General features: G+C 36.6%; 3 protein-coding genes across 7 annotated transcripts; all 3 read right to left on the reverse strand.

Moving 5' to 3' along the window:
- Positions 1-15,493: 15,493 nt before the first annotated feature.
- got1l1 (glutamic-oxaloacetic transaminase 1 like 1) lies at positions 15,494-26,144 on the reverse strand. 2 transcript variants are annotated; one of them, XM_058785891.1, is made up of 8 exons: positions 26,010-26,144; positions 25,109-25,290; positions 22,958-23,081; positions 21,910-22,127; positions 18,436-18,586; positions 18,162-18,321; positions 16,049-16,191; positions 15,494-15,941 (listed from the first exon to the last, which is right to left on the reverse strand). In XM_058785891.1, the coding sequence occupies exons 1-8, from the start codon at positions 26,119-26,121 to the stop codon at positions 15,802-15,804; spliced, it is 1,230 nt and encodes a 409-aa protein (XP_058641874.1). In that variant the 5' UTR covers positions 26,122-26,144; the 3' UTR covers positions 15,494-15,801. The 2 variants fall into 2 exon arrangements, with proteins under 2 accessions (XP_058641874.1, XP_058641873.1); XM_058785890.1 differs by having other exon boundaries at positions 21,892-22,127.
- Positions 26,145-26,532: 388 nt separating this feature from the next.
- On the reverse strand, positions 26,533-29,070 carry npm2a (nucleophosmin/nucleoplasmin, 2a). 2 transcript variants are annotated; one of them, XM_058785896.1, is made up of 6 exons: positions 28,972-29,070; positions 28,621-28,856; positions 28,451-28,533; positions 27,382-27,492; positions 27,202-27,295; positions 26,533-26,674 (listed from the first exon to the last, which is right to left on the reverse strand). In XM_058785896.1, exons 2-6 carry the CDS (start codon positions 28,730-28,732, stop codon positions 26,622-26,624), a joined length of 453 nt encoding a protein of 150 aa, XP_058641879.1. In that variant the 5' UTR covers positions 28,733-28,856; positions 28,972-29,070; the 3' UTR covers positions 26,533-26,621. The 2 variants fall into 2 exon arrangements, with proteins under 2 accessions (XP_058641879.1, XP_058641880.1); XM_058785897.1 differs by lacking the exon at positions 26,533-26,674 and adding an exon at positions 26,861-27,156 and having other exon boundaries at positions 27,241-27,295; positions 28,621-29,062.
- Positions 29,071-34,885: 5,815 nt separating this feature from the next.
- adrb3a (adrenoceptor beta 3a) lies at positions 34,886-56,290 on the reverse strand. Of its 3 annotated transcripts, none has more exons than XR_009272663.1 (3): positions 54,382-56,290; positions 51,280-51,398; positions 34,891-35,024 (listed from the first exon to the last, which is right to left on the reverse strand). XR_009272663.1 is itself a non-coding variant. In XM_058785889.1 (2 exons), exons 1-2 carry the CDS (start codon positions 55,707-55,709, stop codon positions 34,997-34,999), a joined length of 1,356 nt encoding a protein of 451 aa, XP_058641872.1. In that variant the 5' UTR covers positions 55,710-56,290; the 3' UTR covers positions 34,886-34,996. The 3 variants fall into 3 exon arrangements, 1 of the variants encoding a protein (XP_058641872.1); XR_009272662.1 differs by having other exon boundaries at positions 51,280-54,086; XM_058785889.1 differs by lacking the exon at positions 51,280-51,398 and having other exon boundaries at positions 34,886-35,024.
- Positions 56,291-72,089: the final 15,799 nt, after the last annotated feature.

Raw genomic sequence — 72,089 nt, forward strand, 5'->3', positions numbered from 1 at the left:
GCGGTTTGCCTTCTGGACTGATGAGGCCAGAAACCTGCTTCAAGGAATTCTTCAGCCAGTGTACAGAGCACTTTCTCTGAGGAAATCCATATTCAGGCTGTCGATGACCGCACCACAGAGGAAAAGAGACTGGTGGACCTTCATTGTACTGGGATCAGAGGAGCATTTGGTGGTACTTTAACAATGTTCACATTTATTCACCATTACAGACTACTCATAGTAAAGGTTCACCAAGGGCCTTAATTAGGAATAACATTAACAGTATATTTGAACTATGCTGCAAATGATTGTATCTTTATCTTAAATCCATCAATTTCCTCAAAATAATTTTTGCACCATGGTTTGCACATAGAGTGTACTCCATGGGAAGCCCTCAAAGTTCCTCGACAGTGAGGAACAACATGACATCCTTTTTGTCAATCTGAGAGGAGCAATGCATAGGACACCAACACAACTGAGCTTCACAGATGGAGTGCAGTTCATCTATGGTCTTCTTTTTCCAGAGGTAAGATCCTCATCTACTTTGTACTTTGTACTTTGTGATCAACAAACAATCAAAAAGGGCTGCACGATAAATCGCATGTGATTGTCATGCGCATCTCGTCAGTAAAGCCGGTTTTGTGATAGAAAATCTCCATCACGTGCTTTCAGATGGAGCGGCATTTAATACACAGAGCTGTAGATCACTGACAAACTACGCAATATCGCGTTCATTATCGCAGATGAATCGCATTCGATTATGAACGCGATATTGCATAGCTTGTCAGTGTAAGTGTTTTATTAATGCCATTAATGTTTTTGTTAATACGGCTTATAGCACTAGTCAACTAAATAAATGGCAAAGATGAATGCACTTTTGGAAGTTGAATGTAAGGGAAATGTCATTTTGGAATTTCTGTGGTTTAATGTTATATTGTTGTTCATGTTCTTGTTCATGATGAAATTTTATTTTATTTTTGTAATCAATTTATAGAATTAACAAGATAACCCGCTGAATTCATTTTGGGAGCAATGACTGTTTGAATGTAAGCTATTTTTAGATTAGTATTAGATTAGCCTGTATAAGATTAGTATTGACCAAGTTCAGAGGCTGTCATATGTGGATCAACTTGCTTTGCTGTGCATTTTCAACAGTTTCAATATGAAAAATAACTTTTATATTGATTCAATGGATCGCATTTAAAAAAAAAAAAAAAAAAGTGTCATGGATTTATTGCATTTTGGGGAAAAAAAATAATCTATTTTTATAATAAATCTTTGAAAATCAAAATCTGGATTTGAATTTTTAATGTTATTATAACCTAAAGATGGTATGTGAAAGTTTGAAACAGAAAATAGTGGTTTTCATCTTGCCACTTTCTTGGTAAAGAAAACACATTTTTACTCAAATTAATCAAAATGGATTTATAACGTTTTGGAACCAAACTCTTCAAATGTTTAAACTGAGAAATTTTACAATTTTATGCACAAAATGAGCTCATTTCAAATTTGATGCCTGCTACAGGTCTCAAAATAGTTGGGACAGGGCATGTTTACCATGGTGTAGCATCTCCTCTTCTTTTCAAAACAGTTTGAAGACGTCTGGGCATTGAGGTTATGAGTTTTTGGAGTTTTGGTGTTGGAATTTGGTCCCATTGTTGCCTGATATAGGTTTCCAGCTGCTGAAGAGTTCGTGGTCATCTTTGACGTATTTTTCGTTTAATGATGCGCCAAATGTTCTCTATAGGTGAAAGATCTGGACTGCAGGCAGGCCAATTCAGCACCCGGACTCTTCTACTACAAAGCCATGCTGTTGTAATAGCTGCAGTATGTGGTTTTGCATTGTCCTGCAGGAATACACGTCATCTGGAGGGGAGCATATGTTGCTCTAAAACCTTTATATACCTTTCAGCATTCATAGTGCATTCATGCAAGCTGCTCATACCGTATGCATTTATGCACTCTCATACCATCAGAGATGCTGGCTTTTGAACTGAACGCTGATGACAAGCTGGAAGATCTCCCTCCTATTTAGCCCGGAGGACATGGTGTCCGTGATTTCCAACAAGAATGTCAAATTTGGACTCGTCTGACCATATAACACTTTTCCACTTTGAAACAGTCCATTTTAAATGAGCCTTGGCCCACAGGACATGACGGCGCTTCTGGACCATGTTCACATATGGCTTGCTTTTTGCATGATAGAACTTTAGTTGGCATCTGCAGATGGCATGGCGGATTGTGTTTACCGACAGTGGTTTCTGAAAGTATTCCTGGGTCCATTTAGTAATATCAGTGACAGAATCATGCCGATGAGTGATGCAGCGTCATCAGAGGGCCTGAAGACCACGGGCATCCAACAAAGTTCTTCGGCCTTGTCCCTTACGCACAGAGATTTCTCCAGTTTCTCTGAAACTTTTGATGGTGTTATGCACTGTAGATGATGAGATTTGCAAAGCCTTTGCAATTTGATTGTGATGAACGTTGTTTTTAAAGTATTCCACAATCTTTTTACACGCTCTTTCACAGATTGGAGAGACTCTGCCTCTAAGATATCCCTTTTATGTTACAGACCTGATGTAAATTAACTTAAATTTCTTGCTTTTTCAGCACTTTGTTGTCCCCGTGCCAACTTTTTTGAGACCTGTAGCAGGCATCAAATTTGAAATGAGCTCATTTAGTGGATAAAAGTGTAAAATGTATCAGTTTAAACATTTATGATGTTATGTCTGTGTTTTATTGTGAATAAAATATTGTCTCGTGATTTGAAAGTCTTTTAGTTTTCATTTTATTCAAATTTTAAAAAAACGTCCCAACATTTTCAGAATTCGGGTTGTACAAACACATGGGTGTATATATTTAAGAAAAATATGTTATGTTTATATATTAAATATAAATATATAAATGTATATACACGTAAATATTTTCCAAATATATACTGTATGTGTTTGTATTTATATATACATAATAAATATACACAGTACACATACATATATTATATAAACAAAAACTTTCATTTAGGATGTAATTAATTGCGATTAATCGTTTTACAGCACTAATTATGTGTCAATGGTGACCATTCAAAAATAGGGAAAAAAATGGGACATTTTCTCCGAAGTTTGCATGCCTGTAGCTCAAGAAGTATTAAATATATCTTAATGCCCTTTTAGATATTGGGTCTTAACAAACTTTCCTTTTGGCATCTTCATTTTTCAAGGTCCTATGTCGTTCAGTTGGCTCCAGGAGTAAATCATTAAATTGTACTAATTTGGGTCACTTTTCATAAATATGATAGAACTAGATCTGAAGAACAAATAGTGTTCCAACTAGAGATACATCTCATTTCCTTCTATCAAAATAACTGCATTAAACATAGCCTACCTGTCTAAGTGCCATTAATGTTCTTTTTTCAAAGTGCTGGCATCCGCTTCCACTCCTCTATAATGACATCACAGAGCTGTTGGATGTTAGACACATGGTGAATGCCACACATGTGCTCTATAGGGTTCAGGTCTGGAGACATACTTGGCCACTCCATCACCTTCAGCTTCATCAGCAAGGCAGTTGTCATCTTGACGGTGTGTTTGGGGTCGTTATCTTGTTGGAAAACTGCCATCAGGCCCAGTTTCTGAAGGGAGGGCATCATATTCTTCAGAATGTCGCAGTACATGCTGGAATCCATGTTTCCCTCAATGAACTGCAGCTCCTCAGTACCAGCAGCACTCATGCAGCCCCAGAACATGAAGCTACCACCACCATGCTTGACTAGGCAAGACACAATTTTCTTGGTACTCCTCACCAGGGCATCGCCACACATACTGGACACCATCTGAGCCTCATCAGATCAGCCTCATCTATCTTAGTCTCATCAGACCAGAGGACATGGTTCCAGTAATTAATGCTCTTGGACAGGTTGTCTTCAGCAAACTGTTTGCAGGCTTTTTGTAAGCCAGCTTCAGAAGAGGCTTCCATCTGGGATGACGGCCATGCAAACCGACTTGTTGCAGTGTGCGGCATATGGTCTGAGCACTGACAAGTTGACCTTCCGCTTCTGCAGCCTCTAAAGCAATGCTAGCAGCACTCATTCATCTGTTTTTCGAAGCCAGCTTCTACACCTGACGCACAGCGCAAGGATCTAACATCTTTGATTGACCCTTGCGAGGCCTGTTCCGAGTGGAACTAGTCTTGGCAAACTTCTGTATGACACTGGCCACTGTACTTTAACTCAGTTTTAGGTTGTTACTGATCTTCTTATAGCCTTAGCCATCTTTGTGGAGAGCAACAATTCTAATTCTCAAATCCTCAGAGAGTTCTTTGCCATGAGGTGCCATGTTGAACATCCAGTGGTCAGTATGAGAGAATTGTACTCAAATCACCAAATTTTAACTGCTGTAATATAAGACGCACAAATTTTTATAGTCCTGTCAAGCAGACAAAAACATGAACATGATGAATAGGACATGTGGCTTTGCATGGTTAAACGACGTAGGGTGTACTCACTTTGTTGCCAGCTTTTTTTGACAAAAATGGCTTTATGTTGAGTTATTTTCAGAGGACAGTAAATCTTTACTGCTATACAAGTTGAAAATTGACTACTCTAAAATATATCCAAGTTTCATTTCTATAGAATTGTCCCTTGAGAAGATATACTAAAATGGTTGCCGAAATATGAGGGGTGTACTCACTTTTGTGAGATACTGTATGGGGCTCCATTTCCAGATTGTTGAATATTATCCATTTTCAGTGGTCAAAAACCAAATGTTGGTCACTTTGTATTTATTATGTCTATGGGGGAAAGCTTATGAGCGTCCGATTTTCCTGCCGTAAAGTTTCTTAAAGCGGCAACTTTTGTATTGAATTTGTAATGAGCGTGTAAGTGCGGGTTTTGATGCTTACGGTCACTGCTCAGAATGGAGTTGAAGATCACATGAATAGTTTGGAATTGTTCCTCGCAGTGGTAGGGATTTTGAAGATTATGATTACAGCGCATAAATAATTTTGATTTTATTTGTAATGTTGCGTTTTTGGTGTATTTTATGGTTCTATTGTCAGTCACAGCATGTCTGAGGAAACACCTTTTGTGTCCTATGGTGTTGCGTGCATGGGGTAACTCCTGTTTATTCTGCTACTAAAGCCTGATTTGTTCACATTTTTGTAGCTGCACAAACCAATGGTGCTCTAGCCACCAGAAGGAGAGAAGCTGACTGCTATATAAGTCTGCACAGAGCGCCATTTCATCAGAATCTTTTGACTGAAGTGACAGTCATTGATTCGCACGCAGCCTTATAGCATGGCAACTTACGCAATGCTCGTTCCCTTATCTGAGGGAACCGAGGTTCCGCAAGTAACCCTATCGAATGGTCTCTACCATTTCATGTATGAGAAACGCATCCAATAGTGCCATCGAGCTAACAATGAGACCTGAACCATCTAGGCTGAGGATTACATAACATAACCCACTTCACTTACAAAAGGGGATTTTTGGTAACTTAAGCAGACAGGATTCAAGTCTGCAAGGCAGGGACATCCAAGTTATAGAATATGGCAAAGGTAAACGGTGATGACCAGCCGGTGGCTGTACAAATATCACCAATAGAAATACCACTGGACCACACCCAGGAGGAGGCCATTCCTCTGGTAGAGTGGGCCTATGAGACATAAGCCAAAGCTATAGCATCTACCATCCAGCTTCATGACCGGCAGCCCCTTGGAGCGCCTCCGAAGCATACATAGAGCCGCTCTGAATGCCTGACAAAGCCAGAGTGCTCAACATAGACTCTGAAGACCTGCTCTGGGCAGAGTTGATTGGGACACAGCTCACCATCTGCAACGGGGAGCACTAGAAGGGTAATAACCTGAGCTCTGAATGGAGTTAAGAGCACTTTCGGCATGTACCAAACTCAATGATGAGCCTAAACTCAAGACAAGAAGCAGTGACTGACAGCACCTGCAAGTCACCCACTCACATGACCGATACTAATGCCAAAAGGAGGGTGGTCTTAAGTAACATGGGCTGCAAATTGACTGAACCAAACATGAACGCTCCATAGCTCTGGCCTCAGGTGCCAAATCATGCCCTTCGCTTGTGAGAGGAGGTCCTTCCCCAGTGGTATTGGCCAAAGGGCTGTTGATGACAGATGAATCAACTTGCGGAACCATACTTGGTTCCTCCAGAGTGGGGCCACCAGAATTTAACTTCCCTGACTCGCCTGATGACCTGAGGAAGCAGGGCAATTGGGGGCAAGGTGTACAGGCGAGCGATGGGCCAGGGCATCTCTCTGTATGGGAAATAGATTGGGCAGTAAGAGTTGTCTTCTTAGAACAGAGACGTCCACCTCTGCCTTGCCTTGCCGAAGACCGACCAGATCGTTTGAACCATTTGGGGATATAGTTTGCATTCTCCTGGGGACACATTGTCCCTGGACAGCATATCTGCCCCTTGGTTCAGTCTGCCCGGCATATGAACCGCTCTTAGCGAGAGGAGATTGCCTTGTGCCCATAACAGGAGGTGACGAGCCAACCTGTGAAGGGAGCGTGACCTGAGACTGCCTTGGTGATTGATGTAGACTAACACCGTCATTTTGTCAGAACAGACCAGGATGTGGAACCCCCTTAAGGCTAGTAGGAAGGTTTGTAGGACAATCTGCCATCATTTCGAGGCAGTTGTGCAGCTACACAAACATGAACAAATCAGGCTTCAGTAACGGAGTAAACAGAAGTTACCCCATACACGCAATGGGAGAGACCGTTCGATAGGGAACGTCAGTACTGTATGTTTCAGTGTCTGTGCAAACCTAAGTAAATGCATGTCTTGTTGAACCACAATTTACATAAAATACATACAAATTCTCATGAGATCACATATCAGACTCGTTCTGGAAAAAGTGACATTCTCACAAGGGCTTTTCACACTGCGCTTAACCCCGGGTTATCGTCATTCTAAACAACACTTTTAACCCCGGGTAAAGACACGTTTCACACCTGCAATTTGAAAGCGGTGTTAGCACCGCATTTTACCCGGGGTTATGAAACCCTGCTCCGGAGCAGGGTTAGCGCCGCATTTGTGGTGTAAACCCCGCATCGCGGTGCTAAGTTTGTTCAGTGTGAAACGGAGCGGTATTTGCTTGTTGCTGCTGGACGCTTGGCAACAGACAGCCAATCAGAAATTGAGCAGCGAGGCTCATGTCACGTCAGTAACAGGAAACGCACGTTGTGTAAACTGCAGTCAGTGAGAAGATAATAATCACATACTTTGCTCCTTGTTTTCTTTCTTTTGTACTTTTGTCTTTGTTTTCTTGCCTTTGTGCGTCATGAGGCAGTTCACATGTCGCGCCTAAAACGCGTTTAAAACGCTAAGCACGCCACTTTCTCCTTCTTTCCAAAGCGCTGTAGCTCGCACTCCCATGCCGTCTGCCGTTGCTAAGCAACCATGACCTCTTCATGAAGATGCATAAGTTTCAGCAAAGGATAAATGGATTTGAAGCACTAAATCGCTTGCAGTAGCTCTGCTACTAAATTTATTTAAAAATGGCTATCCCTGCCTGTACAGCTGATCAGCTGTTCCTCAATCTTCGCTGATCTAAAGACATAAGCGACGACGTTTTTAATAACTGGCAAGACGCGGGAAAAGCCGTGTAAACAGGTTGCCTGCTGTTCGTCCAATCAGAGACAGTGACATTGCAAATAAGAACGTTAACCGGGGTTTAGGAATGTACCGTGTGAAACGTATGTTAATGAACACCCAGGGTTAACAGTTAACCCCAGGTATAGTATGAGCAGTGTGAAACGTGATTACAGATAACCCAGGATTCCGCTTATCCAGGATTTAGGATGACCCAGGGTTAACAATTTCAAGTGTGAAAAGCACTACACTGGATTTTGAATGCTAATCATTCAATGGTTAACCAGAAAAAAAAAAGATTAGTTTACACTTGTAAAGAGCTGTGAGTCATCATTCGAGGAAAGAAAAATGTATGTGGAGGAAATAGCTGTCAGAACTGCAGTGATTGTTGGGCTTCACCAGATGTATTTGGATTGTATTGAACTGTCACTGTGTGGGCGGCTTGCTGCTGCTGTGCTTGCTGTCACTTACAAAGAAAGCAGTAAAGTATCAGTGGAGAACAAACACACAAGACTATTAAAGGTAAAAGACTATTAGACCTGACTAATGGGTGTAAGAAGGCACAAAGGCATATCGATATTTTAAAAACATGTAGTTCAAATTGCTCAGGTGATGTCCTTTGATTAATGTTAAACATTTTGAAATCCATAAGGGGAAAGTGTAAGTGAAGCTGTGTTTGTCCCGGTTGGAATTGTTTTGGTCAATTCTGTCTTCAGGGCAGTTTTGTCTTAGAGCACAATAGATTGTCTGTCACTTTTAATGTGGAAGTCATCTTGTTCTGTCACGATTTGTCACCAAGATATAGCCTTTGAAACAGCTTTGCTGGGCTGTTGCCATGTTGTTTTCAGTTTTACAGAACAATAATAAGAAATAACATGGTAACAATTTGTACACTGGACACTAGACACTTTTCAAGGACATTGGATAATTTTATCTGCACCCTGGACATTTTTATTTTTTTAATTATATAAGAATAAAACAGACTATTTAATTGTATTATCCAGTGGTACTATAAAAGGGAAATTATCATGCTCATTTAACTAGAAGTGCAGGTTTGTTAACCCTTTACATTCCTACTGATAGGAGGAACCAAATATAATGCCTGCCATGATATCTTGCATCTGACTATCGGGTGTTAACATCAGAGCGGCATTATATATAATTGGCAAAAGGGATCGTTCTTAAATATGTAGTGGGTTTAGATCAGGACCAAGGATATTATAGTTTTGAATTTTTAAATTAGTTTTTATTTTAATATCGTTTTCAAATTTCCTATAATTTCAGTTTAGTTTTAGTTAGTTTCATTAATGGTTTTGTTAGTTTTAGTTTAGTTTTTATTTTGTGAACACATTTCTATTTAGTTTTTATATATTTTAGTTTCAGTTTTAGTTTTAGTAATTATAGTTTAACATAGTTAATGGAAAACTTCCAGTGTAGACCAAACCAAGACATTTCATTTTAGCAAAGTTGAATGTTTGCAGTTTACAGTTAACCCTTGTGCAAACCTCTTAATAATGAAAATAAAATAATTATTTTCAATTCAACAAAAACCAAAAATATGCAACTTATATGTATACAATTTATTAATTCATATTCATGTTCATATTAAAGATGTAATCTTGTTTAATATGCCAATAGTTCACAAACAACAAGCTAATCAAGGTTTTCAGAGTTACTAGACAGCATCAGGCAGTTGAGTTTTTATCAGGGTTGGAGCTAAATTCTGCAGGACAATGGCCCTCCAGTGCTGGATTTGAGAACATGCCCAGGCATGTGCTTTGCAATCGTCATTGAAACTCTGTAAACGTTATTTTTGTCCATCTGTGTTTTCAATGCATTAATTTGTTGGATTTTTTTGCACATACGAGCCACCGGTGCACACTACTGTATGTCCCGTCTCCCTTTATAAACGTACACAATAAGAAGAAACAATCTAAAATGCTCTGAAACCTCATACTACTCAAAAATAAATGCGATATGGTGATTTAAATGATGTTTGCACTTTACTTTGAGGAGCCGCTCCAGCGCGCACGCGCTTCAGATGAGCAACGCAATCAATCCCAGTTCTAAAGCCCCTTTTACACAACACGGCCAGCGGTGAAAACACAGCTTGCTTGCTCTCATTTTGGATGCGTTTTATACAGTTAAGGCGGTGCTCGTGTCATGGACTCGAGGCGGACGTTAATCGCAAAGCGTGACAAAATGACTATTCACTAAAGTCAGCTCATCTAAAACTTTTAATTATGTGTCTGTTAACTCACTCTCATGCTGTTCTCGCACGTCAAGCATGCTTTTAAACGTTCGTGCGCTGTAAGGTGTGCATTATTATTATTTATAGCTATTTATAACCTTGATCAGGACATTTCATTATTTAAATCCTTTCAGCTTTAAGCAACTGCTTTACCCATTTTGCTGTGTGATGGGGCATTTTCCTGCATGAAAATTGCTGGCTGATTGGCTGATGAACGCAGGGAAGAAACCGCATGTTGTTGAAGGAGTTTCTGATAAACATTCACTCTGCCATGTATCTGTATAAAGGCCCAATTTCTGCTGTAGAAAACATCCCCCAAACCATAACACTTCCTCTTCCACATGTCACTGACTTATTTACGCACTTTGGGTTCAGGCTTTTCTTCAGTTTGACGACGAACATAATGTTTCCCATCGGACCCAAATAAATTAAATTGCTTTCATCACTAAAGTGAACTTTGGACCAGTTCTCCTCTCTCCACGCAACATGCTCCTCAGCGAAGGTGAGCCTAGCCTTTTGATTCTTTCTGCTGATGCTGATGAGAGGCTTGGTCACTGCAGAGTGGGCTTTCAGTCCAAATTCTCTTAAACGTTGAGACACTGTATGCCGAGACAGATCCTTACCAGGTTCGTCACTCAATTGGCAATCAATTCCAGCTGCAGTGTTGAACCGATTGCCCAATTAGTTTCTTTGCATTATTCTGTCCTCTTGTGGTAAAGGGTCCTGTCCAAACTGTTGCTTTAAAATTAGAAGCACACAATTCCCTAGAATATCATTATGCTTAAACATTAAGATTTGTACTCATGGAAATTACTAAAGTAGTCAAACCTGTTCATTAGAAGGGGGTGACCCAATACTTTTGGCAATATAGTGTATATATATATATATATATATACAGTGAGGAAAATAAGTATTTGAACACCCTGCTATTTTGCAAGTTCTCCCACTTAGAAATCATGGAGGGGTCTGAAATTGTCATCGTAGGTGCATGTCCACTGTGAGAGACATAATCTAAAAAAAAAAGTCCAGAAATCACAATGTATGATTTTTTAACTATTTATTTGTATGATACAGCTGCAAATAAGTACTTGAACACCTGAGAAAATCAATGTTAATATTTGATACAGTAGCCTTTGTTTGCAATTACAGAGGTCAAACTTTTCCTGTAGTTTTTCACCAGGTTTGCACACACTGCAGGAGGGATTTTGGCCCACTCCTCCACACAGATCTTCTCTAGATCAGTCAGGTTTCTGACCTGTCGCTGAGAAACACGGAGTTTGAGCTCACTCCAAAGATTCTCTATTGGGTTTAGGTCTGGAGACTGGCTAGGCCACGCCAGAACCTTGATATGCTTCTTACAGAGCCACTCCTTGGTTATCCTGGCTGTGTGCTTGGTCATTGTCATGTTGGAAGACCCAGCCTCGACCCATCTTCAATGCTCTAACTGAGGGAAGGAGGTTGTTCCCCAAAATCTCGCAATACATGGCCCCGGTCATCCTCTCCTTAATACAGTGCAGTCGCCCTGTCCCATGTGCAGAAAAACACCCCAAAGCATGATGCTACCACCCCATGCTTCACAGTAGGGATGGTGTTCTTGGGATGGTACTCATCATTCTTCTTCCTCCAAACACGTTTAGTGGAATTATGACCAAAAAGTTCTATTTTGGTCTCATCTGACCACATGACTTTCTCCCATGACTCCTCTGGATCATCCAAATGGTCATTGGCAAACTTAAGTCGGACCTGGACATGTGCTGGTTTAAGCAGGGGAACCTTCCGTGCCATGCATGATTTCAAACCATGACGTCTTAGTGTATTACCAACAGTAACCTTGGAAACGGTGGTCCCAGCTCTTTTCAGGTCATTGACCAGCTCCTCCCGTGTAGTTCTGGGCTGATTTCTCACCTTTCTTAGGATCATTGAGACCCCACGAGGTGAGATCTTGCATGGAGCCCCAGTCTGAGGGAGATTGACAGTCATGTTCAGCTTCTTCCATTTTCTAATGATTGCTCCAACAGTGGACCTTTTTTCACCAAGCTGCTTGGCAATTTCCCCATAGCCCTTTCCAGCCTTGTGGAGGTGTACAATTTTGTCTCTAGTGTCTTTGGACAGCTCTTTGGTCTTGGCCATGTTAGTAGTTGGATTCTTACTGATTGTATGGGGTGGACAGGTGTCTTTATGCAGCTAACGACCTCAAACAGGTGCATCTAATTTAGGATAATAAATGGAGTGGAGGTGGACATTTTAAAGGCAGACTAACAGGTCTTTGAGGGTCAGAATTCTAGCTGATAGACAGGTGTTCAAATACTTATTTGCAGCTGTATCGTACAAATAAATAGTTAAAAAATCATAAATTGTGATTTCTGGATTTTTTTTTTTAGATTATGTCTCTCACAGTGGACATGCACTACGATGACAATTTCAGACCCCTCCATGATTTCTAAGTGGGAGAACTTGCAAAATAGCAGGGTGTTCAAATACTTATATTCCTCACTGTATATATATATATATATATATATATATATATATGAGAAGAGTTCATTTGCAAAAACAGATAACTCTTTTAAACAATTTTCAAAAATCATTTTTTTTTTTTTCATTGTGCATTCCAGTTAATCTCAATCAAACTGCAGTTGGGTTATTTTGATTAGGTAAAATATTACTTTAAAAAAAATACTGGCTAAATAACACAAAACACAATATAAACATAATAACAATAAAAAACATGATTTTTGAAAATTAAAAAAAAAAAAAGTTATCCGTTTTTGCGAATAAACTCTTCATATATATATATATATATATATATATATACACACACAGGTGCTGGTCATATAATTAGAATATCATCAAAAAGTTGATTTATTTCACTAATTCCATTCAGAAAGTGAAACTTGTATATTATATTCATTCATTACACACAGACTGATATATTTCAAATGTTTATTTCTTTTAATTTTGATGATTATAACTGACAACTAAGGAAAATCCCAAACTCAGTATCTCAGAAAATTAGAATATTACTTAAGACCAATACAAAGAAAGGATTTTTAGAAATCTTGGCCAACTGAAAAGTATGAACATGAAAAGTATGAGCATGTACAGCACTCAATACTTAGTTGGGGCTCCTGTTGCCTGAATTACTGCGGCGTGGCATGGAGTCGATCAGTCTGTGGCACTGCTCAGGTGTTATGAGAGCCCAGGTTGCTCTGATAGTGGCCTTCAGCTCTTCTGCATTGTTGGGTCTGGCATATTGCATCTTCCTCTTCACAATACCCCATAGATTTTCTATGGGGTTAAGGTCAGGCGAGTTTGCTGGCCAATAAAGAACAGGGATACCATGGTCCTTAAACCAGATAATGGTTGCTTTGGCACTGTGTGCAGGTGCCAAGTCCTGTTGGAAAATGAAATCTGCATCTCCATAAAGTTGGTCAGCAGCAGGAAGCATGAAGTGCTCTAAAACTTCCTGGTATACGGCTGCGTTGACCTTGGACCTCAGAAAATACAGTGAACCAACACCAGCAGATGACATGGCAGCCCAAATCATCACAGACTGTGGAAACTTCACACTGGACTTCAAGCAACATGGATTCTGTGCCTCTCTACTCTTCCTCCAGACTCTGGGACCTTGATTTCCAAATGAAATGCAAAATTTACTTTCATCTGAAAAGAGGACTTTGGACCACTGAGCAACAGTCCAGTTCTTTTTCTCCTCAGCCCAGGTAAGACGCTTCTGACGTTGTCTCTGGTTCAGAAGTGGCTTGGTAGCCCTTTTCCTGAAGACGTCTGAGCGTGGTGACTCTTGATGCACTGACTCCAGCTTCAATCCACTCCTTGTGAAGCTCTCACAAGTGTTTGAATCAGCTTTGCTCGACTGTATTCTCAAGCTTGCAGTCATCCCTGTTGCTTGTGCACCTTTTCCTACCCAAATTCTTCCTTCCAGTCAACTTTGCATTTAATATGCTTTGATACAGCACTCTGTAAACAGCCACACCTTTCAGTAATGACCCTCTGTGACTTACCCTCTTTGTGGAGGGCGTCAATGTTCGTCTTCTGGATCATTGCCAAGTCAGCAGTCTTCTCCATTAATGTGGTTTCAGAGAACAAGAGATACCCGGAATTTATACTGTAGGGATGGTCATTAATTGAAACTCAAATGTAAATATTCTAATTTTCTAAAATACTGAATTTGGGATTTTCCTTAGTTGTCAGTTATAATCATCAAAATTAAAAGAAATAAACATTTGAAATATATCAGTCTGTGTGTAATGAATGAATATAATATACAAGTTTCACTTTTTGAATGGAATTAGTGAAATAAATCAACTTTTTGATGATATTCTAATTATATGACCAGCACCTGTATATATATATATATATATATATATATATATATACACACACACACACACACTCACTCACTCACTCACTCATACACACAGTTGTGCTCATAAGATTACATACCCCTTGCAGAATATGCAAATAATTTTAAGTAAATAAGAGGAATCATGGAAATTGCATGTTATTTTTTAGTACTCTCCTGAATAAGCTATTTCACATAACAGATGTTTATAAATACTCCACAAAATAAAATAATGACTGCATTCATAAAAAAATGACCCCGTTCAAAAGTTTACATACCCTTGAATCTTAATAATCTGTGTTGTTTCCTGGTTGATCCACAACTGTTTTTGTGTGTTGTGATAGTTGTTCATGAGTCCCTTGTTGGTCCTAACTGCCTGCTGTCCTTCAGAAAAATCCTCCAGCTCCTGCACGTTCTTTGGTTTTCCAGCATCTTCTGCATATTCGAACCCTTTCCAACAGTGACAGTATGATTTTGAGATCCATCTTTTCACACTGAGGGCAATTTAGCGACTCATACACAGCTATTGCAAAAGGTGGAAACATTTACTGATGCTCAAGAAGGCAACACAATTATTTTGTTCAGAATATATTTAAGAATATATTTCGTTAAAATGATTAACATTTTGCATATTCTGCAAGGGGCATGTAAATTTATGAGCACAACTGTATATACAATATATAACTCAACTCAATCTTATAGCCATCTTCAAGAATCGGCTAAAAACACATATCTTCCATCTTTATTTGACCATCTAACTCTAGCACTTTCTATTCTAATTCTATTCTTAAAAAAAAAAAACTAACACTAGCTTCTCTATTCTTTTTGTATTCTATCCATTTGTTTTCTTTTATTTATTTTACAATTAACAAAAGCAAAAAAGGCCTCTAACACTAGCTTGCTCTATTCTTTTTCTATTCTTTTTTATTTTTATTTACTATATAATTTAAAAAAAATAAAAAACTTGCTACGTGTACTGCGTTAAGCTAACTGAGACTTGCCATAGCACTTGCATATTGCTCTTTTGTTGATTTTGATTGCTTCCATTGTCCTCATTTGTAAGGCTCTTTGGATAAAAGCATCTTAAATGATATATATGCTTTTTTATCTCATCATCAAAAACTGGAAAAAAAAGTTAGTTAAAAAAAAATTATCTTTAACTTCAGACTTTGCTATTACATGTTTTGGATACTGATGTGAGTATGGTGATGAATACTCTTCTGAGTGTTGTATGGGAGAGAAATGTGAGAATGTTGCTTGATAAGAGCCATCACACAGTGGGTGATATACAGATGTACTTTTATTTCTTGTGAGTTACTTCTTTCAGCCCCAATCAAAGAACAGTCTGTCCCATAAATATATTACAACAAACAAAATAACTAATAATTAGACAACAGGAAACCAGTGAAGTCGACTGCAGATCTGTCTGCATTACAAGCCTTCATTAAATGTTAAGTCTAAGAAAGTTAATAGTCTGTTTGAATATATTTGAAATACACATGCTTATGATTCAAAGATAGAAATTCCCAATGCATAGCTGATTAAAGCCATTCTACAGATGAAGAGCTGAAGTTTTTGGGTGATGAGAGATCAGAGTTGAGAGCTTAAGGCTTGATGTATGGATTCAGCAACATAGTCCAGGTTACGGCTGTTAATGGCACTGACATTCAGACACCCGTTGGATAACAAGTAGATATGTTTCTTCTGAACCAGAAACTCAACCTGTTGAGCTGATAGAGAATATGAAATTTATTTAGTGTTTGCATTTAAATGTATACTGTAGTATTGAGCTCCCCCTGTGTAATGTTAGTACTGTTCACTATTATGCATCACTCACTATTGAGTCCGAAACAGCAATAAAGCCCTCCAGGTTTTACTATGTGATCCCAATGCCACGGACCACCCAATAGCCTCAGTCTCTCACGCAGACGCTCTCGGATTAGCATGCAGCGCTCAGCGATGGCCTTCACACTCTCCTGCCTGAGAAAAACTTCAGACTCATTTGCTGAATAATAAAACAAGCAGTTTTTAATTTCAGCACCACCTTTGCATAAAGAATAGAAAGCCTTGGGCATCTGTTCATCTCAAAATCAAATTTACAAGTGTAATGTTCAGATCGAGATGTTCTTAATTTGCAATGGAAGTTTCAGGGGAAATTGATTTCTCATTGTATTGGAACACTAAGCTTTACTGAAATGCTCATGGTCAAGAACAACTTCATCTATTCAGGCAGCTTTGATGTAAAGACACTGTGACAATCAGATGTTCTTAATACTAGAGTTTTTTTTTTAAGGGCTTTGTTTATTCATGGCCACATACACGTGAAACGTGTTTGTATACTTAAGCCACACTTACAATGTATCAATGTCTTTGCATTATGTAACAAAATGTCAAACCAAATGGCAGAGAAAATACAAGAAACCAACTGTCATTTCAGTAGATATACTGTTCAAAACTAACAGAAAGTAATGTAATATTTTTGTCTGAAAAAAGTCTGAATTGAGAGAAAAAGTTTTGTTTTTCTATCCCTTGGTGGAAAAAAGTTTCCATTACATTCATGCATATTAAACATCCAAATACTTTGTGAGGTCACTGTTTAAATGAATAAATAAAAAAACAATTAAAGGGATAGTTCACCCAAAAATGAAAATGTGATGTTTATCTGCTTACCCCCAGGGCATCCAAGATGTAGGTGACTTTGTTTCTTCAGTAGAACACAAACAAAGATTTTTAACTCAAACCGTTGCAGTCTGTCAGTCCTATAATGCAAGTCAATGGGCACACAGTCTTTGAGAGTAAAAAAAAACATGCACAGACAAATCCAAATTAAACCCTGCGGCTCGTGACGATATACATCGATGTCCTAAGACACGAAACGATCGGTTTGTGCGAGAAACTGAACAGTATTTGTTACGTTCTCCTTTCTGAATCGCAACAAAATAAGGGAGTCACCATTCACCACAGCTAATTATTAAGTAAATTTATTTATCCGTGTAGGACAGAACAACATCGAATGTCAGTATAAATGGTAATCAGTGTGTCAGCAGGTACGTGTAAATGTGTAGCATTTATGAATGACATCAGTCCAACCATATCCTCCTGTATCACTCACATCTCATCAGTTCTCCGATAGCCTCATGAGTAAGATAGAGTCACGACAGATCACTTCCGGCGCTTGCGTAAACTACGCCAGAGCACATACAGACGTTACGCACCGGATGCCGTGCACGCGCTCAGGGCAGTTGGACAGTGGTATATTAGAGGTAAAAAATTATAAAAATACACTTATCATTTCTCGCACAAACTGATCGTTTCGTGTCTTAGGACATCAATGTATCGTAACGAGCCGCAGGGTTTAATTTGGATTTGTCTGTGCATGTTTTTTTTACTCTCAAAGATTTGGTGCCCATTGACTTGCATTATAGGACTGACAGACTGCAACGGTTTGAGTTAAAAATCTTCGTTTGTGTTCTACTGAAGAAAGAAAGTCACCTACATCTTGGATGCCCTGGGGGTAAGCAGATAAACATCACATTTTCATTTTTGAGTGAACTATCCCTTTAAAACAATACAAAATGCTTTTGAAAAATTACATTTGGATTTATGCATTTAGGAGCTAGAAAATTCAGGTTACAATACTTCTGAGAAAACCTCATTTGTTTGCAAATGCCAGTTGGTTTGATCCTTTGTATCTATCGTTATTCGTGCACATTAAGTGTGACTTACTGTAAGCATCCAAATAGTTTGTATAAGGTCACTATTGTACTGAGTTTTTTAAAATGAATAAACAAAATTCTCAATTAAAACGTTTATGACAATGCCAAGTTTATTAAAAAAGCTGGACTAGGATAAAGATAGAGCAGAGGTGAAATGCAAAGAACGTACAGTACAGATGTTAAATGAGCATTTTAATCATGTCAAAAAGCATAAATGAAAGGAATAAGTCTTACCACTCAAATAGATTGGCAGGATTATTTAATACGGTGGCAACCACCCTGGCCCCTTCCATCGGCGGGCAGGACCAAAGCTTCTGAACGAGTTTCTCAGCTTGAGATTGTACGGCCAGCAGGTTCTGCTTTAACACAGAGAGCAGATGCCCCACTCTCTCACCTATCAATGAGAATATCCAAATAATTTTGAGTATAGCTTAAGATGTAAATAACATTTAGACATGCGTCTGGAGTAATATCTAAACTGTAACCCAATTACAAATGGTAAACACACCATAAAGGCCAAAGTTGTGAGAAAAAGATTGAGCGCAGAGAAGTTCAAGCCCCAAAGATACACAGTAGCGAACAGGCCAGGCGTCTTGCTCAAGAGAACCACTGCACAAGCCTTGGGCAGACATCAAGAAGAATGGAAATAACTGGCGCTTCTAATTGAGAGAAAGAGACAGAATGGAATTAAAAGACTGACTACTGCTTCTTTCAAGGAACCATGGTATATCAAACACTACTCACCCACTCTGTGGTTATTAGTGATAAAAGATTGAACTATGCCATGTATAAACTAATCGTAATAAGATCAAAGCCATTGATGGTCAGTCTAGTATCAGGGTTCTAGGGGGCTAAAAGCACACCAGGGCAATAGGCAAATTTGATTTCATTCTCCTCTAAACCATTTGATGGCACAAAAGCTTGCAGCACTTTCCTAAACATCTGTGTTTCACTATGCATATGTTTAATGTTGTTGTTTTTTAATGTTATAGACTTATGTAACAAATGAGAATCAATAGAACTATCAAATATATTTTGAGAAAAAAAGTGAATGATTTTCTGTTCTGTTCAAGGTAATTATTATTATTTTTTATTATTTTATTATACTTTTTTTTTTAAATAATAAATAAAATCTGAAATATTAAATAGTTAAAATTAGATGGTTAATAAAATTAATAGTTGGGTGTCTTAGAGATAACCACTATATTTATGATGAAACATAAATCATATTTAAAAATGTTATATTCATCATATTATATAACAAAATATGTACATAACATTAAATTATTATGGGATCTCTTTCAAAACTTTCAGAATCTTCCTTTTTTTTCATCATATTTTAATAACACTATATTTAATTTAAACTTTGCCGATTGTTTTGAATAAAGGAGTGGTTGATTGCAATTTCACTTTTTTAACGTTAGTTAGTGTGTAATGTTGCTGTTTGAGCATGAACGATATCTGCAAAGTTGCAGCGCTGAAAGTTCAATGCAAACAGAGATATCGTCTTTTAAAATTCTGGAAGTTTAATGCCTACAAAAACGAACCCAGATAAACCCCGCCCTCAGGAACATGTAAGGAAGGGGGCAAGGCCATGTTGTGCTGCTTTAGAGAAGAGGAAGAGAAAACTAGGGTGCACGTAAAAATCTATTCATATATGAATCGTGATTCTGTCTTCTAACGATTCTAATGGATTCACAAGTTTCAAAATTAATGTTCTAAAACAGCTGTTTTAATACTGTTCCTTGAGTCGCCCTGCTCTGCATCTCTCTCTCTCTCCCTTTCTCTCTCATTCAGATCGTCAGATCAGCTCCAACAAACTGTTCCAATTATACATTTTCACATAGCAATGAGAAGCGTTATACATGGACACGTGTGCGGTGGCCGAAAGCTTTAATTAAAGCTTTAATCAGAATAAAACCGTATATTAAAAGCTAACATAAGCAGTAGCATAATAACAGCGTATCTTAAAGTATGAGACAACAAACAAACAAACAAACATACCATTAAGAGCCGTGCTTGTGTGATCCTCTTCACTAATATCCTCTGCATCTCAATCAGGCTCAAATTGATGAGCAATATAGACGACACCATTGTTTACAATACAACCGGAGCACATGCCACTGAGCTGAGAAGCGGGACATTTAGACGCATGCTTGGCGGTTTAGTGAATCACAACACACTTAGCCAGCTAACCAACCAGAGCCCATCACATATTTCTGAGGGAGGGGCTTCATAAAAAACAGGAAATAATCGAGGCGTTGGTCAGAGAAGGGACAGAGCGGTGTGGAATAAAGGTAAATTATATGAAAAATAATGCATTTTTTAAAAAACGAAGCATGAACATGTTAGACTGCACCCCATAAACACAATCAAGCCTAGAAAAAAAAAAAACAGTAAACCACCCCTTTAAAGGGGTCATATAATGGTACATGCACTTTTACAAGTTGATTGTACTGAAATGTGTGTTAGCAGTGCCTGTACACAACCATCATAAAATGATAAAAATCCATCCAGTGTTTTTTTTTTTTTAATCTCCTTATTTGTTTTACCCTGTCTCAAATCAAGCCGTTCGACCGTGTGACGTCACACGGTCGGACGCCCCTCCCACGATGGTTGATTGACAGCAGTGTTTCAACACAGACCCGCCCTTGCTCGTGAGCGAGCTGTCAATCATAGTCCGCGCTGTCATTGTTGATATACGCTGGAGCTGTCTATGAGCAGAATGGCGTCTAAGCGATTGTGGTGTTCTGTTCTCGGGTGCAATAATGAACACAGCAGTCATTTTGATGTTCCTAAGTCCGAACCGCTGAAGACACAGTGGCTGAGTTTTGCTTTTGAAGGGAATATTCCCCACGAGCAACGTCAATGTTTTCATGTTTGCGCGAATCATTTTTCACCAGACTGCTTTATAAATGAAGGTCAGTATAAAGCTGGTTTTGCTAAGAAGCTGCTCCTGAAAAAGAATCGGTACCAACTATTCGTGTTCCTGCTGAACCTCCAGAAGAAGTGAGTGTAACGTTTAATTAACCTTTATATTAATCTTTATATTAATCTTTGCAAATCGCTAGCACGCTTCACGATGTATGTGGCTAATGTTTACATTCAGGGTACATGCATGTTTTCTATTCTGACGTTCTCAATATAATTAATAATCCCACGTTTATAATGAACAAAACGTTACGGTTGCACAGTATCCTCAGAGACTCCGCTGCCATTCTTCAAAATATACCCTCAACTGTTGTCAAGGCAACACTCCACGTGTGTTAGGTCAAAACGCCCCACAGAACAGAGGGGCGGGCGAGCAAAGCTCACTAGCATTTAAAAACACGCACTAAAACGGTGTGCTGAACAGAGAGCTGTTTTTGACCGGGTAAAATGAGTGTTTTCTTACAATACTAATGAGAATTTTTAATTAAAGTATATTACAAACTTTCAATTTAGACCCTAAAGAATCATATTAGCTTGTACAAAAATGGCATTATATGACCCCTTTAACTTACTTAAAAAAAAAAAAAAAAAAATTCAATACGATTGAATACGATTTAAAAAAAAAAACAGATCACACCACTTTTATGATTTTTCTTCCAACAAAATGTGTTGCTCCATAAATGTTCAATAAAACATAGATTTTTTTTTTCTGCATTCACGCACAATGTAAAGAGTGAAAAGCACATCTTCCTAAAGGTGTGCCTTTAGCCCAGTTATACCCTATACATCTGACAGCATTTATTAACCATAACTATTTGTTTACTTGTTTTAATAAGAGCACATAGAGACTATGAATTATGGATAGGAAAACCTGATCCTCATGTGGAGATGTTTAGTGAAGCTGAAATATAATTGATCTTACCCTGAAGGGTCTAACTAGCCTTACACACCTGATAATGAATGCTATAAATGATTGAACTCTCTCACTCTACTCAACTGGGAAGGATGTCAGTTCTTAAGCTCAATTTCGTACTTCATTATGAGACCATACCACCATGACCTCAGCCACACGTTTCCAGTCCTCCTGAGAAAGTTCAGCACCGGTGGGACAGTGACCTGAAGCAAACAGGACCACCACACATCGTTCCGGAGCGTTCTTCAAGTCATGCACCATATTTTCCACACCCACTCCATTAGATTCTGCATCCCAGTACCGATAATGTCGCACATCCTCAATCCCTGCTGCCTTAAACATACCAGTCAGCGAGTCTTCAAGAAATGATAGAGAAATTAACAAGTGTTATGACAGCATATTCAAAACTCAAATATTTGTAGGATTTATATTTAGGTTTGGTCTAAAAATACTGTCTAGGGTTGCACCAGCTCTTCATAAGTTCTTACTTAAATTGGTATGTAAAGTCCACACTCCATCCCTAATAACTTCTAACTAGTTTGTAAATAACTTTGAACTTTATCGGTGGCACCATTTGTTTTTAAGGCCTTCTAATATGTGAGCTGAAGTTGTTGAAATGCTGTGAATTTCAGTTTATCATTGATTCTAACCTCATTTAACTAATGTTTCCATTAACATTCAGAAACTGTATCTGAAATGACTAAGGATCAATAAATAAATACCGATACAAAAACATAATGATTTTTTTTTATTATTATAATTGATTTTATTTGACATACACAAGTCAGATCAATGCACACAAAGGCACACCTTTTAGGTCGGGTTTGTGGTGAGAAGTCACTAATTTATTCACAATGTTCTCGCTCTTAAAATGTAAATGTCAACAGTATCATATATGTGTAAAGGACTGAAGTCTGTCAGGAAAAACAAGAACTTACTGATGCATATTCAGTCAATCTGCTGTTTTATTCGAGGCCTGGTTGGAGGCTTAGATTACTTTTTTTTCATCTAAGTTTACGGTGCAATGAAAAAATATTTAGAAGTGTGTAAGATGTAACCCCTTTATGCCAAAATGAAACTAAGTTGTAACTGATGCACAGCTGGTGCAACTGGCCCTTGAAAGTTAAAATTTAATTTCTACGTAACAGAACAATCTCTGCATGGCATGTGCACATTTTGTACCCACCATCACAGAGAGAGGACAGCAAGATGGGTCCACTCCAGGAAGAGCTTGAACAGTAGCAGGATCTCAGTAACTCAGCGCCCAGACGCACAGCTCCAGTACATCCAACTGTCTGGACGCCGAACACCTACCATATTTCCAAACACATTTCATCTGAGCTGGTAATTTGGAAACAAAGTCTAACCCACAACATAAAAATGAAAGAAATCATATTTTCTCATTTTATTTGTCTCATCTTATTATTTTAGTGGATAGAATAAGTAGGTTTTGGGCTAAATTAATTTCAATTATATTTATTTATTAGGCTACTCTTTGTACAGCAGTCATTGTTAACTCTAAATGTATTTTAATGTAGAATATGTTACATAAATATATGAAATGTAGAACAGATTAAAAAAAAAGTGCCCATGGCTCATCTGCCAGTGGATGCCCCCACGCATAAAAGAGAAACTATGCCTATAACCTGTCCAATGAAATTGCTTGCTCAACATTTAAATAGTCTGGTTCAGTGTTTACTGTAAGCTTCAGTGCAGTTTCTCTGAGACCCTCCACCTCCCCCAGCTCCACCTGTCTAGATCTGCAACATGATTTATGTGGTAGCTGTACATGCTCACAGCAAATTGTCTGTGTATTAGGGCTGTGACGATATAACGATGCATCGCAATTCATGGATTGTTTCTGAGATTTTCCAAATACATTGCTATTCTCTCTGGAAGCTGTTTTTAACAGCAGTTGGCGCTCTAATCTAGATTTTTACCACACACTCAAATGCTCACGAAGAAGAGCGCTTGTGCGTTCGGCTGAGTCATGTGATTGCACCTCGAATGACAGCGGAATCTATAGTTTAAAGCAAATAATCTGCAGTAGGTGCAACTCAATTGGACTTATAACAAAGGGTGATTTTTGTCAATTTTAGACACTTTATCATAATCATCTATAATAATTAAGCCTTCCTGTAACTCAACACCGTAGAACATGGCACTAGAAATGCCAAAGTCATGGGTTCAGTTCCCAGGGAAAGCAGGAACTGATACATTTTTTATCTTAAATGCATTGCAAATCGATTTAGATAAATGCGTTGAATGTACTGTAAATCATGCATTTTAATAATCAAATATACAGTTTTTGCAAGTTGCATTCGAAATGAACTCTGCTCAAACATCATGTCACCTCCTTTCAATTGGGCATGGTGGCCAATCCTGACTGTGTGTGAAAAACAGACTCGCTATAATAAGACACCTGAGCTTGTTTGTCTGCCATAAGTTTTGAGATTTCTGGGGGACAATCATGGAGAAAATTTTTTTGAGAAAGACCAAATTTCTAAATTATTTATAAAAGAAACCAAGAGTCACAATTTCTGTTTTATAGGTTTAACAACCTTAAGTATCCCCTGGGGTACACATGACCCCTGGTAGGAAATCATTGCTCTGCATTGCTAATTTAAATCGTGTGGATTTGCTTGTTCCATCTGGTTGAAAAGCTTAAGGTTGAAGGAAATGTGAAGACTGGGGTTTGTGTCAGGCGTTCAGGTGTCTTAACCAGAATATCAACACTTAGTGTTAATCAGTTTAATAACAGTAAATCGATCAGTGGAGGTTAGTTTCTATTCAGCACCAGTATCTCTAATGTCTGACCGTGACGTGGATGCCTAACCCATTTGCATCACATTATCTCCGTAGTTCAATAATCAAAAGCTATATGTGGTTTATAGCTTGCACTGACATTTCCAGATAGCGTTGAATGCGACCGGCTTTACACAGTCTACAAACAAACTACACAGTGGGTTTGTACTAAGCCTCCTGTGCGCTATCAGTGTATTCAGCTTGCAAGTTGCTGTTGATCACAGTCGGCACTGGGAATTAACGTGGGCTTTCAACAATTGTGGGAATATATTTGACCAAAGATGGTCTACAGCAGGGCTCCTCAAATCTGGACCTCGAGATCCACTTTCCTGCAGAGTTTAGATGTAACCCTAATCAAACACACCTGAACATGCTAATCAATGTCTTCAGGATCATTAGAAAATCACAGAAAGGTGAGTTTGATCAGGGTTGGAGCTAAACTCTGCAGTGGATTGGACCTCCAGGGTAAGATTTGAGGAACCCTGGTCTACAGTGTGACGTCAGTTACTGAAAATAATTAAAATGATGTTACCCTGCTTTCCACAATGGCGGGGCTATCTTTGCCCAATGCAAGTTCGGTTGCCCTTCTGGTGAATTCTGGGATCCCAAGGATGGGTGGGTACTCTGGGGTTAGAGTCGGGTCCGTGGCTATTTGCTGCTTGATTTTTCGTACAAGAGGAAGCCATGTGGTGTGTCCATGCTCTCCAACATACTCTATTGAAAGATAGAAATGTACATTTGATTATAAGCTGGCAGTGTTGTATGCATTAGAAGAAAGTAAGATGTACACTAACAGTCAAAGGTTTGGAAAGTATAAGAATGTTTTATGTTTTTGAAATAAGACTTTTCTGCTCATCAAAGCTGTTTCTATTTGATTACAATTACAGTATGATTACAGTAAAAACCATAAAAAACAAAAAAACATTTCATATTATCAATGCTCAAAACAGCTGTGCTGCTTAATATTTTGAGGTAGGGTTGGGGTAAGATTTATTATTTTAAAGAAATTAATATTTTTATTAAGGACACATTAATGAAAAGTGTAAAAAACATTTATAAAGTCACAAAAGATTTCCATTTCAAATAAATTATGTGAATTTTGTTCAGTATTCTGACAAAAATGTATGACCATTTCCACAAAAAATATTAAGCATCATAATTACTTTCAAAATTGTTATTGAATACAAGCTATTGTTTGTAAAAAGTAGATGGTATTTGGCAACTTTTGCAGACTGCATCATCAATATGTTTGGTGTATTTTCCTGTATTTCTAACATTTTATGAGTACATTAGCATGTAAATGACCTTAAGAGTCTAACACGCAGGCTAAAATTCAATTTTGATTTCATAGGTTTCTTTTGTGTGTCGTCATCATCATCATTACAGGCAGTAGTCCGTGTCCAGTGTGGGGCAGAGGCAGTAAAATCACTCACCCCTCCCTGCCAGATTCACTTTATCGGGGTGTGTGTCTCGCTTGAAATCCTCTTGAAGCTTCATTTCAGATGACATGAACACCGCGCCATCAAACACAGAGCGAGCAGACATCTTGTGCTGGTGTATTGACTTCTTTTCTCACTGTAAACAGCAGTCATTCTGCAGCTCTATGTCAATGACAACGTGCAAGGGTTTGTTTACGGTCTGTTGCTTAGATGCGTGACTGTTTCCTAGCAACAACTCATAGAAACTCTGCCATAGGTCATGATGTTGTACTCTCACCAAGCTAGAAATCAAAATAAATTTTATAATTAACATGCTGCCAAAAGTATGATTCACAAACATTTTACCTACACTATACTTTATTTCTCACTTCAAGTCAAATGCATGTTTTTTTTTTGTTTTGTTTGTTTTTTACAATTAGGTATGCATCTCAGTCTACAGATAGGGAAAAATACATCAGATAAAATTATGTAGTATTATTTACACTCAGACTTTTTTTTTAATGTTGACAAACACTGTGATGCTTCAATAATAACTACTGGCACAATCATTGTCCCACAGGACCCATCATTGTTCAAACGGTCAAAATAAGCTCTCATCGCTGGCATTTAATCATCTTCATCCTCCTCCTCCTCCCCCTCTGTCATCTCAACGGGATTCACTGCAAAAAAAGGCAAAAGTGATTTTTTTTTTTTTGCAATAGCATGGTTGAGCACCATTTAGTATTAAAATACAAAATTGAAAATTTGTATTTTTTTTATATTAAAAACTAATATTTTCATACATAGGAATCATTGAATATTTAAGGAAATTACAATATCCAAGTCAACATTTCTAAAATTATCTGACAGTGTTGAGGTGGATATTTTGCAGTGTATATAGCAAACTGAAAATCAATATTGGTGCCGGTTTTATTTGTTTTCATAGAATTAAAGAAATGTATACAATCAACTGGGGAAAAAAAAGAAAGAAAATGCTTGTGTTGGACTATTGAAGCTCCTTGGCTGTGTAACCATGTTGAAATTTCTGAAATGTAGTTCATAAATCCTCCAGTCATTGCAATTCAAATTTCCAGCCAGCACCCTGCATTTTCACACTTGTGAATTAGGAACAAGGAGCTAAAAAAGGGAGTTTTGCCCAACCCTGAAAAACACAAAATAATATAAGTATTCCAATGTAAGCTCTTACATGTTATATGCTGAGCAGAGATGAACACAGGTCCTTTACCCGAGCACAGTTTAAAGGTGACGGGGGGAATAAGCTCCAAACCAGGAAAACTGATCTGCAACATGAGACAAAATATCCAGTCTTATATATATTATACGTTTTTGAAGTCTTTCAATCAAAGTATCAGCTCCAATAATTCACCATTGGCATACAGTGGCGGAGGGTGGCAATGGGCAGCGGTTTGGAAGCTCCGACACCATCACAGACGGCCACTATATGCATCTCGTCTCCTGCCTCCTCACTAAGACATATCTGTGAAAATAGAAATCAGGCAATTTTACTCTAATAACAAACCTGTTGAAGACTATGGATGTGTGTGCAGGTTAACAGGCTCACTCATACACTTTTTAATAGATCATTCAAAAAATGTAATCATTAAAAAAAAGTCGGTAACACTTTACAATAAGGTTCATTAGTTAACAACATCAGTAAACATGAACTAAGAATGAACAATACTTCTACAGCATTTATTAATCTTAGTTAACATTAATTTTTACATTATTAAAATCACAAGTTGTGTTTGTTAACGTTAGTTAATGCACTGTGAACTAACATGAATAAACAATGAACAACTGTATTTTCATAAACTAACATTAACAAAGATTAATAAATATTGTAATAAATGCATTGTTCATTGTTTGTTCATGTTAGTTAATACATTAAATAATGTTAATAAACAACACCTTATTGTAAAGTGTTACCAAAAAGTCATTTACTCACCCTCATGAACCAAAATGTAAATGACCCATTTATCATGGCCAATCATTTATAATGAAAGAGAATGCGGACTACAAATGATAAAACGCAGTGACTCTGATGCATTAGTTTTTAATCACTTCTGCACGTTATTTTAATCCTTGAATGAATGAATAAACAACTGAATAAATGACAAACATGGCTGCCTTTACTTGTTGATGAGCAATGTTCGATTCATGAATGAAAAGAACTGATCGAGAAGATTGATTCAATGAATCAAATGATAGGATGACTTGTTCACAAATCCAGGACTCGAGTTCAAATCCTTAAATCGACTGATCCACTCACAACAATGATTAACAACTCTGGAGGGAAAGCAAGCTGAATAACATACGCCATGGAAGAGAACAAAAAAAAAAAAAAAAAATCATACGAGTTTGTAACGACATGAAGGTGAGTAAACGTTAACATTTTCCATGCCGAGGTGGACTATGAAGGCCCAAATCTAGGTTACCGTTTTGATGAAAAACTGGTTTTCCAGAAGGTCATTTTCTGCTTGAAAGACAGCTGTGGTCTCAGAACCACTGAGCACACAACCTTTCAGGAAAGAAAGAGCAAGTAAAAGCGACTAAAACAATTCAGGCAATTGCAAAGGCTCGTTGTACAGGACAGAAATGATCTTACCCCAGTGAACACATGCTCTGTCAGACACAGATGATGAGCTGGATAATTCAGACAGACTGATTGAAGCTACAGAGTCATTTTCGATAAAACAGCTTGTCATTTCAGTCAGCATGAACGCTGTTCTGGTGAAACGGCGTGAGAAGAGAATCTTTCTGTACCTTTTCCTCACCTAAACCAGTCAGCTCGACCCCAATCGTAAATGTTTGTTTACAAAGGGGCGCTTAATATTCCTTTTCCTGTTAAAATAATCAACGAGGTGTAGTTCAGCTCACTATATCCACCACCTGGAGCAAGGCTTGAACAGTTATTTTGTTTTAACATAAACAGTGCCATTCACATGGACACACACACCTGTAAACAGCGAGGAAAAACACTGCGCGCGGATAGCTGATAAATTGGGTCGGTTTTTGATGAACTTCAGGTGTTTTTCCTGAGCGCGCGACGCGCTTCATCAGACACTAGAGGGCGCGCCAGGACTTCTGATCAAGTTTGTTGCCTGAGGAAATTTATCCTTCATTTTTGAATAACTGTATTAAATTAGTTTGCGTTTATTTTTATGTGTAACTTTTTTGTTATATGCGGTTTATTTATTCTTTTGTTGAGATGTATTTATTTTATGAAGACGCTTTTATGGATTAATTTTAAGGGGTGGCAGGTGTTTATACACTTTTTGTTTTCAGATTATTCTCTCATTTATTGAAAATGTTTAGCCTAAAGCTTTAACATTTTGCCTAAAACAATGTCATAACACGTGTCAGTGTTAATTAAATATATGCATATAAAAACAAACAAAAACATATTCAGCCTTTGATGGCTAAATGACTTTAAAATGTATAATTTTATAAACCGCATTATAACAGGTAATGCAATTTTTACGTAATCCAGTCACCCCCTCCCCCCCAGTAATCTTTCATTCTGTATGTAGGTTGACTTTATCTTTAGTTTTGGTCACAGGTTAAATCATAATCTTTCAGATCACAGCCATCTTTTAAACATGTATCAGTCTAGGGGTCAGAGGTGTGATTCACGATGAGAGATTATTATCACTTAGTAGACTGTCTTGCACAGACTCTATTCTTCTTTAATTAAAATAAAATCATTTGCTCATTTAATTGGATAAAATAGAGAAAGTAGCACGTCACTCAAATGTTATATTATTATTAACAACAATAGCATACATGGATAAATATAAGCGTGGTTTATTCATGTGACGCAAAGCTGAATTTTCAGCATAATTACTCCAGTCTTCAGTGTAACATGATCCTTCAGAAATCATTCTAATATGCTGATTTGCCGCTTTTCTTAATATTATCGTTGTACAAAACTGTTATGCTTTTTGTCTTGGAATTCATGATACTTTTTCTTCAGGATTCTTTGATGAAGTTTAAAAGAACAACATTTATTTGAAATGGAAATCTTTTGTTACATTTGAATTCTTCTGACCTTTAGTTAACCTGTTAGGATTTTTATTGTCTTGTGATTTTCACATATGCCTCACACTGTTGTTGCAGGGTGAAATTCTTGTACACATTGTTTTGGCGGGTGAGTCTGACTGTTTGCTGAACTGCTTATCAGACGCCTAACCAATCTGTCCTGCTCTATGACATTTTTACCTCTTATTTTCTGAGGAATTCTCCACATTCTCTTTTTAGTTCGTCCCAAAAGAGCAACCCGCTCACTCCACACTCCATGTTATCCTCGTTATCTCCGGTGCCCCTGTTATCTTGGCATCGGCACCCTGCCCAGACCTGCAGTTTATTTGAGGAACACACAAACGCATAACGTTATGTAGAATTATGGAGGAGATAGGAATTAATGGAGTTGTTTGTGTTGATACTATTTTTAGTCAATGAAGTGAAATATTCAGGTATTTTAGAATTTAGATGTGTAAACTGGGTTAAGCCCATGGATAGAAAGGATAACCTATAATTCCCTACACCAGGGGTAGGCAACGTCGTTCCTGGAGTGCCGATGTCCTGCAGAGTTTAGCTCCAACCCTGAAAAAAAAATCTCACCTGCCTGTAGCCCTAGTAATTCTGAAGAACTCGATTAGCTTGTTCAGGTGGGTTTGATTAGGGTTGGAGCTAATGACTACTGACATTGCCTACCCCTGCCCTACACCATCGAAGTTTGTTTTATTAACAAAATTATATAAAATTGTTTAGGTAATTTTTCAGCTATTATTATTATTATTATTATTATTATTATTATTTTTATATAATTCCCTGCACCTTCCTTTAAATTAAAAATTATATTAAAAATATGTAGGTAATTTTAAACTTTACTATTATTATTATTGATAATTTAAGCTTCATTACTATTAATAATTTCTTCTTCTATAATTCCCTGCACCATATACATTTTTTATATTAAAAATACATTAATTGTAATTGATGATTTTTAAGATTCATTACTATTAATGGTTATTTTTTTATTATTTTATTATATTTTTTTTCATAGTGACTTTTTATAACGCAAGTTTTGAAATTATGGTCATTTTGAACCACTCAAATTACCTGCATTTTCATTTAGTTTAAGCACATCTGTAACAGTTTGGTTGTGCGCATTGTTACCCTTTAGTTGGATCTTGAATCCCCTTCAATCCACCATTTATTTGTTTTAGAGATTCTGAGCCACTCTGTCCGCCATCAGCCATGATCTGATATTCCTCTTTAGGAAAACTAATCTTCCCTCCTGACATGATGCTGTTTATTATGCCTTTGAGCGGCATGGGAGGTTTGGAGATCAGTATCTGATCAGAATTTTTCTTTTTTTTTTCTGTACTTAGTGCAGGTCATTGCCCGGGAGAAGGTACAGTGCTAGTGTTGAAGTATCATCAAATACCCAGTGCCAGTCTAAATGCCAGTTTTGACATTTTTCCTTGTGTAAATGCTGCAAGGTTATTGTTTTGCCTTGCTCTGTATCCACATGTTTTGGTTGTTAGCTCATCTTGTACTGTGAATGAGGGTTCTCCTTTAATTGTTTCCAGCCAGTAGAGCTGGAGAGATAAGGGTGTTGTTACATCCTGGATTGTTGCATTCACCAAATGAGCTGGTAAACAAATGCTCATACATGCATACTCTATATCTGTCTGGTGAGCTGTAAATCATTTTATGTATGATGCACTCAGTCATTGTTTGTTTATTAGTAGGCAGTCATTTTAGTAGACAGACTTATACTGACAACTAGTGGTGAGGATGCACTATAGTGTAATTTAATTTTAAAGGCAGTCAGAAGGATTTGTCAAAATAAAGTGAGTTGGCTGGTTTTGTGATCTCAACATTGTTGGCCCCCCATGTAGAAAAATTACTTAAGCGTGTTAAGAAACAGTCACGACAGTTCACCTAAAGTACATTTAATTGGCTTGTTATTGCAAGTAGAGTTGTTTAATGTATTTATAAGATTTGAAGTACACTACAAGTGCACTTTCAATACTTCTTTTTCACTAGGGATGACTGGAGTATTCATTTGAGTGCACATGTATTATTATTCTTTTTTTTTAAGTGATTTATTTCTTTGTGTAATAGGGAGAGTAACTATTCTAATCTACATCAGTGATGAACACATTAATAGATTTTTTTATTTTATTTTTATTTTTTTGTAATTTTGAGCATTTCTGTCAGCTCAAACATTCTTTTGCCCAACATACATATAATTACATACATTTAGGAGGGTTGTATGTACAGATTTTGAAAAGAAGACTTTTTAAATATTTGATTGTACGGTGGCCGAGAGAGCTCAACGCGCTGCAAATAGAAAAAATCACCTGCAAATTAAGAAAACAACTTCATCAGTTTAACAACACAAGCGCTGCAAATGCTCACAACACAACCAAATAAAGAAACGCACTGCAAATAGAAAAAAAACACCTGCAAATTAAGAAAACAACTTCATCAATTTGACAGCATGCGCTGCAAACGCTCACGACACAACCAAATAAAGAAACGCGCTGCAAATACTCACAGCACAACCAAACAAAGAAACGCGTTTCTTTATTTGTTTGCGTTGTGAGCATTTGCAGCACCTGCTATCAATTTGATGTAGACGTTTTCTTGATTTGCTTTTTCTATTTGCATGTGAATTCTGAAGTTGCAGAGCGTTGAGATCTCCCGGCCACCGTATGATTACTTAAAAAGGTGACATTTCATTTTTGGTTTCCCTTTGCACTCTCACTTAAATAATACATTTATATCTACCACTGTACCTGATCAAAAACCTGTAAAAATAAATGTACCTAAAATTCTTTTCTCATTTGTCCTGTTAACATAACATCCAAACTCCATCATCGAATATTATAGTGCTAAAGTTGCCACAATTGTCCAATCCTTGCTAGAAAAGACATTTTGATAGACTGTAATTCAAGCCATTACAGAGGAAATTAAGTGAAAGAGGAAGTGGTCTGTTTCGACTTGGTGTGAGATGGCATTGTGATCAGTGCAAACAGGAAAAATTCCAAAACTACATCTTTTGGCAAGTATCACATTAAGCATAGGATGTCATATTATACAACAAATTGGTGAATGTGTTCCCTCTTGACCCACCATGCCAAAAATATATGAGGTTCAGGTGCTTGCTTATATTGTAGGCCTATAACAAAAGCAATGTTGTGCGTGGAGTCCTGTACATTGCAATGTTTGGAGGAGTACAAGAAACTGGGAAAAAATCTATATATAAAAAATAGCAGCATTGAACATGAGCCAGCAATAAGTCAAATAAAACATGATTTTTGAATAGGGATGCACGATACAGTATATAGGTTATTTGATAATATTAGATATTTTTCTTTATTTATTGGTACCCCTCAATATTGAATATATACACTGTAAAAAGTGATATTTCAAATTACTAGAGTATGTTTTATAAGAAAATATTTAACATTTTATTTCATGTTTAATTCAATTTGTTATTTACCTTTTCTTTATAAACAACTGTGAAATTTACTAGCAATTTCTGAGGGAAAATTGCTTCTACACCATTTTTTTTTAGTGTTTATTACATTTGTATCAGCTTAAAGTTCATCTTCAAGATTACATAATCACCGTTAATTGTAATATAATATTTATGGTCACACTTTATGTTAATGTCCAATTCTCACAATTAACAAACCATTAACTACAAATTTAGCCTCAATAAACTCCTAATTTGCTACGTATTAATAGTTAGAAAGGTAGTTGTTAAGTTTAAGTATATGATTGGGGATGTAGAATACAGCCATGCAGAATATGTGCTTTACAAACACTAATAAACAGCCAATATGTTAATAATTCATGCTAATAAGCAACTAGTTAATAGTGAGAATTGTTCCCTATACTAAAGTGTTACCATCTTTATTTTGTATTGAGAGAAAATGATAATAGTTTAGTTGTAATATTAAGCAAATGTATTTATTAAAACTAAATAGATTAGACTTTCAACATCAACAGCTTTTCATTGATCACTGGCTGAACCATGAAAATAATTATTGGTTTATTAGTATTAACATTAGTTTATTAGTATCAGTGCATCCTTTTTTCTTTTTTTTTCTTTTTTTGAGTGAGCGAAGACTTGGCCTTACTCTTGTTCTCTGTTTTCAATTTTATACAATTTACACTCAATTGCACAGCAACCAAATTTGAATGCTCCCATTCAAATTAGTGAAGCCGCCCACATGCTCTCAATGTTCTCAGGAGTGGAGATGGGTTTTAGAGCAGGAAATCTTGTAGCTTATATTGAGTTGGCTGGACTGGGGAAAAAAAAAAAAAAATCAGTGGACTACTGAAGTGTTTACCTGTACAACATGGATATATTAATGTTGCAAGCATTTTACACATTCACAGCTAAAATGTGGGGAGTGAAATAAATAATTATAATTTAGTATAGGATATTGTACAAAATCTAAACTTTTTATATTTAAAAAACACACTGTGCTTAAAGAGTCTGTTCAGAGTTATTGTGTCCGTGTATTTGAAGAAGTCCATTGTCAGAACATAGCACTGAAACACATGTTGGAGGACCTACAGGTCTGATTCGCGTTTTGCCAAACAAACCGGACCAAACCGGGCTGAAGTGGATCGTGCCAGAACTCCGCGGCTTGATGGAACGTAAGCAGTTTCGGATCGTTCCTTGCTACACTCCTCCATGAGCAGTACCAGTTCAGTTGTTCTCTCCATAGACGGGCTGTTTTTGAGTAATTTCTCTCAGCGCTTGTCTCTCTGTGGTTATATCTGTGCACTCTTTTGTCTTTCATTTTTGGAGCAGGCTCCCCTGATGGCTTCATGGATGTTTTGCTGGGCCCTTGTGGTCTCTGCTGGGGAAGGCCAGCCAACTGTGACGTAGGTCAGTACTTTTTGCCTGCTTCTTCCTCAGCGTCCTTTTCTTTCAGCTGTGCTAGAGACTTTCAGCCATCCTGCCCCTGTAGGTTACAGCTGGAGAGAAAAAAAAAAAACATTTAAAGATCAGATTGAAATATGTTTTTTTTTCATGTTTAATACAATACTTTTTGTTTTCCCAGCTAAAAGGGATAGTCCACCCCCAAAATTTAAATTTTGTCATCACCCTCAAGTTGTTCTTTCTTCTGTTTAACATAAAAAAAGATATTTTGAAGAATGTTGCTGGTCCCCATTAACTTTCATAGTAGGGAAAAATGCTATGGAAGTCAGTGGAGACCAGCAACTGTTTGGATTATGATGGCAGAATTTTCATTTTTGGGTGAACCATCCATTTAATATGCAAAGACAACTATGTAAACCATTTGTAGGTGCTATTAAACATTGATACAGCAACATTAGATCATAAACCAAGATTAGGGTGTTACTATCTGTTTCTGACCAATGTTTGAGAAATCTGAGAAATTGTTTGAAAAAAGTCAGTCTGTCTGTCTGATACAGAAAAAACCTTTAAGGGTTACAAAACTTGCCACGTTTGGAAATTCAAAAGTAGCCGTGTGATATTACATTTATTTAAGTGGTCAAAGCTGTGCACACCAATAAAGCCAGTATGAATGGAAACATTGCCAAAAACACTGGCTGCATGTCTAAATGCAAATCTTGGTCTGACAGTCACTGGCTTGTAAAAGGCATTAACTTGTCAGATACTATTTGGATGGACTAGTACTGCCCCTTTCCCTTGTCGCAGGCCAGTTACCAAATCCATGGTCTCTTAGCTTAAAATATGTTGGATATGACAGATTCTTTCCATTTAAACAGAGGAGACACAGATATTTACCTTTGAAAATGAAGTTAAACAGGCTTTTAAAGTTAAATCTTAAACGTTATTGCAGACTAATATGCTGGTCTGTCAAATTTATATTTATATTTATTTTCTAAAAACTTTTCTTTAGCACAGATGCATGAAATTGATCTAAATTGACAGTATAGCCTTTGTTGTTACACAAATATTTATTTCAAATAAATGCTGCTCTTTATATTTGTCAAAGAATCCTGGAAACAACATATTACACAAAAAAAAAAAAAAAAAAAGCGCACTGTTTTCGGCATTGATAATAATTGATAATATTTCTTGAACAGTAAATTAGCGTTCAAATGATTTCTGAAGGATCATGTGACACTGAAGACTGGAGTAATGATGCTGAAAATCCAGCTTTGCATCAGAGAAATTCGAAAACAGGTATTTTAAATTGTAATAATATTTAAAAATATTTTTGTGTAATTTTTAATCAAATAATTGCAGCTTAGGACACTTCTTTCAAAAACATTCAAAAAATCTCACTGACCCCAAACTTTTAAACATTCATGTATCATGTCAGAATTTGAACCCAGTGTCTCCTTGCAGTGTTCCACCCCCCCTCTTTGGTCATGTCCCATCTTGCCTCGTGCAGCCAATGAGTTAGTGCAAACCGGTGCCCCCTCATAAAAACATATGCATGAAACCTCAGGTTGGTGGGTAATCTGTAGCAGATGGTAGACATTCTGTTAATTAGAACTGACTTGACGGTTGGATCTGTGGATTCAGCCGTTATAGCGCATATATCTCTTACACGACCAAAGCAAGTTTTAGACCAGTCTACGACATGCCTCAATCTCATTCCACTCTCAGTGTTTCTCTAACACAGACTGACCGGCCGAGTGACAGTTATATTCTCATTTAAGCATCCCTCATGTCATAGCGGCCTCTCCTTAACCTCGTCACACTGCTGTGAGCCCTACCTCTTCTTCTTCTCCACTATTTTCTTTTGCTTTAAATGCCTGAGATTCTGATCCTATCTCAGCTACTGTACATGTCTCCACAGGAACACATAAACAATAGCGAGCATTTATGTGCTATCTGAGGGAAGAGGAAAAAACAAAATGAGAAATGTTCTGGAGGGCCCGGCCCACTACTCCATCCTCAGGGGGGCAGCGTGATGGAATATAAGATGACCGGACACATTTAAAGGCTCTAGGTTTAATAAACAGCCAGGATAACACAGTATTAGAAATTCTGTTTAGAGTAAGGTGTGACAGTTGGCTCTTTTAATTGAAAGGTACAGTAGCTTCATTTACTTTTATTTTATTAAAACTTATATTAAAAAAAAATCTTTTTATTCAGCAAGGAAGCTTTAAATTGAGAGCAACAGTAAAGCCATGTATAATGTTGCAAAACATTTCTGTTTTAAATAAACGTATTATGCTGTCCACAAAAATATTAAGCAACAAAAGCTGTTTTCAACATATTTATATAACTCTGCATACATATAGATAACTATGTAACTATATGTATTTTTTGTTATTGTCGTTTTGTTAAAAACACGTTTTCATTTGGGAATCTGACTATTGCTGTATTGTCTTCTAACCTTGACCAACACCATCTGCATTGATTGACATTGACATCATATCGCGATCCACCACATTGGTGTATGCATCGACATTCAGTCAAGGCTAATGTTCCATTGCAAGCTCCAAAATGGAATAATCTCCATGATTCATTGTCCATCTTGCTATACTGAACAATACACAGCCCTGTCCTTGGCCGCCATTACCCTCATCAGCCGGAAGCCCACTTCACCCCTAGCAGTCTTGCTTCTGTTTCGAGTTTGGCCGGTGCTTTCAGGTTAGTCTGCGAGAGGCTGTTAAGTGTGAAAAATTGGGATATTTTCCCATCTTTTCAAATGCTGTGTATTTAGTTTAAAATGTCTTTTTCTGAGTAAAGGTAGATGGTTATGTTGGCCACTATATTGGACACCGCTTTATTTGGGAAACGGGTCCAGTGAAATGTCAGATGTAAAACATGGTCAACTTCAATGATTGATGACCTAAAAATATTTGAATCACATCTGGCCTTGCTGCCATGCCCAGAAAGGCCGCCTGGAACACGTTTTGAATTTCTTCGTTTTGTGATCTCGCAAACTCAGCTCGAGCCGTTCCCTCCTGTCATGCTTCCACTGCTGTTTTTCTTACAAAGCTATTCATTAAAACCGAGAACTTTGGGAGTTAGCTGACACCATAGGGGTCAACGGATCTGTTATGTTATAATTTCAAATTGGGGGTGTACTATTCCCAGTGTAATTATTCCAATTAATCATCAAACGTATGTCATGACATGACTGCACGTTTTTCCATTTCAATATTCATATCCACACTATTATTATATCCCACTGTGTCCGCTAATCGGAATTGTTTCATGGTGGCACCCCAATCTTTCATCACATTAAGCTCTCTGCCACTGTGATGAATTCATTTCTGCTTACATCATTAAGAATCATAGGAACGAGGGGTATTTTTAACCTTTGGTTTCTGATGCGCTGACAGAATGTGCAGCTTCTGTTTGTCTGCCGCCATCCATATCCACGTGAGGACAATGAAAAGAAGGCCGCAGAGTCTTAGCTGGAGTTTCATTTCCATTGCACATTTGATTAAAATGTAATGTTCTTCAGACAGACACATCATCATCAACTTCATAACCTTCCTGCCAGTTTTCCATTTTTCAAACCCGTGTTTTTTATAAGGTTCCCCTTATGAAAAAGTGTGCCTAATTGTGTTGAACGTGTATCGAATTGTGTACTTAATGTTAATAAAATGACTTAATGCTTAAGTGTTCTTAATGTTTGTCTATGTTAACTTAAGTACACTTTTTAAAAATTAACAGTTTTACCTAAAGTACATTTTAAATCATTATGTAATAATCTTTTGTCATACTTTAAAATTCAAAGTTACAACAATACTTCACAATAAGGTCTAATTAGTTAACATTATTAACTTACAATGAGCAATACATTTGTTACAGTACTAGTATTCACATTTGTTAGCTCTAGTTCATTTAAGAAAATACTACGGTATATTGTTCACATTAGCTCAGGTCCATTAAATAATATTCAACAGATACAATGTTGGTTTTAATAATGTCTTGTAAATGTTGAAATATACAACAACTAAGATTAATAAATGCTTTAGAAGTATTTTTCATTGTTAGTTAATGTTAAAATTAGCTCAAATGCTGTTACCAAATGTTCATTCATCTATCTATCGAGGGTTGTTATTGTTAGTTCAGGATACTTAAGTAATATTATGACAGAAATCTTTACTTGATTTTAGTTCAAATGTAATATGCTAAATGAATGACTGGTGGGAATGTGATGAAACCTGTTGATCAGTGAATGACAAAAATACCTCATGAAATCTGATCTGATTGCTCCGACTGAAACGCAAAACATAAATCTGATTTTAATCAGATTTAAAACCACCTACAAAGGTTCTTGCGAAAATTCACATTTAGTGTGTTTTTGCCCTGTTCCGAATAATTAAAAAAAGGCACAGATCTGAGTTGGATAGGCAAACTATTTTTTTCTGCCTGTTTGAACAAGGCCTTAGAATCCTAAAAAGTATTTCCTTTTGATTTAAAGTCACTCATACAGTATCAAACAAAAATGTATTGCACAATTTGAAATCTACAAAACTTTGTTTTTCCAATCCAGCATGGTAACAAGCAAAGAGTCATAATGTTCCAACTGTTATGTTCATACTAAAAATGAAAACATACTAAAAATAGCCCCTCTGACCACACCTATAAAAACAAATAGAGTTTATAAAACATAACGCAGTCACATATACGCTCTCATATCTTGCTCTCCATTGAGTTTCACCTTGATTTACTGCACTTAGCCCTCACTGGCCATAGTGTTTCCATTTTAGATGAATCACAGCCATTTATATAGCACAATACCTGTCACACTGAGTGCCTGAGGGAAAGTGAGGTCGCCATTGTAATAAAATGTAAACCAGGAGTGGAAAGCATGATTTATATCAGGCTAAATAGAAAGGTTTAGCTTGTACTGTGGGTGGAATATCAGTATCCTGTTTAGCTTTAGCCCATTTATCAAATCTGCCTTTGGATGTCCAAAAGGCCTTTCATGTACCGTACATGGAATTCGTCTTATAGATGCTGCATACAAGTGAAAGAAACAACAACTTCCATTTATAATTTTTTCACCGTTTGGTTTCTCGTGAGAAAAACGCCCGTGTTTGCTGACAAGTATTGACGAGAGACATTGTCCAGTATCGGAGGAAAAGGCTTTCGACAAATATCAAGGAAGTGAGCGCTACACTGGGAACTAAGTCTTGACAGGACCGGGTGACACTTTTCTTTAGCATTCCAACCAGATACGGCCTTCTCCAAAAAAACCCTACATGATCCAATCTCAGCGAGTTGGCCCTAGTTCAGCCCAATCATCTCTTCATCAGCTAAGTTCATGGCAATCCAGCCCACGTTTGTTTGCTTTTTGTCACAGACACATCCATCTCTTTTGTCAAGGAAATTTGATGTCATTATATGTGCACATAAATGTTTGTGCAGTCATTTTGAGTAATAAGACGTCTTATTCCGATTATGTGGTTCCATGGATGTAGTTCTGTCCCATCATTCAGTAAAATGGAGATCTTCCAAGGCTGATTTCATGCTCCAATACCAGCTGTACCAAACAGTTATATGAACCGAAGGTTCTGTAGATCCAGCAGCACTGTAATGTGCCTGTTGTCCATCTAATTTACACAGTTTAACTGTAAATTAACTGTAAAGCCTTGAGGTTAGAGTTCAGAACTCTGACATAATTTCAGCCACTTAGTCAAACCGCAGTGTTGGCATGGTTAGGGAAGTGACCTCACAATCAACAAATGTTCTCACAAGTTTTACACTTAATCTATTACAGGCCTCTACAAGAATGGCTTGAACAAATGCGAGATAGTTTGTTGACTAAGAAAGTCAGCTAAATTTATTTTTGTATGTACTGTATTTGATCATCAAAACTGTCAGTTCACCTAAAAATTGCTATCATCATTATCATCGCTTCATGTCATTCTGAACCTGTTTGACTTTCTTTTGAGGAATACACATACAAACTGATTTTTTTTTTTTTTTTTTTGGTCCCACTTTATATTAGGTGGCCTTAACTACTATGAACTTATGTTTAAATTAATAATTTGGTACAATGCACTTATTGTGTACAGACATGTGTTTACATTATACTTATATTTTTAAAAATACCTATATGTAATTACATCTGTAATTAATTTCTGTAATTACATTTATAATTACACTGTTGACCCATCTCTTACACCTTAACCCACCCTTAAACCTACCCATACCACCAAACCTGTCCCTAACCTTACCCGTAATCACACCTTAATAGCAGCAAAAGTGTTTTGCAATACAATATGAACACAATAAGTACATTGTACTTATTTTTTTTATGTAAGTACATAGAAGTTAAGGCCACCTAATATAAAGTGTGACCTTTTTTAAAAAAATTATTATTAAAAATAATAAATATTATTATTATTTGATTTGTATTTTTTTGCAATAATTATTTTTATGCAAATTTGATCATCAAGAATGCAATCACAATTTGGTCATTATGTACTCGTCTTTATGCCATGCTAAACCTGTTTCTTCTCTTTCTTCTTTTTTTTTTTTTTTAAGATTTGTCCAGATGAAATTCAAATTGGTCCTGTATTTTTGGACCCCATTGACTTTCATTATTAACCAAAAATAAACATTCTTAAGAATAGATTATTTTGTGTTCCTCAGAAAGAAAGACATTTGAGTAAATATTTCTAAAACAAGTCCATTCTAAACCTGTTTGACTTTCTCCTTAGGAACACACTTTTTTTAAGGTTTGTCCATATGATTAAATTCAAAGTAGTCCAGTATTTTTTGCACCCCATTGACTTTCATTATATGAACCAAAACTAAACATTCTTCAGAATAAATTCTTTTGTGTTCCTCAGAATGAAAGTAAGCCATGGTTTTGGGATGAGGGTAAGTAAACGATAACAGAATTTAGATGTTGGGTGAACTATCATTTTAAGTTTGTTCTGAATAAATATTTCTAAAAGTAGCACTTGGTAATCATATTCCAACCCCGTCAAATGTTATTTAATATTTTGCTAGAGCTGACACATAGCTGTTTCAACATCGGTAGCTGAATGACAATGGTTTGAACAAATATTTCCACCCGTCCCATCTGCCAGTTCAGTTTCTATGGTGATTACTCCATTTTTACTCCATCATAGCATAGCTGAACCACAGAGCTGCCCTTTGACCTCCAGTGCTTTACCCTACAGAGGCATTCTGCATTTTTTCCCCTGACTTTCTTTTCTGAACCGAATGAGGCTTAACTGATTTGATATACAATATGCCTCTGAGACATTCATCACAAGCTAAACTTTAAAAACAGCCTGAAAGCCTCACAGGGCAGAACATCGAGGATCTCACCCGCTGTACAAACACAAAAACAACCTTCCTGGTACTCGTTTCGATGAGTGTGCGATTGGCGTTGAATAGAGAATTACCGAGTGCTCGATGTTCGCTTTAAAAACATACAACAGGGCAGTGTTTACCATCCTTTCATATGAACCCTCACGGCCATGTCAATAAGGCTGAAATATGATTTTTTTAACTAAATCATATTTAGTATTGTACAAAAGCTATGCCCAACATTAGGTCTCCCAGTGGCATTAATAACATATTGGCTACCAATACTACAGACATTTGGCGACCTGCAGCAATAAAATGTAGGTCAGTGTGAAAGAGGCTTTGGTGTGAATGTCATCACCTCATAAACGGCCCATAATCCACCTCTGCTGCTGGCCACTTACTGAAAAATCACACCGTATCATAACCGTATAAAAAATGTGGCAAAGTGGTCTGTGAGACAGGAGCAGCTGCTCCTCTCTACTTTTGATGTGAAAGCAACTTGACTCTTGCCTCTCATGAGAAATTTGGAAATGCAGATATATTGACTTTATTACGCAGCTGTTTTGGCAGAATGAGGGAGCCAAGCACAGCTGAGAAAGGAACAGAAAGATCATCCACAACCGGCTATGCAAATCATGTCACCAAAGATTGAATTAAAGTCTGAGCCAATGACAGCTTAAACTAATTTTGGTGAGTTTATTTACAATCCCGCAGGAGATTGAGTATCGCTCTCATGGACAATATCTCCATGCTTTAGACTTTGTACAAAAACCACCACAACATGTGATCCAAATCAATAGACATACACATTAGCTACTCCTTTCTGCAGCATTTGTCTTGTTCTGTCAACTAAAAAACTGAATAATCCTGAAATAACATTTTCTTCATTTGTTTAAGATAAGACAACTTGTTTTCAAAGAATTTATCTTGAATTCAGGGTTTGTGGATCGATCTGGCAGTATTTCAGTGCTGATGTTGTTACTCATAAATATATTTGTCCAAAGTGTATAATTTACAGTAACAATTTATTGATCATGAAAATGAATCACACAACAATAAACACACAATAATTTATTATTATTATTTTTAAAAGAGTACATTGACAACATTACAATGTAAAAAATGACCGTGATTTTAACGGTAAAAAACTGAAAAAGCTACGGTAAAAACCTGTTAAATGGTTAACAGTAAGTTCCCTTAATATATACGGTGAAAAACTGTAATAGACATTTCAGACAATTTTACGGTGAAATACCGCTTTTGGAAGTGAAAAAGAATGTAAAATGTACAGGGAAAAACCGTAAATTGACGTTCCCAGAATTCCCTGCGTTGCATTTCAAATTTTGTTTGAATTTGATGTTTTTTCTTTGAAATAACTAGGTTTCTTCTCAGTTTTTTCTTCTCAGTTATGTTTATTAGGGTTGTATGTTACATCTAATGTTGTTAAATTAATGTTTATTGCATATTTCAGTTTAATGAGTCTCACCATGATGGTGTTTAGTGCTTGTGTGAATGTTACTGTGCACCTTCTATATATGTTATTATTTAAAAGCTGCTTGTGATGGGCTTTGGTTCATCATGTGACTTTCTCATCACCACCTGCATTTGGTGGTTATCAGTGTATTTCAAAGGTACAAAACAGATTTCAGTACTTTACTGTTTTTTTTTTTCTAGGCTTGATTGTGTTTATGGGGTGCAGTCTAACATGTGCTCATGCTTCGTTTTTTTAAAAACGCATTATTTTTCATATAATTTACCTTTATTCCTCATGGCTCTGTCCCTTCTCTGACAAACGCCTCGATTATTTCCTGTTTTTATGAAGCCCCTCCCTCAGAAATACCTAATGGGCTCTGATTGGTTAGCTGGCTCAGTGTGTTGTGATTCACTAAACTGCCGAGCGTGCGTCTAAATGTCCCGCCCCTCAGCTCAGCGACATGTGCTCCGGTTGTATTGTAAACAATGGCGTCGTCTATATTGCTTATCAATTTGAGCCCGATTGAGACGCAGAGGATTAGTGAAGAGGATTGCGCAGAACCTGTGCAAGCACGGCTCTTAATGGTATGTTTGTTTGTTTGTTGTCTTATACTTTAAGATATGCTGTTATTATGCTACTGCTTATGTTAGCTTTTAATATACGGTTTTATTCTGATTAAAGCTTTAATAGTTCGGCCACCGCACACGCGTCCATGTTTAACGCTTCTCATTGCTATGTGAAAATGTATTATTGGAACAGTTTGTTGGAGCTGATCTGACGATCTGAATGAGAGAGAGCGAGAGAGAGATGCAGAGCAGGCCGACTCAAGGAACAGTATTAAGAACCGCTGCTTTAGAACATTGATTTTGAAACTTGTGAATCCATTAGAATCGTTAGAAGACAGAATTGCGATTCATATATGAATAGATTTTTACGTGCACCCCTAGTTTTCTCTTCCTCTTCTCTAAAGCAGCACAGCATGGCCTCGCCCCCTTCCTTACATGTTCCCGAGGGCGGGGTTTATCTGGGTTCGTGACGTATCAGACCCGGGAAGTAGTTCGTTGTAGTCCCTTACCAGCCGTTTTTGTAGGCATTAAACTTTCAGAATTTTAAAAGATAATATCTCTGTTTGCATTGAACTTTCAGCGCGCAACTTTGTAGATATTGTTTATGCTCAAACAGCAACATTACACACTAACTAACGTTAAAAAAGTGAAATTGCAATCAACCACCCCTTTAATAGGTTGGTATATTGACATTATATCAGTTAATGAAATTACGGTATTTAACTGTAAATTTAAGTTAAAACCGTAAAACCTAAAATGTTGCTATCGTATATTTTACGGTAGAATTCCGGCAACCACAGCTGCCGGTTTTTTACCGTAAATTTTACGGATTTTTTTTTACAGTGAGGTTTTGATCAAATTTTATTTGAAGTTATGACATTATGGCTATTAATAACATTGAATCTCCAGAAATCATCATAATTTCCATTTTGTCAATTTCCAATCTCCAATTCTCAAAAAAAAAAAAAACCTACCAAAACTACTTTTTAATTATTGTTTAAATATTATTTAAATTCTTTAAATAAGAAACAAAAAGTTTAAATGGACTATATTTTATTCAATAAATATATAAAATAATATATAATGAAAAAAGTATAAGTACTAATATATCATTAAAAAAAGTACTAATATATCATTTAAAAAGTATTAAAAAACATATACTATATGTTAATTTGTTTATATTTTATGTTAATTCTGGGAAACGAAATACATTTATACAGGCGTATGAACAGACGTATAAAGCAATGTATTGAGGGCAGTGAAGTTATTAAGAATTAAGCTAAACAAATGACCCATAATCCTCCACACATTATCACCTCCCCTGGCGACAGATGTAAATGTGTGTAACTGTTTTATCCAGCCTTCAGGCTGCTGTCTTCCAATGTTTTAAGAGTTTAAATGCAGTAAAGCCAGCAGGTGGATCAGAAGGTTTCACAGCTGGCTTCATTTATTGCCTGTATAAAATTAATTTCTTTCTGGTTTAGAGTAAATAGGCCCTCCACTGAAGGAGCTCAGTTAATATGACACGTCCTTCATATCTTATGAGTTACATATTTATTTTATTTTCCTTTGTTTTCAAAAGCTGTTGTTGAGTGCCTGTAATTATACAAAGTGGCCTTGTCTACGTCCGCACACCAACATACTGAAGACATTTTGAAAAATTGGTGGAATTTCCTTTTAGCTGTCGAGAAGTGTTTTTGAGACTAGAAAAAAGAGCTTTATTTGTTGCAAATGAACCATGGGAAACATTTACTCCATTGCCCCCCATCCCCCTCGCCTGCTGTATACGTGACAGGCTTGCAAAGCGTCTTAAGGTGTTGATGTGGGTACGGGGCCATACCTAGGTCTTCTTTGGAAAGAAAAACCTCCCCAGGTTACAAGGAACCAACTCTTACGCTCTCAAACACGGCTTTTACGCTCTTTTATTCCTGAGGGTTTAAAAGTACTGTGTGTTCGTTTCAATAACAGAATGTGACGTTGGCGGTTTTCTGGGTTATTATTCTCCTGTTGTTTAAAAGCCTTCTCCATCTCTCCTTCACAAGGAGAACTCTGATCTCAGCAGCACCACATCCAAAACAAGCGAAACCACATCTTTCTGACACTCGGCAAATCCTTTTTCAACAGCCTGAATCATTATCCTTTTAACCCCGTGACATCCCTAATTTTTTATTCTCTAGCTCGTTCGCTCGAATATCATCATTTTCATCCTCCAATTTCAACAAATTATTGTTCGCAGAGGCAGCGTGCAAAGTTTCAGATGACTTTTCGGAACAAGCTGCTGTGATACTTCGTATGTAATAAGCTTTAATGGATCTATAATGCGATCTCCAATTCACTCGTCTGCTACTTGTAGAGTTCACAGAGTTCAGTGCTGAAGCAAAAGTGTATGTTTACTTTCCAAAATCAAGACATCCATATTATGGACGAGCCAATGCATCATTAAACACGTTCTGCTAGTCAGTGGAGCCTGATGCATATAGATGACGCAAGGTTTTTTTAAATGTTTTGAAGCAACATCACGCAAGCAAGAGTACTGTTGTCCAAAGATCAGCTAGGTTGTGATTTGGCTGTAGACTCAAGGCTGACTTGTTTATTTGATCATTAGATGTAGATGACTTTTTCCCCCTCAGAATTCTTTGAATAGAAAGTTCAGAAGAACAGAGGAGAATATATTAATATCTTTTGTAATGTTAGAAATGCCTTTGCTGTCACTTTTGATCAGTTAAATGCTTTAATCTTTAAACATTAATCTTAACTGTCACCGTCCCGTATACGGGACGCCTACGTTTACTTCACTATTTTACAATTAAATCCTAATCTAATCATGACCAACTATATATCGTTGGAAAGGTCTAAGACTCCTAAATAGGTGTTTTACCACTTTTTTTGTTAAAAAATTATATAGGAAAAGTAATAGATTAATTTATGACAAGAGTGCACCTGAAAAATCTACATCATAACAGGAGTTCTGACTTTTGTCACAGAAAGTCTTCTCAGTTGCCTTTTTTTCTATCACATATTAGAAATCATAAGAAATTATATATCAGTTGAAAACTTAAAATCTCAAAATTCATCCTTTGAAACCCATTTTAAAATCAGATATTGCATTACCATGGAAATGGTACATCAAAATCATGTTACAAAATGTTTTCGTTCATGAACTATACAAATTTAAGTTTGGATAGTGCACTATAATGTCTCTGTTCAAAACTGTGAGTGACAGTTAAGGGGTTAAAAAAATAAAACAAAACAAACTTTTGATTATTAGTGCTTCCAGCAACACAACTGCTTTCAATATTAGTAATAATCAGAAATGTTTCTTGAGCAGCAAATCAGCATATTAGACTGATTTCTGAAGACTGCAGTGATGATGCTGAAAATTCAGTTTTTGCATCACAAGAATAAATTATATTTTAAAATATACGGAAATAGAAAATAGTTCTTTTAAATTGTAATAATATTTCACAATATTGCTGTTTTTACTGTATTTTTATCAAATAAATGCAGCCTTGGTGAGCATAAGAGACTTCGTTCAAAAGCATTAAAAATCATTATTATTCCAAACTTTTAAATGACAATGCATATCTCATATTTTATTCAGTATATATTCTTATAGCTTTTTATATCTCCACTCTGCTGTGCAGCATTGGTCATGATTAAGAAGATTTCTGACAATTTGAGTGGGAGCATCCAGAAAATTGTTATGCAAATATGGAATTATTATTATTAAAGTCTTCTGTCAACATAATGCTTCCATTATCTGTTTGGGGAGAGCCACCAAGTCCATTTCAATAGTTTAATATTTATACTTATGATATAATATGCATATGAATCCATCTTACTGGTGTAGAGAGAGACTCCTACAAGAGCTTTTAATTAGTAGAGATTTTTGCAGAATGGAAAGGTTCTATGGATGTTAAAGATGTTCTTCATGGAACTACAGATGCCTGTGAAAGTACATTTATTTTTATGAGTGCATGCAAACCACTGCTGTATTTTTAATATTATTATATCATATTCTTACTAAAGGACTTTCAAGGCAACATTACTGTTATTATTATATACACTGTAAAAAGTGAAAGTTGACTTAATTAATTATCATTTACTTAAAAATTTTAAGGCGACAGGTTTCCTCGATTTTTTTTAAGTTAAGTCAACTTATCACTTTTTACAGTGTATATATATATATATATATTTTACAAATACATCATGAGGTAAGAAAAAAACAAGTCAATCTTCAAAGAACATGAGGCTTGAAATAGCTTGTTTTAAATGCCCCAAAATGAAAGTTTTACTCCATAAACTGAACTGATGCCACAGCTTCTGCTGAAAAACCACTGTAAGCTTAGACTCAGTAAGAGATGATGTCCTGAAATGAGAATAACGCTGAGGTCATCTCATAGCAGGTAGATGGGGATGGCTAGATCTTACCGATTTACTTTATATTGTGGCTAAAAGATCTCTTTTCCATATTGAGTTCATATCCTGTTGCAGAGAATTACCTCATTGCTTATTCTGTCTGCACTTTTTTGGTCATTCTTTCTTTTTTCTTCAGCTCTCCCTCTTTTTCTTCACTGAGAATGATAGAGCGATCATCTGAAGGCATGCTTGTGCTGATGCACAACATATGGCTTATTACACATGTTCAGAAGGCCAACATCAGAGCGTTATTATGAAACCAAAGGCCATCTGGGCATATTCATTGTTCAAATATTTAATGGTCATTACACTTTTGTTATATGCGACTTTCATCAACTTGAAAGAAATAGTACATTGCAAAATTAAAACTTGTATGATTATAATTCAGTATAATTATTAATTACTCACACTGTATGTTTTATGGATTCAAAAACACTAAAATTATAATGTATAAAACTATGGTGTTCTGCTCCAGTGAGCTGAAACTGAGAATCAAACCAGTCTGATTTGTAAATGAACACAAATCATTCACAGCTTTATATTTCTTCATAAAATGTTGTATATGGTCACATGGACTACTTCTATAATCTGTTTTAGGTCCTACATGAAGCTTGAATGCTTCAATCTCCATTTATTGTAATAACATGGAAAAGATCAACCAATACCTTCATCGAAATTTCTTCTTTTGCATTCAACATTTTTTTTCTTCCTCATTTTTTGTGGCTTTAGTGTGTCTTTAGTTACTTAAATGGAACAGGGGGGAAAAAGAAAGGTGTTTAACTCCCACTATTCTGCCGCTCCTTGATCTCAATCCAAAATCTGTTATGCCACTCTGTTATTTACCAATCAAGAGCCAATCTTAGCTCTCCTTTCTTGTAAAGATCAACAGTAGCCAGAGACCGATACCTGTAGCTGATGGTGGCGATAAACCTGTGATCTGTGGAAACATGGTGCCCCACTGTTACAGCAATGAAGGCGATTGGAGCAGATAAGCCATTATACCAGCCTCGGCTTGTCAGCTGTATTGTACTCTTCCTCATAAACCTATTCAGTGATTAAGCACCTGTTTGCAAAGTCAGGCTCCAGGAAAATAAGCACACAGGTGTCAGACAGCCATACAGTAACAGCCCGGTTCACAAATGGTTTTTAAATCAGTGGAGTCACGATCAGATGGAACCGACATCCTAATTTGTAGAATGTCATACGGCATGACGCATTTTTAACATGGCGAATGGAAATTTCCAGGCTTGCTCATAATGAAAGAATATCCTGATTTAAAGCTGTTCCATTTTCAAAAAAAACAACTGTTCCTTTTCAGAGTTACCGTAGAACATTGTAATCCTATGGAGTAATGCAGAGAGAATGCTCTGCAGCGTAGGTGATGTTCTAGTCTCCGTCTACATTAACTCATTTGATTATTTCCCAACAAAACTTTACTTTTGAAGTGTCCATCTAACTTGAAGTTTGCATGGATAGGTTGAACGCCGTTTATTTCTTTTGGCCAATCATCGGCAGGAGAACAACTGGATGTGCTCCAATCAAAACTTTAGTATGCAAATGTATTGGAGAAGTAATTTCTGCATTTACGGCTGTGTTTACTGGCCTTTGATACTTGCACATGATATGTCAAGATCAAGCACAAACCAACACTGTGATGAAAAAGCAACAAATACAGTCCAACTCAAACAGAAGGGGCTCCAGACTTTGACTAAAATAGTTGCAAATGTGACAAAAATGCAAATTTGCAATAATAATTTAACATGTAGTCACCATTGGTGACGGTTGGGAAAACTGTCATAAAGTAAGCACCCTTATGAAAGGTTTCATCTATGATTATGCCAGTGTTTCCTATCAAAAATGAAGTAACTCATATGAACAAATTCTTTTCAATGAGTCAGTCATGATTTACAAAACAGTGTTGAATCAGTGAATCGTTTACGGCTGACTCCCTCACTTTTTTTTTTTTTTAAGATATGTGATTTAAAATAAGAATTATATTTGAGACTCTGTTTACAGATTAATAAAATAATACATTTAAATTAAAACAAAATAATAATTTATCAAAAATATTTTTGTTGTTGATAAATTAATTATATTTTATAATAAATGTATACAGATAATAACATTTAATATAGTAAATATATACTATAATAGATTGAATAAACAGTGATCATGTAATTTGTGAAAAAAATAAAAATAAATAAATAAAAAGCCTTTCATTTTAGGATCCAGTGGCTCCCTCTTCTTATTTATTTATTATTTTAAATACATTTTTAATTGAATTTTTTATTACTTTAAAAAATATATATATATATTTAAAAAATATTTAATCTATGTAATTAATTAATTAATCTTTATTTTTATTATTTTTTGGAGGGTGTCTGTAAACTTTAGTTGTTGTTTTTTTTTTGTTTTTTGTTTTTTCATAAAGTCTTCGAAATCCTGCCATGAAACAAAAAATTAATCTCTCATTCCAAGCAGAAATTGAGGTTTCATGTCAAGAGTTTGATTACTGCTTGCAAGAGTTTTACTTACTTTGCTTGCAAGATCTTGCCCTCGTGTTGAGCATTCACTGCGCTTGCTCTGTTTAGGTCGTAAACAGCTTCTCCTCAAAGGCGGAAGTGTTGCATTTCAGTGATAAAGTTTATCAGCTCCTAGGGGTGTCGGAGAAGCAACAGAGGGGCCAAAACTTGCCAACAACACTACAGAAACCTCATTCTCACCCATACAAGTTAATTCAGTGGTAGCAACAAATTTACAAGCAACAATCAATCTATATTTAGTTTCTACAGCAGTTATATACAATTGACATCACGCTTCCAAAATTCATATTGCATGAAAAATGCATGCTTGTTCACAGAAAACAATTGCAACAAGTGCTCTTTCGCATGGAGGGTTAATCAATACACATAAACAGCATTTCAACCCTTTCTCAGTGTACTCTGAAACACAAAGCAATCATTGTGGCTTCATTTACGTGTTTCTGCCAGCAACACAAAATGTACCCATCAGCAGCACAGAGCGGCAAAATGTTGACTTCCCGTTAAACAAAACACACTACCATTATCTCCCATCTGTCATTATTTGAATTACTGTATGTCTACAAGAGCAACTTTCATAATACGCTGCACTAAAAATACTCAAAATGCTCATTTTGTCTTATTACATTGTGCTAGACATAATGTTCGAGCTGCCTCGTGTTTAATGAATCTCACTCGAGACCTGGTCACGGTGTACGAAAAGCAAAGTACACAGTTTACGTAAAAGGCCTTCAGACATCACAGGGCTGATCAAATTTTACTCAATGTAAGTTGGTGAGCTATACGCTGAATAATGTGTCTTGTTTGTTGAAATGGGCTACCTGACACCCATGAACTTGCTGCTTTAAGCATTTGGAGATTAAAGTCGCATAGAATGACTGGATTCTGAGTTGTTCTTTTCTCTCCGCTTCTGTCTTTCGGTTTCCACCACAAGATTTTTCTCCTTACATGAAGTCTGCTGTGGATTCAGCAGCTCAAACTTAATGTCATCAAGAAATATGAGTTTTACATTTGTAAAATAAAATTTAAAAACCTTTATTTTTTAAATAGAGCAAGATCAGTTAAGTCTCTTACGTTATAATTTGAAATTACATATAAAGACTTAACAATAATGCTTGTAAAAATTGAATCTTACAATTCAGTTGGCTTGTATGGTTTGATGTAAATCTGTAATGCACAATAAAAGTGCCTTCTATTTATAGTGGTACTGTATATATTGAACCAACAGATATGTAATTTTACCAATTTTTTGGTCTTTTTTGTTTTTTGAAAGAGAGAAAGCTGACATGGTGCTCTTTTATTATTTCCACAAAACCCAAGATTAAAAAATTGTTTCTGCTGAAGTGTCTGGCGCACATGACTGTGTTTGGATGTAAAATGTGTATGCGTGTGCATTGTTTCCACTTCATTGTGGCTAGGAAATGTCTCCAGGGCTTGCCCGCCCAGACCCCTGTAACAGCTGCTGTAAACCCTGTACTGTGATAGTCAAGTGTGTCTCCCCCCTTCTAGGAAAAACCTTTCCTGAAAAGCCTCTATAAACAGAGCAGTATCCAGTTTTAGTAATTTTAGTGAATTCAAAATCCTATGTTGATTTTTGTTATTATTATCTGAGACATGGTTACCAAAAATGTATTTTGACACCAAAAATGTATTTTTTTATTTATTTATTTTTTCGTTTACGTTAGGAAATATGTAGTGTAGTTTAAGTAGTTAGTTCCTGTGTTGCAGGAGCAGAATTTATACAATTGAAAAAACACAAAAACACAACTACTTTACAATTGGCGTCTTGCAGTGGGTCGTTAAAATAGCTACCATACTATCTGGATAAAACCCCACAATTATCGTATCACACAGTAAATCTGACTTGTGCAAATGCATTAGAAAACAAAACAATGCTGAAGTGTTTGTTCCTGTGGACAATGTTCGATTAACTATAATTTTGGTCTGGATGAAGAAATTGAGGTCTGTAATCAAATAAGAGAACATTATTTGACATTGTGTCTTTTTTTCTTACTCTCATTTTTGATTTCTAGAGAATGCAGCATGATTTTTTTTTTTCTGCTTTTCATTGAAGTGACACAAAAAATATATTTAAATATGTAGACTGTGTAGTCTGGTGTCATGGCTAATTTTAACATGGATATCTGTATATTTCATGATGATATACAGCATCTTTTGTATATTAGTGTTTACTTTTCATATTTTTCTCTCTGAAGTAATTGTACAGTTAAAAATACTTTTATTATAAAGAAGTTACTTAACTATTATCAACAATTTAAAGTCCAATGAAAATAAACAAAAGGGCAATTGTGCTTCTTTACAGATGGTCACTTCTCTTGAGCATTTAAGAGAAAAGGCCAGATTTAGAGCACATGGTTTCTCTTTCATATCAGAGCTTGTGTCCTGTTCCATTCCTCATACTTTTCTTCTGACACACGTTCTTTTAAAGATAATGCCAAAATGTTCAAACCAAAGCAAAAATTCTTCCTCATGCCAGTTTCCCTCAAGAACATTAAGTGTTGTCGCTCCCCCGAGGAAGCTTCATCTGCATTAGATTTGACCGGCCCGCTTGTTTCTGTGTATTCCAGCTATAAACACGAGCAATTATGAGCCTAAGCCTTGTATTTTTTTCTCCCTGCACAAACTTCACCTGGCTGTTTCACATTCCACCGTAAGCAGTACCATAACAAGTTGTTCATTTTTAAGTGAAATGTTGTACGCGTCCAATTGCTCAGTAATCGGAGGCAACTTCAACACTGCCCGGATCAACCTTGACGCACTTCTCACAGGTCTTCATCCCTCCTGAGAAAAGTGGCCACAAGCGCATTCACAACTTTAGGTCATATGATTACAGCAGGTTTGAAATTCACCTGACATGTGATATAGAGCAAGCTGACATTATTGACATGGCTCTAAATCATTGTTTATCAATGCAGACCCAATACATACATGCATTAACAAAGAAGTACAATTTTGCTCTTCTGAACATCTTGGAAAATTGATCAGACATATTGTGAGTACTAAAATAATTCTTGAGAAGGTAAAATGTAGAACTCTACGGCTGAAAGCACTAAAGTAAGAAGTGACGGAAACTCACAACTCTGCCTCGGCTTCGGAGAATTCACTGAAGAAGGTGCTTCCGTTGGAGTGCGGTGGTCCTGGCGATGGCTCCTCGCTCCTGTAGCTGCTCTGGCTGCTGCCGTCCTCAGGCAGTGTCTCTTGCGATATGGGGGGCGTCTGGAACGATCCAGACATTCCTGGCTCCGCCGACCCCAAGAAGCAGGGGCATCGAGTCCGAAGCCCCTTGTAAAGGAAGTTCATTTTCAGAGAGGGTATCCAGGGACAGCCAAGAAGGTTCTTGAAGGCCGCACGAAACTCTGGGCTTCGGCAGTAGATGATGGGGTTGAGGCCAGAGTTGATGTAGCCTAACCAGTTTAAGAAACGAAAAACGTTCAAGTCCAGCAAGTTTCGATTGAAGACCTTAATGATGTTCACCACGAAGAAAGGCAACCAACAGAGTGTGAAGACGCCCATGATGATGCCCAGCGTCTTGAGGGCCTTGTGCTCCTTGACAACGGTTAATCTCGATGGTCGCCTTCGGGAACTTTTGCGCCTTACCGTTGTTCCTCCTACATTATTGCACGTCGTAGGTAAGTTGTTGTTGCCGTGGAGCGTCGGCAGTACCTGATTTCCCATGCACTCATTTTGGAATCTCAAACGGTTCTTGTCGATGAGCTGTACCTGTCGTGTGGCAATGAGAAAGACGCGTGCGTAGACGAAAATCATGATGAGGAGTGGGATGTAGAACGAAACCACTGATGAAACGATAGCAAAGTGCATGTTTATTTCTAAATCACAGCACGTGGGGTTATCGTAACACTTTTTTGCTTCCTTATCCTCCGCACGATAGTACTGATTCATAATGGGGACGAAGGAGATTAGAGCCGAGACCAGCCACACGACACAAACGATAATTCGAGCCCTGCACTTATTCAGAAGCAGTTTATACCGCAGAGGCCGCGTGATTGCAATATACCGATCCACCGCGATGATGCAAAGGGTCTCTATGCTGGCGGTTACGCATAACACATCAACCGATGTCCATAACTCGCACAAAGTCTTATTGAGTTGCCATTCCCCCGTTACGACTATCGTGGCGCCTGGTGGCACCACCAGCACCCCCATTATGAGGTCAGCACATGCCAGCGACATGATGAAGATATTCGTCGTGGTCTGCAGCTGGGAGGTGCGTGCGATAGCGATGATGACCAGAAGGTTACCTACGACGATAATGGTGATGATGATCACCATGACGAACAGCTCCAAAGACTTCAACCCATGTCCTTCACTCCCTGCCGGCGTCGCATTGATTGATAGATTGCTGCTCACATTGTATGATAGAGTGGTGTTTATCAGAGTTTCCATGTTTCAGTATTCAGAGATCAAGGCATGCAATTTTTCAAACTGAATATCAGAAACAAGCAGCAGCAACGAGACATAGCTAGGTGCTGGAAACATCTAAAGCAATTGAGATACCTTGATGATGGTGCATTTAATCTTGCGTTTTGTACCACCGTGTCTCCAAATCTTGAACAACAGTATCAATTCTGTTTCACCTCTCCTTCAAGCATCCTGAAAGTCGTGTGCATCCCGTGTCCTGCAGCATTTGAAGCAAACATATCTGTTATGTTCCACACATCTGAACTGCAGATGTAGGAGGGAAAAAGTCCCTTTTACTCAGTTAAAACTGGTCCATGAGAGATGAGGGAAAAAGCATTTGAACTTTTTGAAAAGCTCTTGAAACCACCAGAGAAAAGGCAGATAAGCAGCCGTCCTGTTGAAGTAGTCCGCTGAAGTGGAGTTTGAGCTGAAGTGGAGGAGGTTCAGTCAGCGTGTTACCGCTGCGTGTGTGGAGCGGGTGAGTGGAGTTGCCTTTACTGCCAAAAGCTCAAAGGAGCAGTGACACTGCCGACAGTCAACAGTGGTAAAACACTCTCTCTCTCTGATAATGCTCGCTCTCTCTCTCTCTCTCACTCTCTCGCTCTCTCTCTCTTTTGGAGTTGAGCGTTCAGCATGCTGTAGTTGCAGTCACATTTCACCCGAGGGGTGGAGTTGTAAAGTACCTCACACACACACACACACACACACCCTCTATGTCTCTCTGTCCAACAAGTACACAATCAGCAAACATAAAACATTTGTATCTCGTCTGTCACGTATCAGAAATAGACATACATGCAATAATATATACCCCCAAAATATTAATGTTTAAAGTGAAGTTAATCAAGGAAACAACATAAAAACCATGCATTCCACTGAAAAACTACTTTGTAACTATTTCCATTCAGAAGTTGCTAGTAAATTTCACAAATATTTTCAAAGAAATGGCAAATAACACATTGAATTAGACATTACATTTTGAAGAAGTTTTTTTGCAGTATAGAAATAAAGGTTCCAAAAGGAGGGGTTTCACAGCAGAAGAACCTTTTTTGGGGAATTGTTTTAAAATAACCATTTTTTTCTTAGTGAAGAACATTAATACTCATTAATACAATACCATTTGTGGAATGGAAAGGTTCTGATGTTAAAGGTGTTTATGGGACTATAGATGCCAATAAAGAACTTTAAACAAATGTAGCTAAATTTAAAAAATAAATAAATAAATAAATTAATTAATTATTAATAATAATAATTATTAGGCTGTCAGTAAAGGGAACCTACCAAAAAGTCTTTAAACATGTTGATTAAATACAGTATTTTGAGTATTTAACTACTTGCATAACTATTTTTATGTAGTGTTATTTATTTTGACTATTAAATTAACACTAAAGGAACAAATTTTAAATATCTGTATATATATATTAGTGCTGTCAAAATTAGCGTGTTAATGCAGGAAATTTATTTTTCCAGTTTAATGACATTAAAACTGAATTTATGTCTTTGACCAGTTTAATTCTAATAAGGGATAAATTAGGATTAAAAATTCTGGATTAAAAATTCTGATTTTAATCTTAAAGTTGAGGAGAAACCCTTGCTTTAGTCAACAGGTTAATTTTTTTAGTGTTGTATTTTTACCTTTATACTGTTAATGATAAAAGGTGCCAGTAATTTTCTAGGAGATTCAGAGATCCCCGTGTTTTCATGTCTAATGTCCCATGTCTTGGTCTCCATCTCACCCTAAGGGTAGCTGCCACAACCAGACAGGCCTGTTCAGACGGAGCTATCTGTTCATACCCATCTCCTTTAGTGTTGTCCTGGTGTTACACGTTCAAAAGAAGTCAGAAATGTTTTTGTATGTCAAGAATTCAGTCACAAGGCTATCTAAGGCTCTGTCAATCATTCTGTGCTCAGATTAGTTAGAGTCAAACTGATGGCTGATAGTGCATGTCTGCTAATTGTGGATTCCTTTAGAGTCTGGCTTTAATTGTGAGTAGTTTGTAACCCCCCAAAATAATAGTTATGTTATAATATATTTAATAAATAATTTATAAAAAAGAATTACAATGTATTACATACAAATGACATGAAATTGCCATGCAATAAAACCTATTTTTTATATAAGAAAATGATTGCATTAGCTCAGTTAACTACTGTACTTTAAACAAAAGCACAAATCCAATTTTTGCGAGAGCGGCTGCAAAATCTGTCATGTTACATCCCAACCTGTTGTAGTGTATCTTCTACGATCACATTCTGCTGGGTTCTGTTGCAGTGTTTCGCGATATGAACAGGATACCAGCTCCCTTGGGGCCGTTGTTCAGCACTAAAAATAATAGATGCTTATCTGGCCTGCGACTCACGCCAACCTGACCACAACCAGGAAGAACAATCAAGACAAATGCCTGGCATGCCATTCAGTTGCGAAAATCTGGGCAGAGTAGTCGCCAAGGTCTTTGTCATCAAGTACTTCCTTCCCTCCTCTGTCTCTTTTCCTCCTCTCTGTCTTTCTGCTTGACATTATCTTATTTTGTTCACACCACTCAATACGTTAGCGTGTGCTCTCGGTTGCAAACCCTTGTGAAAAAGAAGTACAGTTGATTTTCCTTTAAACAGAGTACTCATTATTGCATTTTAAAAGAATATACTGAGGTGCAAACTGCAATTAAATGAAAATATAGGATAGATTGAATATATTAAATGCAATTAGTTGAATTTTAGAGTGTTTTTGACACACTTAAGTAGGACTTACTGTAAATACATCTTTATAAGTAATTTCGGTAACACTTTATTTTAGGGTCTCTTAACTAGTTGCTTATTAGCAAGCTTATTACTAGAATATTAGCCATTCATTAGTAGTAATTAAGCACATATTAATGCCTTATTCTACATGACCTTATTCTACATCCCTAATCCCAATACCTAAATTTATCAACTACCGTACTAATTATTAATAAGCAGCAAATTAGAATAAGTGTTCCCTATTCTAAAGTGTTACCGTAATTTCCTAATTACACTTTCAGTACACTTAATTTGCATTTTAATTTTATGTTATATAGAAGTACAGTTTGTTTTTTAGTTTTTTTAAGATTTGAAGTTCACTAAAGTCCATGTTCAATACAAATAAGGGCACTTCGTTTTGACAAGGGAAGTGTTGACTAACACTATTGTCTTATAGGTGTGATGCTATAAAATGACATTTAAAGCTAAGTGTTCCATGCAAATCTGAGATTTTTTCCTAACTGGGTGCGACAGCTGGGTTCAAGGTGAAATCTCATTGGTTCACAGAAATCTAATTGGCTGGTTTTAAACATTAACTGACTTCCACTGACTAGTGTTTTGTTGCACATTTAGTGTGGCCAGACAAACTGCTTGCTCCTGGAAAGTGGTTGGATCACACATATAGATAGAATAATTGAATATTTAGACCCAGGGATCACATTATATTTGATTCTGAAAAATGTGTTCATATGACAAGAATATTTCCTACCAGATTGTCTTAAACGAATCATGTTATATTAACTTTTGTCAAAGAAATTGGCAGAGTACAGTCTAATATTGAAAACAAGGTTCACAATTAGTTCTGGTCACACGGTGCTGAATATAGATGAACACAGATCAAAACAAATTGTATTTCCTCTCTTTCCCCATAAAGACTTGGCAGCATTATTCTCTTTTCAGTTAAGTGAGGTTTTATTGCTTTTGTTGTTCTCTTGGGAGCTTTAAGCAATGAAATACTTGGCGAAATTGTGGGATTGACAATCTAATAAATTTTGTTAAAGATTTTATTGACATAAAGGTATTTGAAATTATTAAAGTGGTCAAATGCAGCTAAAGGTTTATACACCAGACTGAAGTGTCCTGAAGTGTATTGTGTCTCCATCTGAGCACTATGAAAGTTTGTCGGTGCTCATTATCTTCAGAGAAATTCTTCTGTAAACCCTGATGTGATTTAAGCATTTTATTAGATTTCAGAATGATTACTGACCCACAAGCTTCATGCTGTTCTAAATGAGTTTGGGCAGAGGCTACATATAAACTGCTAAACACTGATGTCCACAGTCAGAAGATCTAGTGCTTCATGTTAGCTTAGACTACGACTGAAACCTTTGGTTAGTTCTTAGATACATCATTCATACCTTCAGTCATGAGACGGAAAATTATTCTCAGTTAAATTCAGTATGTTTGCCTTATGGTTTATTATGATTGTGCTCAGAATTATTATTATTTTTTCTCTCAGTGAAAAGTTTTTACCTCAAGACAATTTTGTCATCATTTACTCACCCTCAAGTTGTTCCAAATCTGTATTAATTTATTCCTTATGAACACAAAAGAAGATATTTTGAAGAAAAATAAGATATTTTGAAGAGTGTGTAAAAGCAAAACCTGATCTGATCCCTGTTGACTATTGTTCCCTGTTGATTTTTCCATTGACATAGTTTTTTTTTTTTTTTTTTCATACTATGGAAGTGAACAGCTACCAGCAAATGTTTGGTTACACGCATTCTTCAAAATATCTTATTTTGTGTTCATCAGGAAAAAAACAAACTCATGCAGTTTTGGATTGTCATGAGACGAGTAAATTATGACAGAATTTTCATTTTTAGGTGAACTATCCCTTTAAGACTCCATATAAGATTACATTTAAGATTTAAAAAGAACACTAGTTAAAGATATATTTACTAAACTGCTGTACTTAAAGTCTGCTAAACTGGAACAACTAATTTTGTACTTAATACACTTTAACTGTGTGTCCAACTGAAGATATATTGAAGTATATTTGATTGTGCTAAAGTGGAACTATTGCAAGTATACTTCAGGTACATTTAAATATCTTTCATTTAAAGACTGAAATTATTCAAAGATCAATCAGTCCTCATCAATAGTGACATTAAAACCTATTTTAGGCTTAATAGTAGTAAAAGTAGTACTCCAAATAAAGTTTAATTATATTTTTTTATAATCGAGTGATATGTCAGTAAATATGTTAACAGATTTGAAATATACTTAGCATGAAATAAATGTATTTTAAATAAATTATTTTATTATTAGGGTATATTTGGCATTTAAAATCTAACCAACAGTGATGCCATTGGAAATGTATAGAGTTAATAATAAACTTTATGATGTGGACATAAAACTAGAACACACAAAAAAGCTTGACACAGTAATAGTTTGTAGAATTCATTATATGACACTTTTCTCACACAATATTCACAATGTGGCACGGGGCATGTGGGTTTGAGTGGTCACTGCTGGCTCCGAGTCCATTAGCAAGCGGTGTGATGAATGTGCTGTGGAAGTGGAGTGACTCATTAGCGAGAGGCTCATCTGAACTTGTTAAGGGCTTAATTGGATTGAGCAATAAAAGCTCTTTCTAAAGTCTCTTATTTTGATTGATGACAATGCACAGGTGCCCCCTCTCCTCTGTCTCTCTCTCACTCCACTTTTTTCTCTTAAGTGAGATTTCAGTTTGTAGGGAGTGGTTATGTTTGAAGGGCACTGAGAAGGTTGAAAAAAACATAGTTACAAGCATATATACCAAAAATAAACATTTACATTCATCAGACGCATTTATCCAAAGTGACTTACATTGCATTCAAGTTACAGTTTTACATTTTATCAGCTCTTACTTTCCTTGACCCTTGACCTTGACGTTGCTAGCGCCATGCTCTACTATTTGAGCTACAGGAAAGCTGAAAAAGGTAGTCAAGGGTCTGCAATTATTTTTGTGTGTGTGTGTGTGTGTGTGTGTGTGTAAAGTCACCACAGAATCAAAATGTACTATTCAATTTTTTGTCAAATATGCAGTGTTTATTATTACTTATTTATCCATGCTGTCACTAACATTAAACAATTGCAATGAGCAAAAAAAAAAAAAAAAAAAAAATCTACAAAAATAAAAGTATTCTGTTCACGTTATATTTCTTTAAAATGTGTTCCTTATTACATAAATGCTCATGAAATGATTGCAGCAATTCAATTTTTAGAAAACCCTGTATTACTGGATGGATTTTTTGAGAACCATTCTTTCTCTAAAGAAATGACAGCCATGGAATTTTTGAATAAAATTTAGACCTTAGACCTTTATTTAAAATAACAATCATTTTTTAAATATTCAAATAAAATATATTAATATATATTCTACAAAATAAAAGTATTCTGCCACAGTAAGTTATTTTTACCTTGGTTTTTCTTGAAAATAGGCCTATGTTAATCTGTGTTTTTCATTATACTCTTATTCATTAATCTGCAGAACTAGCAGTGTTTGATGTTGCAAGATAAGTGAAGTAAGTCACCAAATGTACAGATGTCCCTTGCACAGCGTGCAGGCAGCAGTGGACACCATGCAAATTGGAAAGCTTCTGCCAGCACTCGTTACACTCTTTTTTGGAGGACAGTGGACACTCCCTTTGAAGGAAACAGTGAAAAGCCCTGAAGAGGGGCAGTTTTTCTCCAATGGGAGCATTTGAGGGGATATCCTTTGAGACCGCATATCAAGGGCATATTGCTTTTTCGCTGTATATAGAAACAGCACATATTTGTAATTGTGTTCTCATGCATCTGAGTGTTTTCTTGTTCTGTGTGTGTATGTTTTAGGGTTGTCAATGGGAACCGCAGCAGTAAGTGTCGGAGCTGACAGACTTGGCAGGTGGTCATTAGTCTGTGCGTGAGAACGTGCCATAGCTGGCTGTGGTAGTAGTCGAGAGGGCTGGGGTGAAGACTGGCACAGCTTGAGGTGTTGACGGCCAGTGGCCCTTTAAAAAGTTCACCTCGCTGCTTTCATGCCCAAATAAACTTTTAGAAGCAGCATGCTTGACTTGTCAAATAACAGCCAATAGATACGGCTCCTGACAGATATTGGCAAAATTACATTTTAACTTAGTTAGTCTTTGTGCATTGATCAAATGAGCCTTTGATCAAGTCAGCTAAATTTAATTTTTGGATACATTGAGCTACTGACTGACACAACTTGTTCTTGATTGGATAACAGTGACCAAAATAGTCTAGCCATTAGTTGGGTTGTGTTTGGGTTTCTGAGCCAATGACTGATAAGCACAGTGATCGTTGGAAACCAGAATATATTTGGTGCAGTCATCTGATAATCTCTTGGCAAAGCAGTCAGATTCCTTCAATTTTATTGTTCATGGTAATTGTAACTGTTTTATTGAGCCAATAGTTGTTCTCTTACATTGTGTTTATCACTTTGACAGAGAAAGTTGTATGCATTGGTGAACTTCCTACCTTTTAGAGTTTCTAATTTACTGAATGATTGTAATAATTGTATTACTATTGTAATCTAAGTTTTTATCATCAAATATTTCACTACATGATCAAAAGTTTAGCTATCCATTTCAGCTGTTTTAGCTACACCCTTAACTAACAAGTGCATAAAATCAAACATACTGGAATGGGGCACATCAAAGTTCATGAAGAAATGGTTCACTCAGGGAGGAACTTGACTGATCTGCACAAAACCCAGTCCGGAACCCTTATTGAACGACTTTTGTATGAATTTGAACAGCAAGCCTTCACTCAACATCAGTGTCTGACCTCATTGATGTTCTTTGAACATGTAGTGTAGTATCTGATGATGAAAATTTAAATGGAAATACATATAGATTACAATCATTCAATGGATAGGAAACTCTAAAGGTAGGAATTTCACCACTGTATCCAAGTTTCGTTGTCAAAGCAATAAACACAATGAAAGAGAACAAATATTGGCTCAATAAAACTCTTGTGTCTTAATAAGATCAAATCCTCAGAGTCATGTTCCAACATTTAGTGCACTCTCTTAAAGATAAAGGTTCTTTTTTGGTATGAAGAACCTTTAAAGCAGTGGTCTCAAACTCAATTCATGGAGGACCACAGCTCTGCAGAGTTTAGCTCCAACCAGCTCCAACACACCTGTTTGGAAGTTTCTTGTAATCCTGAAGACCTTGATTATCTGGGTCAGGTGTGTTTGATTAGGGTTGGAGCTAAACTGTGCTGAGCTGTGGCCCTCCAGGAATTGAGTTTGAGACCAATGCTTTAAAGGTATAGTTAACCAAAAAATGAAAATTTTGTTAATTACTCACCTTGTCGTTCCAAACCCGCAAGACCTTCATTCATCTTAAGAACACAAATGAAGATATTTTTAATGAAATCTGAGAGCTTTGTGACCCTGCATAGACAACAACACAACTACCAAGTTCAAGGCCCAGAAAGGTAGTAAGCACATTGTTAAAATAGTGTATTTTCACGAGAGTACCACGCAGGTTCTATGTCAGAATGCATCTTGGTACTGTCGTGAATGGCGGTGGAGACTGACCCGGAAGAGAAGAAATCGTTAAATAAAGTTGTTATTTTTGTTTTCTTAGTGCACAAAAAGCATTCTCATAGCTTCATAAAATTACAGTTGAATCACTGATGTGGACTATTTTAATGATGTCCTTTCTACTTTCTGGGTCTTGAACATGGTAGTTCCATTGCTATCTATGCGGGGACAGAAAGCTCTTATATTTCATCAAAAATATCTTAATTTGTGTTCTGAAGATAAACGAAGGTCTTACAGGTTTGGAACGACATGAGGATGAGTAATTAATGAAAGAATTTTCATTTTTGTGTGAACTATCCCTTTAACATCCATGGATCCTTTCCGTTCCACAAAAGGTTCTTTAAAGTAACTCAGAATGATTCTTAAAAGGGGTCATCTGATGCCCATTTTCCACAAGTTGATATGGTTCTTTAGGGTCTTGATGAAATGTCTATAACATACTTTGGTTAAAATTTCTCAATGATAGTGTAAAACAACATCATTTTTACCTTGTCAAAACAGCTCTGCACACAGCAACCCATTTTAGTGCATGTTTCTTTAAATGCTAATGAGCTCTGCTCACCCCACCCCACCCCTCTCTTCAGTGGGGTGATGAGCCGTTGTCATGTTACTGTTTACTCTAGTCACAGAACTTGCTAACTAGCAGGCTATTAGGAAAGGCGATTTGCAAAGATTCATAAAATAACCTTATACTCACTTCTTCTGTAGGTGAGGCTGGATCACAAATGATTCACGTGAACATAAGCTACGTTTACATGGACACTTTTTGTTTCCTTTGGAATGAATTCATTCTGATTGTCAAATCCGAACGTAGTGTTTACATGAACGCTAAATAAAGTGATCGGGTTGATGTGAGCATTTATATGTCACAAGCTTCTGATCGGATTTAATCTTTTGACATGCACACACTGCATGAATATGAGTTTCCCGCTGTTGTCGCGTATTGTTTTAAAAAGCACGCTTGATATTTATTTACTTTGGGTCCTAATTAGGCGACGACCAGCACATTAACTATTGTGCAGTGCTGCTTACTTTAGAAAGCAGTAAAAGTGCCCCTTCCCGTGCCCAAAACCAGTCATCTGTGGATGAGAGTCTTAAACAAGGACTGGTGGGATGTTGTCCTGCTCCACTTCACATATGCTGAGTGAAAGCAGCATTTTAGAATGACTGGAGACTCATTTCTGACACTTTATTCACCAGGAAGAACAGCTCATTCCGCGTGTCATATGTCATTACGCTATTTTTACGTCACTGCACATGCACAGTACTTTCCAGTTTCGGTTTTCAATCCAATCAACTGTTTACATGTCCTCTCGTTTGGATTATAAAAGGAATAAACCACCCCTTACAATCCGATCTGAATTTTAATCAGATCTGGCCAATTCAATCCAATTGATGTGGTTACATGTGACTTTTTTTATTACGATTGTGCTTCTAGTCCTATTACGATCGGATTATTAGGGTCCATGTAAACGCAGCTATAGATGCGTTTAGGTAGATCGGGAGGCGCATTCCCTTCAAAAACAAATGTAATCCTCTGCGTCTTCAGCTGAGTAAATGACAGCTTCTATGTTCATTATTCAACAACAAAGCACCTCAATCGCTTAGGAGACATTCTTGTCCACCGCTGCTCCAGCGTCGAAACAATGGCGGACTGATGATCGCTCACTCAGGGTGGGTCTAAGGTAAAACGCTAGTGTCAATCAACAATCGTGGGAGGGGCCTGGGTCTGTGTGACGTCACACAGCCAAGAAGCTGTGAACGGCTTGATTTGAGAAAGGGGATAGGGATTTTAGGGAGACCACTGGGTGGATTTTTATCATTATAGGTTGGTTGTGTACACACACTGCCAACGCACATGTATGTTCAAACAACATGTAAAAGTGAATTTTGCATCCGATGACCCCTTTAATGGCATCACTGTGAAAAGCCACTTTTGGAACCTTTATTTTTTAACAATGTAAGCTGCCAGTGTACTTGTGCACTTGTTACAAACCAGCTAGATTTTTGTTCATCTTTAAAATACAAATAATAATAAGATCAATTTAATGAAACCTGAAAGATTTCTGTCCCTCCATCAAAAACGTCATGCTTTTAGTGTTTTTTTTTTTTTTTGCACATCAAGCAAATATGGTGAGCTTCATATATTATGTTCTCTATGTATGCATGTTGATCACTATTTACATGTGAATAAAAACCTAAATGAAATCTATTCATCATGTAAAACGATTATGTCTCTTCAGAAGACTTGGATTAGAACACTCAATTTATTTGGATTACTCTTCGAAGCCAGAAAGTGTTGGTGGAATGGAATTCCAATGTTGGGACAGAATTCTCTCAGGTTTCATTAAAAATATCTTAAATTATGTTTTGAATGTGCATGAAAGGTTTGAAACAACATCAGGGTGAGTAAAGGATGACAGAATGTTCATTTTTGAGTGAACTAACAGTTTCAGTCCAATGATTTTAAAAAAAATAGAGTAAAATATTAATGCCAGTGCTTTAGAAATGAAGTGTTCAGCAAGTGAATTTCAGTGTGGTGTCCAGGTGTCCACATTCTTGTGGTCATGTAAGGAACCTCAAGAGGTGCGCTTGATCATGGTACTGCCACAAAAGCCTATTTTTATTGTAATTCAACACTAAAACACCAGCAAAAAGGGCCTTGATTATTAGTGGAGAAGCACTTGAGAACCACTCTTCTAGAACATTCACATCGTCCCAGTAATGACTCAGGAAAAGCTCTTTATCACTGCAGGCAAACTCAAAGCTATAATCTCCTCAGTATCCACATAGTCCTGATGCCTCGTAAATTTGTTTTGCTCCGTTTCCTTGACCCTTCCCACATCTGTCCGCCTCCGGTCTCCCTCAGCATTGCCTTAGAAGAGCCTAGCCGGATTGTAAGAAGTTTACAAGACTGCAACTCTGTCCTTCAAAGGGTGAAAACGCTGTTTACAAAGAGCAGGCCTCCTTGAATTAGCTAGATGCTATCAAGCTTGGCCGTAAGTTATGAGCACAGTCAGAATGCCTTAGTCTGCCTGTTTATCATACACCCGCCACCAATTTGTTTCGGGATTGTTTCATTAATTGCCATGGAAACGTCTGCGCAAGTCGGGATCAAATTAGAGACGGTCCTCTTTGCGGAAGAGCGACGTGATCCCATTCCTTGAGGGGGAAAAGCAGAGTGAGAAAAGTGGAATTAAGGATGAAAGGAAAGTTCAAATCCTATTTAGAGAGCGAGACTGCTTAACTTGACTGTGTGGCATGTGGTATTGGTCAAGAGAGGACATCCGAGAAAAAATACTATGGAGTAGAAAAATTAGTAAATGGGTAAAATGAAGGGTCAGAAGTTAAAAAAATACGAGAGAAGGACATGGTAAATTATATCGCAACTAGGCTCCTCTGATTGGCCTCTCAGGCATGATTGGCATTTAGCTCCTCTGGGAATGAACTATGAAAATCAGCATAATATGATCATATATGGCAGATGTAACAGAAACGGTGTCAGATTTCACTAAAATATGTCGGTCAGGTGATTGCACAAAACCAGTGAGCCGTATATTACAAAGCAAACAGAACAGAAAATATGATATAATCTGGAGAATTACATTTCAAGTTCGAATCAAAAGAAACTCGGCGGCAGGTGATTTTGAAGTGTTTGTTTGCATAAAACCTTTGCTAATATTTCCATGTGTTGCTCCTCTCAAAATCAGTCGGATACAGTACCAAGACAAATAATGTCTATTAATCCATGTCAAACATTAAAACGTTTTTCTTCAATAGCTGAAATTATTAAAGCTAATGTTTCCATATGTCCAAAAGAATGTCGGCTTGAAACATTGCATGCTGTTTTGATATCTCTCTCTTTTTGATATTTCAAGGCTGCATGTCGTGACTAGCCTGTTTGTGTGTAATTAAGTATTGCCCTGTCTCGGTTTGTTTGAGTGGCGTTTTCTTAACACAGGAAATTCTCCATTAGCATGGGAGGCTAATCAAGAGCGCTGAAGGAAATAGGAAACGTTCAGAGCAAAACAGTGCGTCCCTCCCACTCTGCCTCGGCTATTCCAGTAACTTTTCTTTATTATTATTATTATTTTATACTTTAATACTATGAATTTTTTCTAAATCTGGCCAGTGCAGGGACTGTTTGTAAATAAAGTAGGAGACATTTTGATTTTAAGCTATTTTCTTTTAATTAATGAATTAACATTTTACTTTCTGAAACATAAGTGGAAAGTTTGGTCACACGTGCATGTTCATTCATTCATTTATTCATGTAATAGTAAAGAAAAATCAGCCAACAAGTATCTATGGAAATTCCTTTAATTCCAGCTTTGTTATTTCATTGGTTTTAATTCACTATTATTTTGAATTGTGAATAATAATATTGCAATTTAAAATAACTATTTTAAATTTTTAATATATTTTATAATAATAATAATAATAATAAAGATTTTAAATGCTTTTAAAATAAGTCTCTTATGCTCACCATGGCTGCATTTATTTAATAAAAATACAGAACAAAACAGTAATATTGTGAAATACTAATACAATTTAAAATAGTGGTTTTCTATTGTAATATATTTTAAAATGTAATTTATTCCTGTGATGCAAACCTGAATTTTCAGCATCATTACTCCAGCCTTCAGTGGCACATGATCCTTCAGAAATCATTCTGATGTACTGATTTGCTGCTCAAATAACATTTCTTATTAATATCTTTGTGGAAACCATGATACACATTTTTCATCATATTTTTCAGGGTTTTTGATGAATAGAACATAATTTATTTCAAATTGAAAATTTGAGGGAAAAATTACGTACAAATCTTTTGTAACATTAACCAATCACTTGATCCATTAAAAGTGTCCTTACTGAATAAAAGTACGCTGAAGAAAAAAAAAAAAACTTACTGATTCAAAACTTTTTATATATTCATAATAATTAGATTATTTTTTATTATTTCTTAATCAATGAAAAGCACAAAAAGAAAGCATTTATATGAAATAGCACACCCATGGGTTGAAATGTGGGGACAAATGCTTTAGTCATGAAATCAAAGTCCAGTGACAATTTTGACCTGAAATAAGAGTAAGGACATATACGTGCGCTACGGGATATTATGAGACAGTTTGTTTCACCCTTGTTTTTGTCATGACTGATCCAACCACTTGGCAACAAATATGTCAATGTATCATTGTTCAGGAGCGCACCTCTCCCCTCGTTGCATAATGGAGCTTTGGGAATGATGGCCAAACTATCTATAAGCACTCAAGCAGATCTATCCAGTAATTGCTCAGAGACGTGCTAGAGTCAAAATCCACATGATTTGTGGAGCTCAGTTGGTCAATCCATCTGCGTGTTTCAACAGCAGGGAAAAAATGCAGTTTCAACACCAGAGTCAAATGAGTTTGTGGTTCCTCAGAAAAGACCACAGTTTAACTGTATAAACCATTATGTCATGTTACCTACAGTAAAATTCCCCTCTAAAAACAAGGAAACACATTTAGAAAAGTGCAAAACCTTTCCAGTCTCGATTGTACACTTGCATTCAGATTTGAAAGAAAACCAAACCATTGTTCAGGATGTTGTCCATTCTATAATGTAATAATTCACAGAAGAGTGCACTGAAAGTGCATTTGCGTTCATTTCCCAAATAGTTTTAATATTTGTATTCCTTTTGTTTGTTTGTTCTTAACAGAGATGTAGTCTACATGTAGCTGCACCAAGAAAAATACCTGGAGAAAGCTCTCGATTTGCATTGCCATTCGTGTCGATGCCAGTTGTTTGGCTGGTGCAGGACCCCAAAGGTAGGTGATTTGAAACCTGCCATGGTGTTCAGTTCTGCCACCCACTTATTGTGAGCCAGTCACCTAAGCTCTAAATGCCATGTAAATTATTACTTTGGAGCTGTGGGGAAATGACTAGACTTCACTAATATCATTGCTTTGACATCAAAGGCAGCAGACAAGGAAAAGTGCATTTCACACTTTCAAGAGTCTCAAAAAAAATCAGAAACTGGTAAAACATCTGCTATAATATCATTACATATTTGTGTTGAATAGTCAGTTGAATGCAGCTGAATAGATATTTTTTGCATCCAGATGGTGTAGGTATGACATCTACTAGCCAGATCTTGAGCGCTTGGATGACACTTTTGCGAGCAACCTGAGTTCAAACCTGGCCCGTGTCATTTCCTGATCCCATCCCCCTCCTCTCCTCTCATGTTTCACTGTCTTCTCAATAAAAATGGTAATAACACTGAAGGTTGCAAAGGGTATGACAATAACAGCCACCTTCAAAAAACATTGCCAATGTCCTTATAACTAATGTTCATTAGTTTTTGTATTTTTATAAACCCATTAGCAATTTTTAATTTATTTATTTTTGGGATAGTTTACTCCCCAAAAATGTAAATTCTGTCATCATTTGCTAACCATCAAGTTGTTCCAAACCTGTATGAAGTTCTTCTGCTGAACACAAGAGAAGACATTTTGAAGAATGTGGGCAGCCAAACTATTTTTTTTTTCTTTCCCAGAAGTCAGTGGGGGCCAGCAACTGTTTGGTTACTGTTTGGTTATTTTTTCCTAAATATTTTCTTTTATGTTCAACAGAAGAAAGAAACTCACACAGGTTTGGAACAATTTGAGGATGAGTAAATGATGATAGAATTTTTTTTTGGGTGAACTATCCCTTTAAGCATAAATCTTACAAAAGTTCGACATGTTTATGCTTAACCCTAAAAGAGGCAACGTATCCTGGGGGATACAAACATTTGAGAAGCTGTGGGGAGAAGCAGTGAAAGTGTAGGTCTTATTTCTTGGTTTCATTTTGAAAGTATGTTTGTTGTGAATATTTAGATGGGGTATTTTTTTTAATTTTTTTTTTTATTGCATCCAAAATAAAAGTTTTTGTTTACATAATATATGTGTATGTACTGTGTATATTTTTTTTTACGTAAATATAAATAGACACACATGCATGTATATATTTAAGAAAAATATGTTATGTTTATATATTACATATATTTATATATAAATTAAATTATACAATAAAAATATACATGTAAATATTTTCTAACTATATACTGTATGTGTGTGTTTTTATATATACATAAATATACACAATACACACACATATTATGTAAACAAAAACCTTTATTTTGGATGCAGGACATTTTTTTTGGATGCGATTAATCACGATTAATTGTTTGACAGCACTAATTATATTTATACAGTATGCTTAAGAAATGGCTTTTTTTGTAGTTGAGCCTTTCATAATTTTATAATCCTATTCTTGCTGTATACTTTAGATCCTTTCGTACTTTTGCTATTGTGCCTCCTGAGCCAAAATATGTTTTCTTCATCATTTTTTTTTTTTCTTGGTATGTAGGATTATATTGTTTTGAACGTTAGCCTCCATTTCTTAACTCCCAGTTACCATTTAGAAGATCAATAACCTAATAAATAAGAAAAAAACCCTTAGGATATGTGGAGAAAAGGGTGGAATCATCCTGTGAAATCCCACCAGCGTTTCTTCTTTTTCTTTAGAAGAAAGGATGAGATCATAAAGCAAATGTTTAACACATACTCTGCTGGTTGGAGCAGTGCAACTATCAGTATGCAGGGGAAATCTCTGTCATTACGCAAAGAGTGGAAACACATGCTAGTTTTTGCACTTTATTTTTTCACTTTCTTTTCCAGAATCACACTGATGAGCTTGTGTTGTTGTGGAAACATAATGTGAGAACGTGAGAGACTAAATTTCAAATGTGTTGATGCATTCTTAAGTGGCTTCATATGGTTCCTCTCTGCATGTTAAAAGCCCTTGAGTAGTGATAAGTTCCCCCACACCTGAGCTTTGCCAAGAGGAAATGCTTATAGAAATGAGGCCCTTTGAATATGTTCACTCCATAAGTGTTGCTTGGTTATGTGAGCTTTGTGTTTGCTTTCAGCTCATGAGTAGTTTCAAATGGGTTTAAAATGTGTGAAAATCTAAACAGGACTAAGGACTGTGAATAAAATGGCCACCAGTCTGGTTAAAACAACAAT

Source organism: Onychostoma macrolepis, chromosome 08 (assembly GCF_012432095.1).
Source record: "Onychostoma macrolepis isolate SWU-2019 chromosome 08, ASM1243209v1, whole genome shotgun sequence".
Classification (NCBI taxonomy): domain Eukaryota; kingdom Metazoa; phylum Chordata; class Actinopteri; order Cypriniformes; family Cyprinidae; genus Onychostoma; species Onychostoma macrolepis.

What these genes read in the sequence shown, in the direction of transcription:
- got1l1 (XM_058785890.1), bottom strand. Translation starts at nt 26,121, where the DNA reads ATGTCTGCTCGCTCTGTGTTTGATGGCGCGGTGTTCATGTCATCTGAA. An exon ending in GCTGTCCTCTCTCTGTGATG is followed by an intron (nt 22,128 to 22,957) that starts GTGGGTACAAAA and finishes CATTTCTTGAAG; the next exon opens with ACTCGCTGACTGGTATGTTT. An exon ending in TGGTATGGTCTCATAATGAA is followed by an intron (nt 18,587 to 21,891) that starts GTACGAAATTGA and finishes TCTCTCAATTAG; the next exon opens with AAGCGCCAGTTATTTCCATT.
- npm2a (XM_058785896.1), bottom strand. Translation starts at nt 28,732, where the DNA reads ATGCTGACTGAAATGACAAGCTGTTTTATCGAAAATGACTCTGTAGCT. An exon ending in CAGAGCATGTGTTCACTGGG is followed by an intron (nt 28,534 to 28,620) that starts GTAAGATCATTT and finishes CTTTCCTGAAAG; the next exon opens with GTTGTGTGCTCAGTGGTTCT. An exon ending in CTCTGCTCAGCATATAACAT is followed by an intron (nt 26,675 to 27,201) that starts GTAAGAGCTTAC and finishes CTTTTTTTGCAG; the next exon opens with TGAATCCCGTTGAGATGACA.
- adrb3a (XM_058785889.1), bottom strand. Translation starts at nt 55,709, where the DNA reads ATGGAAACTCTGATAAACACCACTCTATCATACAATGTGAGCAGCAAT. An exon ending in TCCGAAGCCGAGGCAGAGTT is followed by an intron (nt 35,025 to 54,381) that starts GTGAGTTTCCGT and finishes TTTTCTCTCCAG; the next exon opens with CTGTAACCTACAGGGGCAGG.